Genomic DNA, 72089 nt, shown 5'->3' with positions numbered 1-72089 from the left:
AACTCCTCTATGGGCGTCTATGCGTACCCTCAGCAGTCTTTACGTACATCCAACGTAAGTCCCCTGGTTACACCTGGGGCAAGTATACTTGTAAACGACGTTGGATGTAAACAACGGACTCACTTTGTCCTTGAGCTTGAAAAAGGACCCGATGGTACAAGGATTTTTGGGGATTAGTTTTAGGTTCAGTGCAGGCAGTTCTCTCTGAAATAGATTTAAACATTTTTTCCTAAAATTATCGTCATGTAGGTAAGGGAACGTTGCAAACATTTTCATTTTTTGTACCGTGTGGATGGTCGTAGGTTGTTTCATTTTTTTATTTAAAAACCTGTTTAAAGCCCTGAAAAAGAGCTTTTGAGGAAAACCGTTGTTTTTGAAGTAGTTAGCCAAGGTTACGATCTCTTCATGGAAGGTCATCCAGTTCGATGAGTGTGTAAAGGCCCTGTGGAGGAGAGTAGAAATGGAGTTTAATTTGAAATTAAAATAACAGCAACTATAAAAATTCGTACCCAAACCTGTGAAAGTATCTTTCCTATAAATTCCTGTATAAAAACCTTGTTCATTTCTAGAGACTAGAACATCCAGGAACGGTAATTTATTATTAGATTCTTTCTCCAGAGTAAACTTTATGTTCGGGTGTTGAGTATTAATATAGTCTAAAAAAGAGTCAGCATTAAAATCACGTTTTCTACTCTCTCCACAGGGCCTTTACACACTCATCGAACTGGATGACCTTCCATGAAGAGATCGTAACCTTGGCTAACTACTTCAAAACAACTGTTTTCCTCAAAAGCTCTTTTTCAGGGCTTTAAACAGGTTTTTAAATAAAAAAATGAAACAACCTACGACCATCCACACGGTACAAAAAATGAAAATGTTTGCAACGTTCCTTTACCTACATGACGATAATTTTAGGAAAAAATGTTTAAATCTATTTCAGAGAGAACTGCCTGCACTGAACCTAAAACTAAATCCCCAAAAATCCTTGTACCATCGGGTCCTTTTCAAGCTCAAGGACAAAGTGAGTCCAGTTGTTTACATCCAACGTCGTTTACAAGTATACTTGCCCCAGGTGTAACCAGGGGACTTACGTTGGATGTACCAAAAGACTGCTGAGGGTACGCATAGACGCCCATAGAGGAGTTAGTTTCCGAACTGGGAGTAGATTGTCCAACCCAGAACAATCCAACATAAGGAATCATTCGAAATTATGCAAAACAATCATAGACAACAAAGACTTTCGAATAATAGGACAAACACAGAAAGACAGTGACTTAACAACCTTAGAATCTATAATGATAAAATTAACAGTTCCATCTTTGAACACCCAAACATCATCCACTCAGCTGTTTATTGCTTGATGGTCCTATTTGCCTTATTGTTACCTTGTTTTCTCCCTTTTATCTATTTGTGTTTTAATTTGTACTTTTCTCTCCTTCTTTCAATAGTCTTGTTTTAGCTCTCGTCTGGGTAGGTCTTTCTTTTAGTGTCATGGTGCCTCTGATATTTTTAAAAGAATTAGCATTTTAAGTGAGACAATACTGTAGTGTTTTTAATCAGTTGTTGTAATAAATGTTTTTATGATTAATTATTGAGTCAGCTCGCTGTTTTTCAGCCTTGAAAATGCAACAATGTAGTTGTGAAACGTCGGCATTAGGAATAAACTATCAGCTGTATTGAGTGCCTTTCCCTGGACGCCTACGAGTCATGATTTCGAGAGCTGCAGCTCTGATGTTGGAATATATATATATATATATATATATATATATATATATATATATATATATATATATATATATATATATATATATATATATATATATATATATATATATGTATGTATGTATGTATGTATGTATGTATGTATGTATGTATGTATGTATGTATGTATGTATGTATGTATGTATGTATGTATGTATGTATATTTTTTTTTTAATTTAGCATAATTTAATTTATTATTTGTATTTAAAAGGCTTACGCAAGTTGGGGGCATGTATTATTATGCTATATTTATCACCTCGAGAAATGAAATAACCTTATCGCCTTTTAAGTTTTTATATAAAATTTCTTTATCAAAGATTTTGACGTCAAATTGTTCTGTAGGTATGTTATTCTATGAAGGGTTTTCAGTTATTGCGTCTATATGTCTGTAACTATACATCGTATTAAAGCCATAAGAAGTATGAAAAATACCATTTTATTCATTTGACAACATTATTATTTACTATAACATACAATATTACTAGTAAAATTTTTCAAATTTAACAAGAAATTAACTAAAATAGTGCTAACAATGTTAGAACATTATTGGAACCTTTGTTTTGACAGAACTGTCGAAAACATGTGGCTACACTTAAGATTCCTACCGTCCTGAGCCCGTTGTATTTTTATTTTATAGTGATTTCTGCTTTAATTTTCTGATATATTTGGTATATTTTTGTAAGTATCATCCATATACAATTATAGATCATTTAAATTACGATTGGGTAGGTTAAAAGTAGTTTAATATATCAAATAATGTAATTATTCACAGGCTATGTATCCCTAAGACCCATTTGCAATCAGTTGTTGTAGTAGAACCCTAATTTTATTTTCCTCTTCCCATATTTAGCATGCATATCAAAAACTGTAAAGTGTAAAGTATGTTTACCTGATATAAAGTGGCCTAATGGGTGATCAAAGTCGCGAACACTAGGCTATTAGCTGTAGTACCCTACATTAAATTAGGTTTATTCCTTGTTATGTCTACCATAAGGTTAGGGCAGAGGCCTAACCCTGAATATATATACCTTTGGAGTGTTATTATATGATTTGGGGGTAATGCTATATATTAGCTCCGTGCCTGTTTACACCTTTTCAACTAATTTTTTCTACACTTTTAGGGGTTCTGATACTGGCAGTGGATCTGTTTGTTGTCGGCCAAATGGAATGTCCCTTTGCCATGTTTAGTACTGGCGGTAGAACTATATAGTAGCTCCACGGCGGCGACTGCCTTCTAACCTGGCTTTGGTAATTCTAAGCCAGCTGTCCGCAGTGAGCTAGCCTATGGCAATTGACGTTTTCCTATGTTATTTGACGTGCTGAACAAGAATTTAAAATAACATTTTGGCGGTCGGCTGTAACTAAAATGTAATTGACCCTTGAAAACTGCACATCTATAGTGTGGGTCGCATACAGCTCAAGGGTAAATTACAGTTTAGCAGCAGCCTACTGGCAAAATGTTACCCTAAATTCATGTAAAGCAAGCAAAACAACACAGAAAAACGTCAATTGCCATAGTCTAGCTCAGTTGGACACTATTCGTTGCTTGCGACCGGGGTGAAGAAACTTAACAGGTATACAAAGCCGCCATCTTGGGTTACGTAACCACTAGGGAGCCATGTGTTCAGCGTGGGGGGGGGAAGATGGGGTTACGGCACTGCACAGAAAGTACGAGTTGGTAAAGTGACGTAGGACTTACGTAGAGACGTGGCGGTAAATAACAGTTACCCAAAAAAAAAACCTTCCATATAAAAAACACAATGGTAAATCTATATATTAGCTCCGTGCCTGTTTTTACCTTTTGAACTGGTTTTTTCTACACTTTTAGGGGTTCTGATACTGGCGGTGCATCTGTTTGTTGTCAGCCAAATAGAATGTCCCTTCGCTGTGTTTAGTACTGGGCCGGGGGTTGGCTACCCATACATTAACAAGTTATTGCACTTGCTGGACGGGATATGAACCGTTCGAAACAGACGTACCCGTGCTCTGTCTCGTGAAGATCGCGTATGGAAACCCCTTGTTGGATGGACTTCACAGGTTAATTACACTCGAGCTCCAAAAATTAAAGGTAAATTCATAATTAGCAACCAAAAAGCTGTAGAAAAAGTTAATATTACAACCGTGATTGGTTTAGTACGCCCAGCCCCCAAAACACCCGCCAACCACTCTCTCAGTTAGGGGCATTGGGTGAACCGAAAGCTCCCCTGTAAATCGACGCATGCGTGAAAAGTGCCTTTGGAACAGCTCCCGCTGTCCATTTATTCTGCCTTTTTTTTACACTTGTTTTTTGTGTTCCAAATGGCATATGTAACAGGAAACACAACAGTAAGGTGCCCAAACCTTTTCCCAAGTTATTTACCCCACCCAGAACCCCGGATTCCCAACGGGTCCCCCTTACCGTTAGCTATTCTCGAAAGTGTTTTCACCCACCCAAAACCCAGATTCCCAACAGGTCCCTCTTACCGTCAGCTACATTTCTAAGGTAAATTAGAGCTCAATTACTTTTGGCCGCCAAAATATTATCTTGAATTCTTGTTCAGCTGGTAAAGTTCTATAGAAAAACGTCAACTGCTATACCTAGCTCACCGCAGACAGCCGGCTTAGATCTACCCTGTAATTAACCCCTGAAGTCCATCCAACAAGGGGTTTCCATACATGATCTTCACAAGACAGAGCACGGGTACGTCTGTTTCGAATGGTTCATATCCCGTCCAGCAAGTGCAATAACTTGTTAATGTATGGGTACCCCCCCCCCCGGGTCAGTACGGTAATTCTATATATTAGCTCCGTGCCTGTTTTTACCTTTTCAAGTGTTTTTTACACTTTTAGGGCTTCTGATACTGCCAGTGCATCTGTTTGTTGTCAGCCAAATGGAAAGTCCCTTGGCCATGTTTAGTACTGGCCCGGGGCGGGGGCAGGTTACCCATACGTTAACAAGTTATTGCACTTGCCAGATGGGACAAGAACTGTTCGAAACAGACGTACCCGTGCTCTGTCTTGTGAAGATCGCGTATGGAAACCCCTTGTTGGATGGACTTTAGGGGTTAATTACAGGTTAATTACACTCGAGCACCAAAAATTAAAGGTAAATTCATAATTAGCAACCAAAAAACTATAGAAAAAGCTAAGTTAAAAGGCAGTCGCCGCCGCAGAGCTACTAGCCTATATAGTTCTACCATGATTTGTTTTTATTTTACTTCATTATTATGCAAATTAACTTGACAACATTGCACTGTAAACTGCAAAACTTCAAAATCCTAGGCTAGGTATGGCCCATTGTCTAGGGTTCTGTGGTAGAAGCCTAGGCTAGGCTTAAATCTGTAGTATTTTTAGGTGAGTTACTACAATATTCAAACACTTTTATTTATAATGGGGTATCTTTTAGCCACAGCAAAGCTTTGGTAATTCTGCACGAAAGCTCTGCAGGGTGCCTTGTTTAGTAACCAGTACCTCAGGGATGAACGTAATAACCTATACAAGAGACAGTAAATTTCTCAAATTGCCTTACCTGTACTGCAGAAAATTTAATTAGTAAGTAATATCTCTGTGCAGATCTCTTCTGTAGAATTATCGAAGATTTGACAGGTCAATCAGGTTTGTTATTAGCCTGTGTGTGTAGCCTAGGCTACAGGGGTAGAGGGGCTATTTGGACGTGTGAGAGGGGTTGCCGGGCTCACTGATTTGACACAACTAGACCACACTACATTATTTCTTCTGCCATGTTGGAGTCAATGTGTCCTGTGTTTATGGTTATTGCCTTTTTGGTGGTTTAGTATTTCAGTGATATTAGGCTAGACTAAGGATTTAAATATATTTTTTATTTTCCAGCAGCTTTTATCTTTTTACAAGATCCTCTTGAATAAGTCTTTATGCCTGTTGTATTACTATTTCCACTGAAAATGCACGGTTAACTCAGTACAACCCTCCCTTTATCTAGTAGTATCTTAATGGCCACTGTGAGAAAAGAGCATCCATAAGAGAGGTGTACTTCATTGTAAATTTTCTTGGTAATTATTACAATTTCACAAACTGTCTAATCTGTGCTGCATTATATGCAGCATTTTCTATAGACTGTAGTTCAGTCAAAAATTCTTTTTAATAAACTATATTTCTATGTGGAGTTCTTCCTTAGAATTACCAAAACTAGGTCCTGTCTGGAGTTCACCCACGTTGTTAGAAATGAGGGGGTTCTTAAGTTAGTTAGTTAAGCATTAACAATAGAAATGAATATCAGATTCATATAGTCAAACTGTATGAAAGGCAGTTAGCTGAATATCAAAAAGTAACATTTATGTTTTCTAATTTTCAGTCTCTGTTGTCTTGTGGGTTTTATGTTAATACAGAAGAAGATGTGAACCAGCTACATATGCAGAAGTTCATCATTCAAACACTTGTGTCTACTCAAGCCTTCACTGGAACTTAAGAAGAATGAAGAAACTAGCTCTTGCAGGGCACTGGAACTCTGCACAGCTGAGGCATCACATGCAATAACTGGCACTGACACATTTTTCTCTTTTGAGATTTTCAAGCAGTTTGGTGAAGTGAAACTTTTATTTTCATTTGCTGGTCTCACTTAGCCTAGTTTAACCTTGCGTAGTGGCAGGAAATCCCTTCTCTAGACCAATAATTTTTTATCTTATTGACACAAAGAATCACTTTGTTGGTTAATTAAAATATGAGGCTTTAGTAGCATTTGAAATGTTTGATAGTAATGTTTAGCCTTGATTAAGCACACAAAATTGATTATCTATTTGTTATGTTGCAATTTAAAGAACTGATCTAACTAAATTATTGAGCTGAAAATTGAACCCCACTAGTTCTGAAAGGTCTGTAATTCATACAACATTTCAGCTGAAAAAATTTAAGTTTTATTGAAATTTATTATCATCGTCAATTTCCTAAAATAATTTTTTTCCAGGAGTATGCCCAGTGATACAGTATCGTTTGGTAGAAAGGAACACAAGCCTTATCTCATAACTCAATCTCCTAGACGCTGGAATAGGGATCTCATTGCAAACTTAAGAAGGGCCATTTCTCATATGTCATCTTATAGCCAAGTGGAATACTGCCAAGTCTTGTGGCTTTTGGCTTGACAAATGAAGATTTTAGCCATGACACAAGCTTGTTGCTGATCTGAGGAGAATAGGGGGGTCATTACACAACCTGTTGGAGAGTGGACCAGTTGCACAACTCTTCAGACAGTCATGCTTAGCTAAGGAAATCCTTGGTCATGTTGCATAATGTGTTGCAATCAAGTCAGGTGAGTTTTGAGATATTATTGCCCTTTTGTTAAAAAAAAACTAAGGAGGTTATGTTTTGTTAGGGAAAAGACACTGATTTTGAAGTTCTGAAGTTTATGAATTCTTTATGGATGTTAATTAGCAAACATCATAGGAATACATTTTTTGTGTGGCTAAAAAGTTAGCATAATGGTTTAGTTTGTAATTAAACCTTTGTGTATAGGTTACAAGCTCATTGAAGTCTTGAATGAAAAGTTGTCTTGAAATTGTATGTGCAGGTCATGTATGAGGAAGGTGCTTTGGAAATCAAATAAGTTTTATGTGGTTTGTATTGCAGTACTTAGTTTCTTAGTTGTAGCCTACAGTTCAGAGTAATCCCTGGAATTTTAGATGTAGATTAAGACAAAATCGCAAGGACGAGATATTTTATTTGGGTTATTTTCCGTAATGATTTTTCATATGACTCTTATTTCGACAAGCCATATATATACAATTAATGAATTTAACATACTGAGCAATGAAAGTTTATTTTACTGTACACCCTAATGCTAAACTGGAAAAATTCAGATATAGCAACTTGCAACATTGGGCCAGTAAGTAAAGTTATCTATGAAAAGCTGTCGGCTGTGTCACAAGTACTGTAACATTTGTTTCCTAATTTTCAGTCTGTGGTCTAGTGGGTCCTTTGCAACCACTGGAAAAGATGTGAACCAGCAGTTCTTGAAGGGCACTGGAACTCAGAACAGTTGCATGCAATAACTGGCCGTGACTTAAGTTTTGATTTTAGATTTTAATCCACTTGGTATGGTAGTGCTTTTATTTTCATTTGGTGATCTCACCTTGCCTGTTTTAACCTTGCTAAGTGATAGGAAATCCCATCTTAAGACCAGTAACATGTTTTCATTGATACTGAAATCACAATAAAAAAACTCCAAAGCCATTGGTGGTTGATGAAAGTTATGGAAAAAGCTAATACTGTAGTTGCACAGCCATAACAGATGAGGGGTAGGAGCATTTCTTGTGGTTGGATTGGTGTCAAGTCTAGACCTTTATTTGTCACTAGTTACCAAAGAAATTTGTTCAGCTTTTATTTGAAACATACTTTAACTTTCTAACTTGAACATTAACAACTACTGTACACAGTTTTTTATGTTTTTATTATTTGTTTTTGAGTGGGATTGGAGGTACAGGCATAACCCTGATGTAACTGATTGTTATCTTAGGAAATCAATATTGTTTTAATTAGGAATAATATACCACTCTATCTTGAAAAGGTGCTAAACTGTAAGCAGTTTTATTTGGGATGAATCTTACCTACTGTTAAAGTTAGCTTACATCTCCACATCGATAGGAGAGTCAGCATTCAAACAAAAGATTGAATGGCTACCCTGGATGACTGTCTAGTTCACCTGTTCTCCACCAGGTGTGTTTTGAATGTTTAAGCTCTTGTCAGAATTCTCCTTGCTGCCATTGGCTATAGGCATTTGTTGGTATTTCATGGCTTTTTGCTGCTATCACGGTACTACTGTATACAGGATGCCTCCACTGGAATCAAGGCTAAGAACGTCAGGTTCTGTAGGAATGATTACTGTGTTAGCAGAATGTTGATTTTTTAGGAGATACACACTATTTATGCCAGTTGGAATGGTTTTAAGTGTGATCTTCAGAATAGATGGTAGGAAGTAGGGATTTTCGACGGACTTTCTGCTTGAGTAGTAGTGTAGGAAGAGAAGGGGAGGAGTTAAATTGCGAAGCAGTTAGTTAGGTCATGTTATCAACCTGTCATTTCTCCCCCTTCTCCAGGTCCTTCTTCTGTAGTTATCCATACTCAGGCTAGGCTTTTCCTTTGCTAATGCTTTATAGTAGTTAGCACTGAGGCTTCCTCTTGAGCTTCTCCTTCCACTCCCCTTTCGGTTCAGGAAAAGCATATTGAGAATTTAGAACAGGACATAAACCTTATTTTGGTCAATACAAGGTTTGTCTGAATTGGTTAGATTCAGAGGAAGAAGTCCGCTGCTAGGGAACTGCATCAGTTCTCGGGGCAATATGTTTCTGTGCCCTCTGTCACCTGCCTCTGTTTTTCATGTTCATACAGTGGCGGCTCGTGACTGTTATTGATGGGGGGGCTGTCTCACATTCAGACATAAATAAAATCTTAAATGCTTTTATTGTTATTGTTTAACATACCATTGATAGATAGATGACATAGATAGATAGATAATCATTTAATTATTTAGGTCTTATCTTACCAGTAAATTCTTGACTTCCTCAGTGCAGGCTTAGCTATTTGAAAAGGAAGTCCATTTTCCTGTTCCTGTTTTTGTGCAAACAGATCAATAACTTTTTCATTTAGTCCTGGCATATTATTGATTGAAACCTTCTCTATTGAAATAATGGCAAGTGCATTTAGCCTCTCCTGCTTCATAGTGCTCCTTAAGAAAGTTTTGACCCTCTTCAGTGTTGAAAAACAACGTTCGGGCTCTGCTGTAGTCATTGGAATTGTCAAAGAATTTTTTACAAGTTTTGTCAATTCACAGAGTACATCACCTAAATTATTTTCATTCACAATCTTTAATAGTTCACTCAATTTGGAAAACTCATGCAAATCACTTCTGTCATAGAATGCTCTAAGTTCAGTCAAAAGTCTTTCTTTGGCAATCATGGGGTAAGCTTCAGTGGCTACTTCAACTTCTTCTAAAGTAACTTTTTGCTTGAAATTAGTGAAACAGTCTTTGTTGAACAATTTAGCAGCTACTAATTGTTTAGTGAAAGAAAATCTCTCAGCTATGTCAGCGCACACTGTCACACACTTCTTTTGCTTCAGCCATTTGTGTTTTTGTGGAATTTTCACAGTATTTAGAATTTCTTATTTTAGAAATGGCCCTTTTGAAGTTTGTAATAAACTCATGCGCTTTAGTCACATCAATGTCTCTACACTGCATTTGGTGAAAAATCACTTCTACATGAGGCATTAGCTGGTGGAAAAGCTCCAACCAAAACTTAAAACTTTCATCATTCAGGGTGTTCAAAATACCTGTTGCTTCTCGTATGGTTATAGTAGCATTTGATGTACTCTGTATTTCCTCCATGCATTTTTTTAAGGGTTCAAAATGTTCATAAACCTTGTTGACGGTGCGACTATGAAAGTTCCACCTTGTAGAAGATGGGCGTGGAATGCGGCTAGTCATGTGCTTTGTAAGAACATTTAAACGTAGAGGTGACCTTGAAAAAAATGCTGCTATGCCCGAAAGGTTAGAGAAAAATATTCGTGAACCCCGTGTAACACTTGCAGCATTTTGCATAATAAGATTAAGTTGGTGGGCATAACAGTGAATGAAGTGGGCGTTGTTGTACACTGATTTGATTTAGCCTGAACACCCCCCTTCTTACCTTTCATAACACTTGCACCATCAAATGTTTGAGCAATCAGTTTCTCTGCATTCCCTTCAAGGACTGTGCTTAACTGATGAAGGATGCATTTCGATAGCCCATCCACGGTTTGATTTTCTGGAGTGAAAAATCTCCAAAATCTCTCAACAACCTCTTCACTGAGCAATTATCTTAGAACAATAACCATTTGAGTGTGTTCTGAAACATCTGTAGTGTCGTCTGCCATAACAGCAACAAAAAGGAGCTTCTTTAATTTCTTTTCTGATCTGATCACGATAGATTTGCAGCAGACAATCGAGAATTTCATTCTGAATAGTCTTGGAGACACCTTTGAAGACTGCATTACTGTCTAAATGGGCCCGCAAGTCTGGATCTAATTGTGATGCATGATTTATCAGTCCTCTAAATACACCTGGATTAGCAGAGTCATCAGTTTCATCATGTCCACGCAAAGGTAGCTCAAAATGCCCACAAAATTTTATGCAGTCTATAATCTTGGACAAAATTTCACGATTCTTGGTAACCTTCTTATTATGTGCATTCACTGAACGTCTGTATGCCTCACTAAGTCTTTCTTTAATATTTACACTCCCAAGAACAGATAGAGAAATGACATTATCAATATGCTTCCTGGAATTCTCGTGTTTCTCTGTTTTTTCTTTCAAGTTCTTTATGCATAGAAAACCATCTTTGGACCATACTGAATCGCCTCCAAACAACAGACATGGAAAGCAAAATAGTGCATTCTTAACTTCACATCCACAGAGCCATGTTTTCCTTTGATACCAATCACAATTAAAACTGCGAATATACTTCTTGTTGTGGCTTACTCCTTCTTGTACAATTTTAATGTCTGGTAATGGGCGACCTGCTTGTTTAATTGCTACCTTCTCTTGAAGTGTTAATTGTGAAAAATTGAGTTCTTTCAATGAAGAAACCGTCTTTGCTTCTTGTGCCATTTTGCAAAATAATGCTAGGCCTACCTGTGAAAAGAAGAATAAATACTATTTTATACGATGTTTCTGTGATCTTACAACATCTATGATAATTAAAATTGAGCACAAGCCATCACTGATCAATAATATTTTAAAATCATCCCTGGCAAATTGCTAAACACTATCAAAAATAAGAGCGACGCAAAAACATACATACCGTCACACCAACGTCTGAGACAAGACTGCGTGGAGGCAGTCCACACTCTGCACACCACCCGGAAGCCTCCCCCTTCTCCCCGCTCTCCACACCCATTCACAACAACCGTCACACCAACGTCTGAGACAAGACTGCATGGAGGCAGTCCACTCTCCATACTGCCCAGGAAGCTTCCCTTCTCCCCGCTTTGTATCATTAAATAGTAAATAATTTACGTACTTCCTCATTGTTTTGCAGTAATTTTTTCATATAAATATATGAGAATAGGTGTTTTCATGTTAATGATAGTCAAACATCAATAAATTAACTTTATTTTCGTGAATCCTAGAAATCCACTGGGGGGGCTGCAGTCTCACAGTCCCTATTGACGAGCCGCCCCTGTGTTCATAGTCTCTTATAATGCGTTAGCCTAAAGATCATTTTAGTAAATGTTATCTTTGCTACGAATGCGACTTCTGCCATCATTGGCACCTAGTACTGATAGGGCTTCAATCAATCGTTTAACCAATCTCTTCAGCTTTTACTCATTCTAAATCCTTGTCTGCCAGCTTATTCCTCTTTCTCCATCGAAAGGCACTTATTCGCTCTTTATCATGCCTATTCTTTGGCTATTGGCAGATCTCTTATTTTTGCCTCTGTTAATGTTTTCTTTCCCAATCTACCATGGTTACAGTATCTTCTGTTATTTCCAAGCCAGATATTATTTTAGCTACATAGCTTTCTAAGGATGTACCATATGGGAATGCTTTTAAGTCTATTGACACACTTTCGGACGAGGTGGGAGGGTCGTTGGAATTCCACTCCCCCTCGCCTCCCAACTTTCCCATTTTCTTTCGGCACCTCGTTTTCTTTCACTTTGCTGAGTCTCTTTGACTGCATTTTCCTGTCTACCTTTCATTTAGTTGTGGGTGTGAGGCAGGTGCTCAGCTGCTGTTGTCTCCTGTCGCCAGGTGTCACTAGGAGACAGCTGTCTCCTTCTGTGCCAGGGGACAGTTGTCTCCTCCTATCAGGGTTGCCATATCTGATTTTGAAAAAGCACTGCAGAAGCTTCCAAAATGCACCAGAAATGCGCTGAATCCTTTCTTAGGAGTGCTATAAAAGGAGCCAAAGTAAATTATAGACTTAAATTTCCAGTTTTCAGCTAAGGTTCAGATAAAAATTCTCTTAAACAGAATAGTGAATAAAATAAATGAAAGTCTGATTTTTATTTACAGTAATCATATTTCTATATTGCCAAGGTGGTGCAGTGGTAAAGTGCTGTTAATCAGCTCAGTGGTCTGGTAAAACTAAGGTATACTTAACTTTTAACTCTCCCACCAGTCAAGAGGACCGGCGTTCATATCCCACTGCTTACTGGTGGCTTGGGGATGGTGCCATTGTGTAAACCTGGTGGCCCGCCAACCTAGCGCTCTGAAAACTTGAGAGGGTTAGTAAGAAAATAGGTACAGTACCTGCCCTCGGGTTCGGGGGGGTTAAACATTGGGCCTTGCGACACGCTGGTCACGTGTCTTAGGTAACAGGACATCTCCCCACTGGCCGTCAGCCTAAGAAACTGGAGTTCAGCGCCGGCCCTATGAGCCTCGCGAGGCCCAGGAGGACTTTAACTTTAACTATATTGAGTGGATAAGAAATTGTTCTGGTTTGTCAATTCCAACAGACTAAACTGTGGAATATCAAAGTCTTTAGTTTCTAATTTTCACCAAAAATTCAGGATAAAATGCTTATAAACAAAATACTGATGAAAAGGAAACATGCCGCAGTGAAATATTTATATCATGAATAACCTAAGCAAAAAATTGAGTATTCACAATTTAGTTATTCTCAAAAAATCTCTAGAATATCAAAGTTTTAATTTTCTATTTTTCAACCAAGGAAAAAGTGTTTATACAAAGAATACTGGGGAAAAGAAAATAATGCTATAGTAAAATGTGTTCTTTATTGAATCATCTTTCAACATTTGTGTATACAGTATTTATAAATTCAGCCAATTTACAAATTAATTATTTCTAGAAATCTGATAGATTTGTAAGAGGTGCAAAAGAAACGAGCAGGTAAAAGTTACTGCTGCTTTATTACAGATTCAGGCAGTTTATATAGCGGGGTCGATTGGCGCCGAACCATGAAGACAATGAGATTGAGTGTGACCTGAGGTCAAAACAATTAACAATAGTATACAGCGAGCAAGTACAATTTACAATACAAAAACATACAGAATTCCAATATGGATATAATCTTGATGCCTGCGAATAAAGAAACACACGATACATAATTTGTGACAGTTGAACAAATCGTGTAAAGTTTAAATGGTAGAAAATGCGTGACCTGGCACGTTAGGCGCTTAATTGTGTGGCGAAGAAAGTGGGAAGTCACCAAAGAAAACTTGCTCAGCAGAGACTTAATGAATGACGCATCCGGAGACTCCGCTGACGGCGATGTGGTGACTTTACAGATTAAGGTTACCTAATGCAACCTCTATTGCTGAGGCCTCCATCCCCATCCCTAGGGACGTTCCAGGCTCATCTTGATTTCAGTATTTTGCTGTCTCTCCAATTGCATTGACAACACTTTTAGGTAGCTTATACTCATTGCAACATTTTCCATTTCTCCTCAATCCTTAGTGCACAGAAAGGACTGAATTAAAAGTTTTCACATTCATTCTATTGCGTAATTTTGAATTTGATAATATTCATATGGCTCAATGTCCTTTCCGTGTCAGCATTGGAATGCTAAGTTAAGAAGATCTCCAAAAAGGATTCTCACTGGTTTCTGACCATTCTATATGTTGAAGCCTTCTCCATTGAAACTCAGTATTTGTTATGACTGTGGGATCACTAACTAACAGCTTTGATAAATTAGTGATGTCTCTTTTCACTGGTTTTAAACACTCATTCACACTTACAGAGGACATCGTACGTAACACAGATACTGTACATTTTCAGGTAAACTCTGTCGAAGTTGTAATCAGCTCAATTAAAAACTTAATGCAACAATCCCTGATGTGGGATTTTTCCTCATTTGTTGGATTGATTTTGCAAATTTCTGTCTCAGATTCATACCCTACTTATGAATTTGGGTCTAAATGATTTTCAACAGCAAGATCATCTGTAATTCTCCTCCTTGGAATTAGGATTTTTGAGCACAGTGAATTTGTAAGAGGTGCAAAAAAACCAGCAGGTAAAAGAGAACTGCTGCTTTATTCAAGATCCAGGCAGTTTATATAGCAGCAGACTGGCGCCGTGCCGCGAAAGACAATGAGATTGTGTGTGACCTGAGGTCGATAATAATTAACAATAATATACAGCGAGCAAGTACACTTTACAATATAAAAGCAGATGGAATTCCAATATGGATATAATCTTGATGCCTGTGAACGAAGAAATACAAGATACACAATGGACAACAGGTGAACAAATACATACATAGTTTAAATGATTGAAATCGTGTGACCTGGCACGTTAGGCGTGACCAATTGTATAGGCGAAGAAAATGGGATGCCACCAAAGAAAACTTGCTTGGCGGAGACTTAGCGAATGACACGTTCGATGGAGACTCCGCTGACGGCTCTGTAGGTGACTTTACAAATTTACTGAATTGGCGGGTCATTTAAATTGATCACTTTCTTCTGCTTCAAAAGCTTCAACTCTTTGGACTTCCCCAAGTACTGATTTTAGAAACACTAAGTACACATTATTTTTTCTTTCACTGTACATTGAATGGAGCATATTAGCTGTATGACATTTTTCATTACCCTTTGCCATCCCAAAATGAGCCTGCAACTCAACCTACTGTTACATAATTCTAACAGTTGCTTCCTCAGTAGACATCCAACATGTTTGACTCACTTGTATCAATTTTAGTGGCTTCAGTCCATCATTTAAACATGAATATAGATCCTTATACTATATCTGCCTTGCTGTTATAAGACTGAAACACTTGGTAGCAAACTACAAGCTTTATTCAACAAAATACCGGCTCTCAGATCTATAACATAAACAGACAAAATATCTAGCGTTAGTCATACAACACATACAACATAAAACAACTTATGACAAACATAACAGAACAAAATAAACACACGTAAACTTACACATCAACAGAGGAACTGCAAGAGGGGAACTACACTCGCCTGTGGTGCGACTGTAACTAACGGTACACAGTGATACCAAGCATGAAAACAGTTACGCTAGTGTCGCCAGTGTACAATAATTACCACATTCTCCCCTCCTAGAAAAATTCAACATTAACAAAATGGATACCATGTCAAAAATATCAGATTAGTCCCATCCGTAACGATCGGGGGGCTTTGACACGTGAGTCGACCTCCTTAACTCAGTGGGCTCAGTGAATGAATGAGAGTCATGATTAGTATGAGGCTGTACATCTTGCGTTGTGGGTGAACCCGGAGTCTCTATATTTCTTGGTGCCTCATCCGGGTGCGCAAGAGTCGTCGGACTCTCAGGACTTGGAGCTAAGTCACGGATAGACATAGTTGACTCACGCCCGTCTGGATATTTGACACTTGCGTACATTGGGTTCACATCAACAAGTTCTACCTGATCAGTTAATGGTTCGTGTTTGCTAGACCTAACATGCCGCAGCAATAACACTTGCCCAGGGTTCAAAAGCCATGTTGGTAATCCATTTCCGAAACTAGAACGTCGTCGGAACCTGAAGAAACGCTCATGTGGAGTCTCATTGGTTGCAGTGCATAAGAGTGATCTTATTGAATGCAAAACCTCGGGAAGCACCATCTCCCAGTGTTGGTTCTTCAAACCATGAGATTCAAGTGTTAAACAAACAGCCTTCCAAATAATTCCGTTGTACCTCTCAACCTGACCATTACCTATTGGGTGATAAGGTGTTGTTTTACTTGTTGTAACTCCTTCTGAGAAAGGTACATCTTCAGTTCTTGAGAAATGAAAGAAGAACCTTGATCTGAATGGATGAAACTTGGCATTCCACAAAGACTGAAGATAGACTCAAGACATTTGATTACTGTTTTTGAATTCATATTTGAACAAGGAAATGCAAAAGGAAAACACAGTATTCATCAACAACTGTAAGTATGTACTTATTGTTTGTGGTGGAAGGCAAAGGTCCTTGAAATCAATACTGAGGCGTTCCATCGGCTGTGTGGCTTTAATGAGGACCCCATGTGCTGAACGATGGAATTGTGGTTTTGCTGTGCACAGACTTTACAAGAAGCACACACCTTTTTCACATCATCTGTTGAGAAAGGGAGGTTTTAGATCGCACAAAATGCAAAAGCCGAGTTACCCCAGGGTGACAAAGATTTTCATGAATGTCTGTAAGCTTCAACATTGGGAAAACAGAACAGCAGTATGCACGAGACAAGGTATCCGGCACAACATTCTGTTTCCCGGGACGATATTGTATCGTATAACTGAGTGGTGCCAGCTCAAGCCTCCACTCTTGTATCTTGTTATTCTTTATCTTGGTTCTTTTTCTGTTATCTATCATGAACATCACAGAGCGCTGATCAGTAATCAGAGTAAAATGTCTTCTGGCTAAGAAATGACTCCACTTGCGAACTGCTTCAATAATAGCTGTAGCCTCCTTTTCTACAGCAGGATAATGCAACTCACTTCCTGAAGCGTTCTTGACATGAAGGCTACTGGCCTGCCACCTGGTTCAATACTGCTGAGATAGCGACCTCTGAAGCATCACACTCCACAACAAAAGGAGGCTCTCATCCACAGACCTTAGAGAAGCACCCGTAAGCTGCTTTTTCAAAGTGTTAAAGGCAGCTAGTGCTGATTCACTCAATGGAAAAGTTTTTGTGTTTATCAAGGGTTGGATTTTATCGGAGAAGCCAGGAATCCATTTAGCATAATATGCAAACAACCCTTGAACTCTTCAAAAGACCTATATTTGTGGGAGGTGGTAATTCCTGGAGAGGACATAATCTGTCAGGGTCAGGCCTTATGACATTATTACCAACACAATACCCAAGAACATTGATTGTAGGCACAGACATAACTGATTTAGATTCATTGAGGGTAAGCTTCCGTTTCTGAATAACCTCCAAAAATTTCTTAACATTGCTATCATGTTCCTCCTGAGTTGATCCAGCTACAGTAATATTATCTCGATATGGGAAAGTATCTTTAAGACCCTCATCTTCATCTAACTTATCCAAAGCTCTCTGAAATACTGCTACTCCATTAGTGACACCAAATGGAACTCTGCAAAACTGATATAATTTCCCTGCACCCTCAAAAGCAGTGTACAGTACTTCCTCTCACTCTCTTTAATGCTAATTTGGTGGTATGCACTCTTCAAGTCAAATGTGGAAAACACCTTGTACTTTGCAAGACTGTGCACCATGTCCTCTATCCTTGGAAGGGGATATGCATCTAGTTCTGTGTACTGGTTGATGGTTTGAGAATAATCAATACAAAGTCTTTTTGTGCCTGTCAAGTGGATCTTTTACAACTACGACCTGTGCTCTCCATGGGGATATGCTTGGTTCAATGATACCTTCAGATAACAAGCGTGATAACTGGTCACTTATAAACAACTGATCATCTTCACTATAGTGTCTGGATTTAACTGCAGTTGCTTTACACTGTTGGGGCAAGTTCGGAAACAGTGAAGGCTCCTCAATATCAGTTGTTGCTAAAGGCACAGTTACTAGTTACCCTTAAACTTGGTTTATTTCCCCATACTGAAAAGTTACACTCTTGTGCTGCTTTTGAAAATCATGACCAAGATCACATCACAACATAAATCCTTTAAAACCCCAGCTGAACACATGGATAATTCTGATTGACATGACCCAAGTCTACCATAACATACCCAGGGGAGCTAGTATTCAAAGATGCTGATGCCATTGAAATCTCCTTGCTTGCAGGAACTACTGTCAGCTTTAGTTTCTGTGCCACTTTCTCACTTATGAAACTATCCGAACTGCAAGAGTCAGTTAATGCTTTCAGTGAATGACCATTGACAGTGATGTCTGTAGCTGCATGTGAAAGGTTCTTTGGAAAAGTGGCAGCAAGTGTGAGCAGAGTGGGGTTATACAGTGTAGCAGTAGTGCTGTCAGAAGTCTTAGCCTTGGATCTACAGACTTTGGCAAAATGACCTGTCTTACCACAGTTGTTGCGTGTAACAGCACGTGCAGGACAACTACCCCTACCTGTAATGTGGAATGTATTGCCACAAAAATAGCATTTCTTCTTTGACGAATGTGCAGCAGCAACAGTCGAGTCCACAGGTGATCTTCTTTCGTTGACTGCAGTTGTTGGTCATCACAAGGCTGTCCTTGCTGTCCTGGAACTAAAGCAGCTGCATGAGGAACAGGCAAGTAAGACGTGTAGGAATCAGCATTACGCTGGGCAAGATCCAATGTACGGGCCTGACTGTACCCCGCCTCCAGATCCAAGGACTTGTTTTCTAGCAGGCGCTGACGAATAAATGCTGAGGCATCACGTACCATCTCCTCCCGGTATTGTTCAGCTGTGACTTGCCTTAAAGTTACAATCCTTGCTTAGTTTATGTAACTCTATCAGAAATTCATCAAGGGATTCACCTGACTGCTGTCGTCGGGTTGCCAAAACATGCCTTGCAAAAATCTCGTTCTGTAACTTGACGTAAACACTCTCTAGTTTTGCAACGGCACCTTCATACGTAACACTGTCTTCAATGAGTTCGTACACACTCGGGATACACAGTTCACTAGAGCCCTCAGCTTTGTTGGGTGCGGCCTCTCACTCTCCTCTATGAAGTTTTGAAAGGTTCGGTGCCAGTGTTTCCACTCCTTGGCCGCCGTGGAGAGCTGGGATCTGTGTCCAGTCGACATGGCTTAAGCAGCTTAGCCATGACGAGTATTATGTTGAATAAATTGTTATAAGACTGAAACACTTGGTAGCAAACTACAAGCTTTATTCAACAAAATACCGGCTCTCAGATCTATAACATAAACAGACAAAATATCTAGCGTTAGTCATACAACACATACAACATAAACAACTTATGACAAAACATAACAGAACGAAATAAACACACGTAAACTTACACATCAACAGAGGAACTGCAAGAGGGGAACTACACTCGCCTGTGGTGCGACTGTAACTAACGGTACACAGTGATACCAAGCATGAAAACAGTTACGCTAGTGTCGCAGTGTACAATAATTACCACACTTGCCAAACAGATGAATATGCAAACTAATTGTAAGTTTCTTTAACGAGAAATTCTGTGTCGCATGTCAGACATTCAGAAGTTGCATGTGACACTGCTAATAGTAATGAATGGCACACACACTTGATTAGAAACACGTTCGGTACTTCACTTTTCAGCTTAGCATAAACACCACTATTTATGCAAGTCATTACAGATGCATGGTCAGTACCAATAGTAAACAACTTTTTTGTCTAATCTTTATCACTGAGACACTTCTTTAGAGCGCAACAAATTGCATCGGCATTGTGTTCTTTTATTTCAACCATTGCAAGAAATTTTACCACAAATTTCCTATTGTTTTCTGAATAATATCTTATTACAACACTTAACAGTTTTGTAATTGACAAATCATCAATGCTTTCATCAATAGTCAAGCTATAATTTCTGTTCCCTGTATCACATTTTAGATCTTCTGTGAAATGTGGTGCAATGACATTGCATATTGTGGCACTACACTTAGATTTATGCAGCTGGATGTCATTACAACCTTTGCTGTCTGAGAAATATTTTTTACATGAATCAGTGAAATGGTTTATCACTCTGAGTAATGACTTGGAATAGAGAGAGAAAGGGCACCTTCTGTTGATCGTGACTCTTGAGTAATTTTCTTGAAAGGGATTACCCCCGATAATGTGCACTAAACAGTTCCTCTGCCTTCTTATATGTTTGTTTGTCTGATGATGTCTCTCCATGTCACTTAATTTAGGGGCAAACATACACTTGCAGTATTTGCAAAATCCTTTCATGTCATCGCTCTCTACTCTTTTGAGCCAATCTTTAAATCTGGAATCCTTAAGCCATTCATCTCAAAAGCATTGGCTGTGTGATTTCCTACTCATAATCTTTGTAAGGAAAATGGCAGTGTTTGAAGTATGATAAAGGAGCAGAATGGAGAAATGCAGAGTAGGCTGTCTCTTTTTACACTAATTAGTTTTTTGAAGGGTCACTATTAATGAATGCCAATGTGAATGGAAAAGAAGTAGAGTTAGGAAGGTCAGAAAAATCCTGCAGGTATGTAGATTCTGTGCTTGTTTATATGGACAAAGTAAGCAATAAAGAGAGCAATTGATTAAATGAAATTAAATTACCATAAGAAGAAACAGAAGCGCATAAAGTGTTGGATGCATACATGCAGATAATACATAACTTCAGTTCTTATTTGAAGAGAAAATTCTAAGTAAATAGTACAGTATAGTAAAAGTATCTCTATAACCTAATGTTTGCTTTTATTGTTTTAGCGTCACATCTTGTCTGATAAAATAGGTTTTGAGTCGGATTAAAAGCTTCGTTAATCCTACACCAAAGTAGGTAATCCCTTGCCTTTCTCCTCCCATGGAGTTAAGCTCTTGACTGTCTCCTCCTATGGCCATCTGTTCAAGATTAGTACCCTCATCAACAGAGCCAATCTTTTGACTTTATCTTACAGTAGCCTACGACTCTACAGCATAGTATGGGAAAAAGAGAGAGAATAATCCCCTATATTATAACAATGACAATGTGGAAATTGTTTCGATACAGTAGGGCAGAAGACTCTGAAAGCAACCAGTGTATCTTATTATATGTTATTAGCTGGAAAAGCTTTATATTTTGCACTAGATTTGTCTAAAAGGCGTCAAATAGCACGGCTGTGCCAGATAGGAAAAAAAACATGCTAGACTGTCCAGAAATGTGCTAGATCTAGTGCGAAAAGCACTGAAATGGCAGCTCTGCTTCCTGTTGCCAGCTGGCGGAAGAAGAGTTAAAATCGGAGGATTTCCTTCGGTTTGATTGGCATTTTCCTGAGTGTTGCGCTTCACTGTATCCTCATTTAGTTAAAGAAGATCACATAGTGAATAGGTCTCGGTTTGTCTTCAGGTATTTTGGCAGCCTTTAAGTGTTTGGAGAAAGAGAACCCAAGCTTTCTCCTTCAGTTAGAGCGGGTTTCGTAAGTTTTCTTGTACTTGGGCACACAAAGCTCCCTTTAGGTCCGGTGGGGCTTGATCTCTGGTTTTTTAGTAAGTTGCAGAGCACTGACTCTTGCAATACAGGTGCTTAAACCGTCTTCAGCAGAAGATTCAGTTTCCTTTTCTCTTTCCTGTGAAGTGAGAACTTAGGCTGACAAATGCTTTAGACATGCTGAAACAGAGTCTCAGTTTAGATTGCTGAAATTTTTATCTTAGAGAACTTGAGGCCCCAGCTAGTGTGTTTTTGGCCCCAGCTTAGTGTTTTTGGCCCCAGCTTAGTGTTTTTTGGCCCCAGTTTTGGGGGAGTTTGTGAAGTTTTAACTCATTTCATTAAGGGTTTTTGGTGCCAGTGGGAGTTTAGCGAGGAAGAGTAGAGAGAAAGAAATGGACGAGGCGGTAATTCACTGGAATTTTACTTCTTGACTTTTTCCTGCTCTTCAAGTTGGCCAACTCTCGACAGTATGCCAAAGGCCAAGGATCTGTTGCTTCACCTGGCTCAGTCTCTGTGCAATATGATTTTCAGTTGACTTCCCTAACTCCTCATTCTTATCTAGTGTTGCGGGGATGATACTTGAATTTGCAGGCTTGTCTGTCAGAAGATGAAATAGGCACTTACTACTTGTAGAATTTTAGCCTGAAGGATGTTTTATAAGTGGCAAGGGCTTTCTTTGTTAAGTCCTCAGTGGGGATTTTGTTAGAATAATCAGACCCAGTTACAATACAGGCCTCAGCTTAACAGATTATGACTTACAGCTAATGTTCATTAAACTTGTAAGTAATCCAGGACCATCATTGTCACTTGGTTCTGTAGGAGGGATGTTGAAAGTAAGAGTTGACCATCTTATTCTTAAAACCTATGTCCAGGTTTGTTTTTTCCCCTCTGTCGTGTAACACAAAACAAAAGAATTTTGACTAGTGTAGTGTCATTACTTCTACATTGAACAACACTACACTAGTTAATATAAATGATTTGTTTAACCAGGCCTCTGAACTCTTTTAGGTTCTTCTGGGGCTGGAAAAAGAAGGGGGAAAGAGTACATAAAAATTAAGTAGTTAAATAAATAAATAAATAATAAAAAAGCATTTCTCTGCAAAAAGGGAGGGGGAAAAAAGGTGATTATTTTTACTTATCAATTTAATTTTGTTTAAGAAGAATATATTATTAATTGAAAAAGTTATTACCTTCTGCTAGAATATCCTTTATTGATTCATTTTGTAAATAAGTATTTCTTGCATAATGCTTTCTGGGACAGTCAGTCAATATGTTTGATTGTTATTGGGATGTTACATCTTTCTTAGGATTGGGTTTGACTTTACATCACTATGAATATCATTCTGAGTCTTGCAAAATAACCTCATTAATTCTTTGCTTTTGGTAAAGAATGCCACTTTTTTTTTTTCGTTCTTAATTTGTTTTAAGTTTGGTTTGAGGGTATGAAATCATTTTAAATGCCAATCCCTATAAATTAAGGGTTTAACTGATGCTAGCCAGTCTGATATGGGGGCTTTCGTAGTAGTTGGGGGATTGTACAAAACCAATTTAGCAGCTTTATCTGCTTTCTCATTACCCCAATGCCTACATGGGCCCAACAAATTTGAACTTGAAGGCCATTTGTAATTAATCAGATGAATTTCCCAATTGGATATTTTGGACAAGTATTATTTGATTTAAATGATCCTATTGCTTCAAGTGCACTTCTTGAGTCTTTCAATCTGAGTGCTGAACCTGTTATTTTGTTCATGAGACTTACCTGCCAGATATATATATAGCTGTATTCTCCGAAGGTCCGACAAATTTCAAATTTCGCGGCACACGAGTGGTCGGGCAGGTGGTTAGTACCCATTCCCGCCGCTGGGAGGCGGGTATCAGGAACCATTCCCATTTTCTATTCAGATTTTCTCTGTCGCCGGACTGTCAACACCTGTTGTCAGTTCCTCCGCCATTTGGTTTCGAAATTTGTTGTCACTTAAGTATTTTGGTTGTTTTTGGTATTCAACTGGATCTGTGACTTGGCATACGCTCTTTGTGGACCGTTTTTATTTTGCTTTTGACTTTTCTTATAATTAAGATGTCTTACCTCTAGCTATTGAGTCTGTAGCTTGGGTGAATGTAAGGTGAGGCTATCGAAGACTTTGATAGTTCCTCACTCTTTATGTATGATATGTAAGGGTGTTCAATGCTCTATGATAATCGGTAATGAATGTGTGGGATTGTCTGAGGGTGAGTGGAAGAATATGAAGCCTATATGCTTAAATTGGAGCGTGATAGGCTGAGGAAATCTTCCTCCTAGAGTGCATCCTTAGTTGGACAGTCAGGTTTTCTCCTACTAGTAACCCTGTAGTAATTTATTATAACCCTGTAGTTTGTTGCTGCAGAAGGTAATTCCCTGGCTCTCGTGTGGAGTCAATGCGTGCTCTTGAAACTAAAGTGAATGCAATTCAAACGCATAGTGTTAGTGCTAGTGCCCCTAGTGTTGTGGAGGGGGCGTCAGATCGGCCCTATAATGCCTCTAGGCCTGGACCTCTGTCGAACTCCCAGGACCAGGGAGGGGGCATGTCGAAAGCCGCATGAGGGTTACGGGGGCTTCCCACCGATCTGGCGTCCCTTCGGCAGGTCCTGATGACGCTACCCAGGCTGCCAGGGATCGTGCTCAGGCACGCATCCTGAAGGATTGCTTCTCGTCCTCCGACACGTCCTCCCCGCCACGGGGTTGGAGCTCTCGGTTGGACTCTCGCCCTCTTAAGAGAAGCTTAGAGGAGAGGGCGCTTCACGTCCTCTTCCTCTGAACGTTTGTACTCTTCCCGAAAGTTGCGTGGATATTCCTCTGCAGAAGAGAATAAAGTGTTTTTCGAATGATCACTCTACTCGACCCCCCTGTCGCGCTAAGGCAAGGGCTAGAGCTTCTTCCCCTGTGGAAGGAAGTATACGTCTCTCGCCCCTTTCCTTCTCTCAGGTTCAGCCCTTCTCCCGAGAGAGTGGCTTCTCCAACGCGCGTAAGATTTTGTTGGGTTTGCAACAACAGCTGGATGCTCTCATGAACCTTTCAAGATTCGAATCTGCCTGTTAAGAGGTACAGACTTTCACCTTCGTCTCCTGTTTCTCTTCCTCGTCTGGAATGTTTTGGGGCTTCTCGTCTGTCTTCTAGAGAGTGTTTAGTGGCTTTCTTCGTCTTCCCGAGTTGAGGTGTTGGCCTTTTCTCTTGTCTCGCGCCAGGAGCGCGTCTTGCTCTTCGTGCGCTTCTCCGCTTCACGCCTCCTCACCTTGACGCTCGGCGCGCGCTTAGCCATGACGCCGCGCGGCGCCACGCTGTGACTCTCTTCTAGTACTTGCCACGGAGCCTCTCGCGCGTCACGCCATGACGCTCCGCGCTCGCTTCGCCGTATAGCTTCAAGTCTTGTGTTGACACCGCTCCAGTTGTTCATCATGTCGCACAACTACCCGCTTCAACATTTGATGTCCTTCTTAATTTAGCCAGTACTTGCTTCGGCAGTACATATACTAAAATTGGAACGATACAGAGAAGATTAGCATGGCTCTTGCGCAAGGATGACACGCTAATCGTGAAATGTTCCACATTTTTATGTTTACTATACGTACTCTAGTTGACGACTTCTTCGTTCGCGGGAGTTCCCGCTTACGTGATCGTAATCGGAACTGAATCGGAACTACTTTCTCCACTCACTCAAGACCCTCCAGCTGCGGAAGAACATCCTCTTTCGTCACAGCCTTTGTATGAAGAGAAACTTCTTTCGTCTTCTTCTTCCTCTGATTATCAGACTCTGGCTTTTTCTTAGGGATCTGTTTCCTGAGACTTTTCAACCTTCGGCTCCTCTCTCTCCACCCTTCGCAGTTGTCTTTGTCTTAAGGGGAGCGTTTGACGAAAAAAATCGGAAATAAAATTTTCTGGGATATTTTATATATGGCATCATACATATCCTGACTATCTTCTCAGAAAGTTTTATTTAAAAGTTCGCCACAGTTAGAAGTTATAAACAAAACAGTAACCTATCATAGTCAAATTACATTTTTCATATAATGTAATGATATTGTCAGTATATCGGTGGTAATTTCCTTTTAGCTATGAAATAATATCTAATGCGATCTATGGCAACCTGTGGACATAGTATGCGCATCAGCGAAAGACAGGAATGCCGCAGGGCAGTCAGTGGCAGTCAGTCAGTAGCAGCTCAGAGCTTGACTAAGTAAAACGTCTCGCTGGCCATCCTCAGCCGTGTTTTGACACTCGCTTCATTTAGCTTCATTTAGCGAAGTTATATTACTTTGCAGGTCTATTTTTTTTTTCATTATGTCATAAAAACATCAAACTGTGTAACAGCAAGCAAATAAATACACAGAGAAGCAAAAATATCGTTTTTCTCAAAACTAAAGTTATCGACATTCAAACTGCATCTCCTTCATAACGATTGCACCGATCTCAGATACAAAAAGTAAACGAAAGCTAAATGTTTGCATAACAAAGGGGCTTCCATGGGAAGCAACACGAGACCCGCACCACGAGAGAAAGTTTTTTTCCCGAAGGAATGTCACTTCCAAGAGAGGTAGCAAGTGACTCCTTTCATCTCCAGACTCCTTTGCAACCAGGCTTCATTTTGCACAAGCCTGGAAAGAGTGAGGGCAGACGTTTGGTCCCTCCTACTGTTAGAGAGAGGTTACTTGATTCCCTTCCTGTCTCCTCTTTTGTTTTTTGTTTCCCAACTGCCTTCCTGTCAAACAGAAAATTGTTTGACCTGCTCGAACAGATGTTCGAGCGGAGAGCAGTGGAACAGATATTGGACTCAGTGTTCCCGGATTTTACTACAGATTGTTTCTAGTCCCAAAACTTTCAGTAGGCTGGAGACCCGTCTTGGACGTCAACAGGTCGAACAACTTGGTCCGGAAGGAAAAGTTCAAGATGGAGACCTCGCAGTCAATACTAGGAGCCCTTCATCCCGGGGGATTGGATGGTATCTTTGGATCTCCAAGATACTTATCTTCACGCCCCAATTCATCCACGTTCGGTGAAGTATCTCAGGTTGTCTTGGGGACTAGACGTACCAGTTCAGGGCTCTCTGCTTTGGACTCTGCACAACGACCATACCACGTTGAAAACACCGCTTCTCGTCCGATCAGCGAAGTTAAGCAACGTTGGGTCTGGTCAGTACTTGGATGGTTGACCGCCTGGGAACACCAGATGCTGTTGGCGTCACATTTTGCTCCTAGGGTGTTTACGTCTCATGAAAAACGTTGCGATGCAGTTGCATCTGTCGCACGTCAGGATCTCACTCTACTTGGACGACTGGTTGATTCGAGCGTCGTCGAAGCGAAGGTATCTGGAGGACCTTCAGTTGACTCTGCAACTCGTGAAGTCCCTGGGACTTCTGGTCTGTGGAGAAGTCGCAGCTGATCCCCTCACTGTCCATTGTGTCTGGGAATTCAGATCTATTCAGCGGCTTTTATAGCGTCTCCGTCGCAAGAACGGCAACTTCTATGTACGAAAAAGTTTCGGCCTTCTTGGAAAAGGAAACATGCTAGGTGAAGGAAGGAATGAGTCTGCTGGGGACCATTTCCTCGCTGGAGAAGTTTGTTTTCTGGGGAGTCTGCATCTCAGGCCTCTTCAGTTCTTTTTGTTGGAAAACTGACAAAGCAAGGAAGACTTGAAAGAGGAATTGAGAATTCTTCCTTATATAAAGAGGATCTGTGGTGGTGGCTCGATCCAACGGAATTGCAGAAAGGGATCTCCCTCAAGCTTCTGAACCCCAACCTAGTGTTGTTTTTCCGACGGGTCGTCAACAGGTTGGGGGCAACACTAGAGGGAGAGAAAGTGTTAGGAACCTGGAGAGAGGAACAGGTGTCCTGGCACATCGACTTCAAAGATTTGGCGGCTATCTTTTAGCTCGCCAATTCTTCGAGGTCCAAGTTTGCAATCGTGTAGTTCTAGCAAACTCGGACAATACTTGTTCCCTGTTCAGCCTTGCAAGAGAGATTATTCTTTGAGCCTATGCTCGCAACATTTCGATTCTCACAAGTTTTGTGGCAGAGGTCGAAAATGTTCGAGCAGACCTGCTCTGTTGGCGCCATCAACTCCTGCCGAAGGAATGGACCCTTCATCAGGAGGTTTGCCAAGATTTTTGGAAATTTTGGGGTCTCCATCTTGTGGATATTTTCACGACCTCAAGAACAGCGAGGCTCCTCTGTAAAGCTCATCTGTACTCGACCCTGGGGCAGTTGCGATAGTTGCTCTTCCCTGGGATTGGACGGGAATAGATGTTTACGCCTTTTTTCCCGTTCTAAATTCTGGGAGAAGTCATACGCAAGTTCGCGGCCTCACAAGGACGAGGATGACTCTCATCCCCATGTTTTGGCCTTCGAACCACTGGTTCTCGGAGTTTCTCTTCTGGTTGGTAGACGTTCCGAGGACCCTTCCTATGAGAGCAGACCTGCTCATACAAACCCACTTCACGAGATATCTTTGAATCTCCCGCTCTGAACCTGACTGCTTTCAGACTATCGAAACTTGGTCAGAGCGAAGGGGTTTTTCTGGCCAGGTGGCACGGGCCATCGCTAGAGCCAGAAGTTCTTCATCTAAAGGATATATCTAGCGAAGTGAGCAACCTTCAAAGGTTGGTGTAGAAAGAAGGGCTTTTCCTCTTCCTCTATCACTGTGAGCCAGGTTGCGGATTTTCTCCTTTACTTAAGAGAAAACTCGATATAGCAGTTCCGACTATCAAGTGTTATCGGAGCATGCTTTCGATTGTATTCAGACACAGAGGATTAGCTTTGTCTGACAATAAGGACCTCCACGATCTTACGAGCTCTTTCTAGACGTCCAAGGTTCCTCAGCTGATTTCCCCTGCTTGGAACTTGGACGTAATGCTCAAGTTTTTGATGTTTAGTCCTTTTGAGCCTCTCCACTCTGCATCTCTTAAGGATGTTACTCGAAAACGGCATTCCTCGCGGCTGGAAGAGAGTGAGAGAAGTTCGAGGCCGTCATGTGGGCTTCAAGGAACACAATGCTGTCTATTCTTTAAGCCCTAAGTTCTTGGCTAAGAATGATAGGTCTTCTAACCCTTGGCCTAGACACTTTGAAATTAAAGGTTTAGCAGACCTTATTGGACAGGAACCTGAGGGAGTTCTATGTCCAGTTAGAGCTCTCAAGTACTACCTTAAAAGAACACAGGACACTCGTGGTCCATTGGATGTTTTATGGTGTTCTGTGAGGCAACCAGTTAAACCTATGTCGAAGAATGCACTGGCATTCTTCATTAGGGACGTCATTAAGGACGCACACTCTAGTTGTGACGACTCAACTTCAAGTTGTTGAGAGTTAACGCTCACGAGGTGAGGGCAGTTGCTACCTCCATGGCGTTCAAGAAAAATATGGTACTCAGTGACATTTTTAGTGCCACATTTTGGCGAAGTCAATTCGGTGTTTGCCTCACACTCTTGGCAAGATGTTTAGGTAGCATACGAAAATTGCTTTTCGCTGGGACCATACATTGCTGCTTCAGCAACCTTGGGGACAGGGGTAACTCTGATCCTATCCCCTTTTTAATTGTGTTTTTGTGGTTGTTGGGTCGACTACTGGAGGCAGTCTTCCCAATCCTTTGCAAACTAACGCTTTAGGTGTTGGTTAGGTGGTTAGTAATGCTCTTTTGTCCTCTTTGTATGGGCTATGATCTAGTCACATTGTGGTCACGCCCCGTTGACAGATCATCTAGAAGTCGCCAGCTATATAGGTCACTACCTCGCTGGGGTCTCTAGTAAAGCAGAAGCAGACTAGAGTGACAGTAACCACTCAGTCAGCTACGCTATCAGATAAGGAACCAAAATAATTTTACCAATAATTGGTTTTTTCTATTTCTTGGCTGTCTCTACCCCCTCCAAAGGTGGTATTCAGCTATATATATATCTGGCAGGTAAGTCTCATGAACAAAATGATATTTTAATGATAAAATAAAGTTTGTTCATACTTACCTGGCAGATATATATATTTATATTGCCCTCCCTCCTCCCCTCAGGAGACAGTGGCGTTAGAAAATCTGAATAGAAAATGGGAATGGTTCTGATACCCGCCTCCCAGCGGCGGGAATGGGTACTAACCACCTGACCGGCCACTGCGTGTGCCGCGAAATTTGAAATTCTGTCGGACCTTCGGAGAATACAGCTATATATATATCTGCCAGGTAAGTATGAACAAACTTTATTTTATCATTAAAATATCATATTTGTTATAACTTGATAGCCAATTGATATGTTGGATTCTTGTTTTAATTCTTATTAACATTTCATGATGTTGTATTTCGTCAGGGTGTATAAGGAGTTTATTTGCCTTTAGTTTTATCAACTTGATGAACCTGCCCTGAGCCTTCTTAAATCTTCAAGTTTCGTGGATATATCTGACTTGGAAAGATAACCAAATTAAATCTCATAATCCAGCTTAAGACCCATCCATCCATGGCATGTTGATGGTTCATTTCTAAAGTTGAAGCATATATTTCTTTTTTAAAGATATGATAAATATTGAACAGCATATTATCTTTATCTAATGTATTTCAATCTGCATTCCATTTCGTTTTACTGTTATTTTCATAACTGGGCTAAATTTCTGGGTGCCCCTGGTATGTAAATTAAGACAAAATTAGTTTTTTTATAAATGAGTTTTGATTTAATTATGATAAAGTATTTTAATTGATAAATTTATTTGATACAGTTTCTGTGCCTGTTGAAGGATAAGCCTCTTCTTAAAGTAATTAGATCTCTCTCTAATATTTTAGAGGCTCTCTCTGGCCTGCTTAATTATCACCATCATCAGTTGGGAGACTAAAGGAGACAGTTGAACAAAAATCACAAAAATTTATTCATAAGGTCATCACTGTCAAGGAACAGATCATCCTCATCATCACTGTTTATGGTGATGATTAAAGCACCTAGAGATTTGGATGTTATCATTTGACCAGTTGAATAAATTGGACAGCTCTGGACCGTATAATTGATAGTCCCACCTTCCATTGTACAACCATTAACATTGTGTAAATCTGCCCGAAATCTGCACGTCCCACCTGCCGAGTGAATCGCTGCAATGAGGAACGCACGTTTTTCATAAAGTGTGATAGCATTGAGCTCAGATTTTCTTTAATAAAGTAAGGACGACTTTAGATCCCCATGAACGGATATATTTGACATGTCAATATTATCCAATTTAAATGTTTTGATCAAAAATTTGCAAATAGCTCAGGGCACTGGCGTTTGGAGGGAATGGTATCTGGCGGCATTATCAACCATTTAACATATATCTGTTTGTTGTTTGGAGGAGTTTGGGCAACGACTATCTTTGCTCAATTGGTTGTGCCATTTGCATTATTTACAACAACTGCTGGCTCAAGCCTGGAAGAAGTTGGGGCGTGAGCCATATTATTTGTTGCTATAGGTCGGCATTCATTTCGCCATGGTAGTCAAAGTTTTGTTTTTTGTAATAAAAGACAAAATGATTCCTCAATGAAACCATTTCTGTGTCGGTACCAACAAGCAGGCAAAACGTTTCTCCAGGAGGGACCTGCCGACGACTGTTGGTGGCACTTGTCAAATGGACTGTGTGCATCAAAACACTGCTGCTAGGATGCATCCTCGTGGTGAACCATGTTTCATCGATGTTGAATATTCTCCCCTCCTTCCGATATTCATTAAGTACTCGGAATGCAGATACGCCATCACACTATAAAAGCTTCCTTTTTATAAATTTTTCGTTGTGTGACCTTATAGAATATCCCCATGTTATGGAGTAATCGCCACTCTGATAATTCTGATGTTCCATGCTGGTATGATGCCGTTTTCTAAATCCTGTGTCAGAAAATAATGGCGAATGTGTTTTTCTTAGCAAATTCACCATTTTAATATGGCACCGATTTGAAAATTATCAAAGGCACTTGTGTGTGGGTGTCTACCATGTGTCGTTGACGGGTCCCGTCTGGGTAGATGGTGCTGTTCCCATGCTTCGCTGTAAAATTGAATGCACTTTCGTCTTCATGCCTATGACGTCTAATCGATTGTAAGGCCTGTGTGGAAAACATTTGTAGAATACAAACAAATTATTGTGACACAAATAAATATAGTATTTAAAACTATGATAAAAAATCTACAACTATAATTTGTTGGATTGATTACAATTACACACACACACACATACTAACACACACACACACATATATATATATATTATATATATATATTATGTGGGGTATATATGTATATATATATATGTATATATATTTTATACATATATTGGCCTATAATTATATATATATATATATATATATATATATATATTTTATATGGTTTACATGATGGGTATGATTATTGCATGTATATATTTAGTATGGGATATACATATATATATATATATATGTTATTATTATAATTTTAATAAGAATTCTTTATATAGTAAAGTAAATTATGGATATTATTTCTTATTCAGTAATATTCTTGTGTTTCTTATGCCACATTGTGTTAGTGTGATGAACAAACCTGATTTTTACCTGTTAAGACTAATCCTTAGTTTATTGTTAGCTTGTTCCATTTTGTATATGGAATGGAGACGTAATGCAAATGCATTTTTGCATTTATGTGTATGAAAGTAACATGCCAGTCATGAATATGATGGGAAAACCTCCTCAGTCAAACATACACTGAGACAACAAACTGCTTAGGCATAAACCATATCTTCTATATAGTTAATGGTTAATATATTTGAATACACCTTGTAATTTTATCAACTTATATAACACTTGATTTCATTTACTCTGCCTTACAAGAAGGTAAAGCCAGTCAATCCTGCCTTTGGAAAACGTGTGTTTCATTATTTTCCCCCAGTTAAAAGAACCTTAACGAAACCATAATTCGACCTTCTTGACTTGAAAACCATTTTATGTTCCCTGTTACTTTTTTTACAATCTTATCATTATGGATTTTCGAATGATATCCTTGTGATGACAAATATATTGGAAAATACCAATGTTAAAGTGGATATTATGGAAAATATTAGATAAGACATTCATAAAGTATTGAAAAGGGAGTTTAAGTGAGGAAGGGAGAGCGAAGTGAGTTCAGCATACGTTCGATTGTTTAACGAACTTACCAAAAGATTTAGCTTTGTTTACTAGGACAAGAGTAAACACCTTAATTAACGGGTTTGAAAATGCAGTATAGTATCAAAAATTACGGAGGTCTATAGTGCTGTTTGGTACTGTTCTTAAATAATTAGTATAAAGATATTAAAAGAAAACCACTATTTTTGCCTGAAATCCATAGTAGGTGTCAGGCCAGTGGAAAGCCCATCGAAGATGCCTAGTATCTGGTTTATCCTGATTACAAAAAAAAAGTCATAGTGGAAAGATTGCTTTTTGTCAGTGGCAATGAACAAGATATTGGTATGATAATTCATTTCCTGCAGAAGGACAGTTTTTTGAGTGGAAAGATTGCTTTTTTGATTGAAATGAACAAGATATTGGTTTGATAATTCATTCTGCAGAAGGACAGTTTTTGGCGATTGGGAATTCAGAAGAGAACAAAACTACCTACAGTGTGGCCGTTACATCTGCAAGTTTGACAGTTGCTGTGGGATTAGAAGAGTACTCAAATGTAGACTTATTAGCATGCAGATGAGACAGGAACAACCAGTTGATTAGTGTTCCTTTGAGGGCCCACAGGCTTGAAGTAGATGTGTTTCTTCAAGTTTGGCCAAGATTCAGACTCACAGGCCTTCCCCCTCTTATCTACTCTTAAGGAAGTATTGAGCAAATTTCAAGTTCAATAATTGCCTTCAGTAGAACCCTAATGCCTCTGAGCAAATGATTTTCTACACTGTCTCTCGTAGATGTCTTTATTCTTCTGTTAAGGGGAAATTGACACAAGTTGCAAATTCCATGCACTTCCACTAACTTCTGCATCTCACACTTAACCACTCGAGATGCTTGACTGTCTCCTCCCAATGAGGGGATTTTCAAAGGTATCATGGGTTCTATCCTGAATCAAGTGAAGAACAACCGTGGCCTTGTGTTAGAAGCAAGAAGCAGTTTTTGTGTATTGCTCAGATGCCATTCTAGAGGAATTTTCAGCATCTGGAACCTTTGTAGTCTTAATGTTTCTCTGCTTTCTGATATACTAGTAAGACTTTTTCGCTGTCTACTTTCAAGGTTATTGTTCCTTAATTTCCTTGGTCTTGCGTCATGTGATCTGGCTGATGATCAGACCGGTTTTGATCAGATGGAATCAGCTCAGTATCATCAGCCTCTCTCTGGATTTTAACTCTGGGCAAATTTTATCTGCAGATTCTTTTGATGCCTCTGGAATTAGTTCCATTGAATTGTTTACTATGAAAACTTCTTTTATTCAGCACTATCAACAGTTAAAAGTTAAATTTATTGCAAGCACTCTCCTTAAGGTTGTTGTAAAGGGAATGCTATTTTATCTTTTTGCATTACAGCTGAGAATGATGTTAAGGCTGTTTTGCAGAGAACTGTAAGAATTCCATTTAACCTCTTGGTGAGGAAGAGGAAACAATTCTCTGTCATTTTGGGGCAATTAAAACTTACTTAGATAAGCTAAGCCTGGAAAGAGGCAAAGCTTATCCTTTTATTTTGTGATTTTAGAAAACCTAGAACATCTGTATCAAAGGTTAACCCTGGAGGAGGCAATATTAACTGTTTGTATTGTGGTTTTAGAAAACCTAGATGTCCTTGTCAAGGTTTAAGCCTGGAAGAGGCAAAGTTAACCAATTATTTTGTGGTTTAGAAAACCTAGCTGTCTTTGTCAATGGTTAAGCCTGGAAGAGGCAAAGTTAGCCTTTTGTTTTGTGGTTTTAGAAACCTAGAACATCTTTGTCAAAGAACACGAGGTTCCCTTTGATGTATTTGATTAGACTAGTGCATGAGAACTAGCTCCATACCTTTTACCTTTATTGAAGGTAAACATAATGTGGGAGCTGTTGCAGCTTCATATAGTGTTATGACAATTTGTTGCTTGAGGATGGGATTAATGCACTGCAGTAGAAATGCAGTTTAGTTTTGCCCACTCACTACCTTAAGTATGCAGAATCGTGTTTGAAAACAGTAAAACCCTTAGTCCGCTATTAGTATCAGGTAGTCTTTTCCTGAACCGAAAAAAGACAATCCTTTAGGCTCTTTGTTTTAAATCCCAGGTTTTAATATTTTGGGAGCATGAAGGTACATGTGTTGTAGAGGAGGGTACTTTTATATCATAAAGGTATTTATGTTTAGTGACTGTTGCCTTATAGGGCTTTTGGACCCAGGTGCAGGGGTCCCCTCACACCACTTCTCTCTCATTCTGGCTGAATTGAAGCGGTTTTCTCCGCAAGGCTGCTCTTCACTGCACATGTATGAGAGCCTTGCTCCCTGAAAGGAATCTAACTTCTGGTGGTAGTAAGATCCAGAAAGGATTCCAGATCAGGTAAGAATGTTTTAGGTTTCATGCAAGAAACCTTTAGCTCAATTGGCTGAGCAGATTTGGTCTAGCTGCACTACCCACCATCCTCCTTTCAATGTGGGAATTGGCTAACTTTAACAGTAAGATTCATCCCAAATAATATAAATTTTCATAATAAAATTTATTATTTGGGTACTTACCTACTGTTAAAGTAGACCCCACCCAGCCTCCCCACAACTTAGTGGGCTGTCAAAGAGAATTCTGACAAGAGCTTACTTAAGCGTTCGAAACACACATGGTGGACAACAGGTGAACTAGACAGTCATCTGGGCAGCCATTCGGTTTTAATATTGATAATATTGTTTTGGCTTTAAAAATAGTTCTGCAGCTCTGCAAACCTGTAAAATTTGAAACAGGTTTTATCCTTTTTCAAAATTGTCATTTGCCAGTTACTGCATGTTACACCTCAGTTTAGCATATTGATATGAACTAGCAATTTAGTCTCATTTCTTGGTATTGTTCAAGCAATTTTATTTGATTAATGAAAATTATATTTGAACCTTTGGTAGTTAATGTTGTCAAAAAAGGTAAAGATATTGTTACTTTCTGGATGTCACAGTTTTATCATGAGTAGTTACGTATAAATTTAATTGTATGTAACTTTTAAACAAGGAGGTATATGTTGAAAAATAGTTTGGTTGCTAATTTGTCATTGTCACAATGTACTGTACTTGTATGGTTGTAGGTTGAAACAAAAAGCTTTTCTCAACTGTGACAGCTATGGTATTCAAATAGGTTTTAAATGCATTGAAAGCTGACTTTAATGGTCACCTGAATCAGACATAATTGGTTATGTAAGCTAGTTTTGGCAGTTACGAGTTTTGTCACATTTCAAGTGAATGTGTAACTTGAGGGAAAGCACCACACAAGCATAACATTCAAATACATAAAAGTATGTAAAAGTACTTGATTGCATGAAAGTAAAAGTGCAACCCAGACTAACTTCTGCAGTAACAGATTGAGACTAGATTTTGAAATTAAATGCCGCATCAACCTTTGAAAGTCATAAGTAAGATCTGATTTTCTATCTGTATCTTCATAGTTTTGATTATGCATCATTCAGTTGCCTAAAACCCGATTGCTTTTGTTCATTTATTTAGTTTTCAAACTGTATTGGCACTGATGTGTTGCTGAAAGATGTTTAGTCTTACATTAAACTGCATAAAACTTAGTGCCACTTTGAATCCATCAAGACTTGAATCTTTATAGTTTTTGGTTAAATTATTCAGCATCCCTTGAGCCTATTGTTTGTGATAGATCACGTATGTTATGTTTTAGTATCAAACTGAATCACCGTCTGATTTTCATTTTACACCATTAAATGTCAAAATAAACGGAGAATTAGCTTTATATTGGAAATTTAGTCACCAGGAATATGATGCCAGGTAATAATTGATTCTTGTAGGTTTAGTGTATGCAGAATCTTAGGAAATTTATCAATGGCATGAGTGCTGGTAGGGTTGACAAAAGCATTTTGTTAAACTTGTTTAAAGAAGTACCTCTCTTGGTGTGAAATTGTATGTTTAAATTTGAGAGTAAGATTGTACTAGATATCAGGAACATGTCTTTCATCCATAGCTCTGCATAGTTTTAGGCACTGCACACACTAATTTGTGGAAGGTAAATTTTACCTAAGGAAAGGTGTTCATGCCATTTCTAATGAAAGAGTGATTTTGCTCAAGTGTTAGTGACAGTGGCAGTTACTTCATATATAATACTGTAATCAGTATTTCTTTTATTAAATGTTTTTCATTTTCAGTAAGGACTTAAGGTCTATCCTGAACTGAAGTAGGGATTCATTTGTAGTTCCAAAGTAAGGATTATGTGAGGGGTGTTTGATATTTGAAATAATCCCCATGGCAGGTAGTGCCGTCAGTGCACCTCATATGGTTAAACAAATCATTTATAACTAACTGACTAACATGGTGCATTGTGGGCATTACTTGTGGTTCTCTTTAGGGTCCCTTCGGCCCCTAGCTGCAGCACCTTTCATTTCTTTTACTGAACCTCTGTTCATAAGCTTTTTTGCTTTTGGCCATTGGCCTAAATTATTCATTCTATTCTATTCCGTAAGCTTTATCTCCACCTTACTTTCCACCCTCTCCCAACAATTCTTTCAACATTATTTTCAGGACTGAATGATCTCATAGGTCCTAGTGCTTGGCCTTTGGCCTAAATTTTATATTCCATTCTGACATTTGAAAATAGGATTAATCTAGTCCTGTATCAGGAGGGAGTTTTCACCATTTATGACTGGTATTTTTCTTGATCTGTTAGTTTTCTTTGAAATAGTGTAGGGTTGCGACTTCCATGAATCTTGAAGTTAAGTGTTTTAAGTTTAGTAATTAGTAACTCTAAAGTCTCAATATCAGGCACTGGTGATGTGGGGAATCACTAGTATATTCGGAATTAAAATTCTAAAATTTGTACAGTATAGTTTAGTCCACTACACTTGCCCCCATAAACATTGCACATAACGCATTAAATTTAGCATCTGAGAACTGACAAATGGATTTTTTAATATAAGTTGCATGTTAGAGTAAGTGAAACCTATTAAAAAATTGTATTATTAATAGATTAACAAAGACCACTTAGTTGTCAATACTTTAATCAAACCATTGAGACAACATACCTAACTCACAGACTACACTTTCAAAAAGTTGTAACTTATTTTATTCTACAGAATATTGAGGCAACTATGAATTGCAGGAAGCTTAAACTTGAACATTTCATATGTTGATATCCATTATATTTTTCCCTTTGAAATTTTGCCCTGTCATATGTACAAATTTCCATGTTTTTCGTAATTTTGAATTTTAGAAATAAGTATGTAAAGGTGATTATTGTTCAGTACATAAAAGTATATTCTTACTAAAGATATGGTGTTAACCAGTAATGTCTTCAGAGATATTCTGTGACCAGTTTATTATTTTAGCTCTGGTCTGGTTAAGTTACCAACTACATAATAACAACAATTCAGGATACTGTACTCTGTGATTAAAATGATTAATGATGTTTTTCCAAAGTAAATAAACAGTGCCTTGAGCTATTCAGGGATGGAATAGTGTAAGACAGCAATAAACTAAACAAACCTGAATATTGCACGAGAAGCAATTGAAGAGATATGTTTAAAAAAATGTGTCATAAGTCTCAGATTACTGTAATATACCATGACATCATTACTGTACTTAATTACTTAAGTAGCACCTCAACATAATAGACACTTTGAGTGTCTAGCATTCTGATGAGCAACAAAGCATGTTAAAGTAACAAAGACCCTAAACTATAGCTTGCACTTGAATATTTTCTAGATATCTTACAATTCACAGCAATTCCACTTAGTCCCTAACTAAACCAACCTGTATATTGCACTTGAGAAGCAATTGAAGAGATTTATTTATAAATGTATGTCATCTAAAATGGTAGCCCAGCAATAAGTAATGTTAACAATATAGCTGATAGGTACAGAAGTCCTCTGATTTGAGGTTTTACTCTAATAAATTCAGATTTAATTCTTGCATGTGTATTTAATATCAATTTTAAAATTCTGTAAATTTTCACTAAGTTATGGATAAGATGTGTTCTTGATATAACTTAAAAAAGTATGTTGAACCAGTTTTTTTAAATTATATATGTATGTTAATACAGTATTGTATTAAGAACATCTGTACTAAATTAGTCATGTATAACAGCTATCATTTAGCCTTAAGATGATGTTTGTCTAAGTTCTAATTTAGGTGTCAAATAGTGCCAGTGTTTTCCAGTACAAAATTTTCATGATATTTAGTAAGCATACTTGCCAAGCATGTCTTCTGTAAGCAGAGTTGGAATGAATTATTTTTGATTTTTTTTTTTTTGCATTGTATTTAAAATAAACATGATAGTTCCCATTAGTAAAGCATGTCTTCTGTAAGCAGAGTTGGAATGAATTTTTTTTTTTGCATTGTATTTAAAATATACATGATAGTTTCCATTAGTACAATCAATAATGTTATTTCAGTTTTTTTGTTCAACTGTCAGTACATTAGGGCACTGTAACTTTGTGATCTGTATTCAGTCTTCTTGATTTGTATTCAGTCTTATAATTAGACCTGACAGTGCAAGATTTTTTTCTTTTAATTTTTGCATCTTACATAAGATAGACATGATAGTCCCTATTAGTAGAATCAGTAATGTTGTGTAAGTACTCTATTTAACTGTCAGGACATCAGGGGACTGTTGACTTTGTGATATGTAAGAGTTTTGTGTTAAATATTTTTTTCTTTCCAATGGAAAAGGCTAAATGAAAAAATTTTCTTGAGTGTTACATTATTCACATTCATGTAACTGACTTGTCCTGTGATAATATTTTGAAAATTTAATTTTTTCAAAACTAGGTCCTAGACTGGCTAGAGTACAGAGGTTCTTCCAGTATGAAGTGTGTTGTGTAGTTAGTTAAAACTGGAAAGATTACAAATAAAGAACCCCTCTGTGTTAGCATTGCAGTGGCCCAGGAAGAGAGAGAGCAGTGTGTTCTGGTAGCCAAGTGGATGTAAAGTCTCCATTAGAGCAAAGGCCTCAGAACATTTGTAATTGGTGTCTATCAGGCGTATTACAGAGATGGATAAAGCACTTGGCTTCTATTGCTTAACAAATGTTGACATTTGTTCTGCCATTGCTGTAATACTGGTTTTATTTTCAGCTGATGGAATTTGAGTGAAGAATGATGTTTGAGGGTAAATGTAACTGATAAACAGTCCTTCGTGATACTGCTCATGTTAAATGTGTGTGCCTCTGTTCATTTATTATGGCTGCTCACGATAATTAGTTAATGTTTTCCTTCTAAATGGTCTGGTATGTTTTGATATGAAATTTCTTGCCTAGATTGCATACTATTTTGGAAGTTATAACTACGATGCTTTATAGCTGACAGGAATATGCTCTGTTTGTCCTAGTAATTTAGAATGTTAAATTTTAAAAGCAATGGCTTCTTTGTTTTTGGCAATTTTGCAGTTGGTTCACCCCTTAAAGATAAATTAATGCTTGTTAATATTGTTATTATTTAGTTTATCATAGAGAAGTTTCAAAATGTGTCTTGTATTCCTGCCAAATGTATTTGCAGATAAAAGGATTAGTTCTTAATTCAATTCAAATGTCATACTTAAGTCTTGCTTAGCAATACTTTAGTTACATTTTGTGCCGCATGCTGTCTTTGTCAAAAGGGGGTACTAGCTTGTGACTTAAACATCCTCCTCAGTCTCAAGTTTCTCAATCAATTTTGTGCTCGAAATAAAGAATGGATAAAATACCATAATGTACATCTTAGACATCTGCCTGTGTGATAAATTCTCCTGTCTCATAGTTGGTGATTAGTTAGTGCAAGAAATTGCTGGATAAATCCATTTTGTGATGTATCCATGAATGTTGAAAGGTGGATGAAATTACTGTTGGATGGAAAGTTTCATAGGTTCCTGATCCAGTTTTAAATGTGGTTATTCATGTTAAGCTTACTAGTCTCTAATTAGTATTCAGACTGAATAAAAAGGTTTCAGTTTCATGAAGGTTTTCTAACCTCTGTGCCTGAAAGAACTAAGAAGGCATCCTCCATAGCCTCGTTATGTACTACATAGGATCTTATGGACAAGATGCCTATTGAGATCTTAGTTGTGAGTTCAAGGTTTGGCTGATAATAGCAAACAAAGTAAGATTTGGTCAGTGTTTTGGTGTTTTGTGCATCAGTATTTCTGAAGTTTTTCTACCTCTGGTGTTATGGTAGTTAGGTTTTCTCAAATCACATTTCCTTCCAAGTAGGTCTTGGTAAGATTAGATGTCCATTCTGGGTAGTGGATGTTAATTTTCTCATTGCTTCAAAGTTCCTTGCCATTTAACAGTCACAGCCTCCTTAGCATTGTACATGTCAGGTTTCATTTCGAGAAACTGCATAGATTGAATTAAACCATCTGCTCCAAGTGGGCAATTTGTTATTGTCACAAAGTGACCTAGGTAACTGCATCATTATGTTTCTGTATGTCTCCGTTATTGAAGAATTTGATGGCAGACCGAAGCACATGTAAGTGGTGTAGGCAGCATACTGACATTAAGTTTAAGAGGTTTTTGAAAGTGAATTGCTGTGGATCTGGTATCCCCTCCCATACCAAGCAATATTGTCATTGTGGGAGGGCTTCGGGGCTAGGGACCTTGGCCTGATGTTGGGAGCTGGACCCTCCTCCAGCTTTGGGTTTTGGTCCTGTGCTCGACCAATTTTGGCTTGGTTTCTTAATCCATTTTATCACTCTTCTTTCCCACTATCCACCAGTCCGTTTCCTCTGTCCTCCCCCATCCCTTAGGTGTGAGTGTCTGTGCTGTGAGGGTAGAAGACCAACTTTGGGTTGGTCCTTAATGGTCTCCTGGACGCTATAGGGCACAGCGTCCTTGTTTTTTCTGTTATACCCTTACTCCTTTATGCAGGGCTCTCAAGGAGTGGACTGTATATTTCCCTAGCATATGACCGATAATGGAAATCAAACAAATTTTAAGGGGTTGGGGACTGACCCTGCTCACAATCAGTCCCGGATTTTTTGGGCTTTTCTGACTTAGCTAGTTTAGAGACCTCGAACCAGACTACTCCCCCAGAAATCTCCTCATCCCTTTCCTCTGTTACCATGTCACCTGTCATCTCGGCACATGATGCCCCATGCTCCCTTTCCACTAGTTCATCTTTGGTGACTACTCTACAAGCTTATGAACCACAGCATTCTACCATGAAACAAGGGACCACTACAGCACCTTTTCCTCAAAAAAATTTTCTTAACGCTTCAACTCCATCCTCTTCTACCCACCTTCAAATGTCGTCCAGTACTCGCCCAACCTTTATGTCAACCGTCTTTTGGACCCCAGAAGTTGGACAAGTACTTCATCATCCCCCCGAACACTCCCTACCCGAACAATACACCACTTTCAAAAGTGCCTGCTGAGATGGGTAGGAATGGTGAAATTCCTAACAAGACGCGACCACTTACATCTTTTTATGGTGAAAACAGAGGCTCAGGCTGAAGCAATGTCCACCCTCAAAGACCTACAAGGTAATGTCTTCCCTACCACTCCACATCCTCACCTCAACAAGTTCACTGGAATAGTGGTGATACCCTCTGAGCAGTGCCCAGTTGACAATGTCAGCTTGAGTGACTGCTCAACAGATCTCAAAGAATTCCTAAGTGACCGCCGTGAAGTTCTCTGCATTACTTGCTACATTCTTGGGGACAAGAGCAACAGGAAATATCCAAAAAATTTTGCAAAGATCACATTCAAGGGGCAAGATGTATACTGTACATTGGAGGTTAACATTACGAAGTCCAAAAGTATATTCCTCCCCCACATCATTGCCAAAAGTGCTGGCGCTGTGGCCACCCTGTCAAATTTTGCAGATCACAAGCTAAGCACACTGCCCCATTTGCAGCTCACCTGACCATGATCAAGCAAATTGCCACTCACAAGAGCATAACTGCGCCAGTTGTGCTGGCAAACATAATTTTTTTTTTACTGTGATTGCCCTGTCAACAAGTTTGAATCAGAGGTGGCTGCCATCTGCTTCAAGCATGGATTGACCCTGAAAGAAGCTAGAGAGGAGGCTCGCTGCCTTGGCTTTAGCATTGTAACCCTGGCCCAGACCGTGACAACAGCAAAGCAAACAAGCAAAACTGCCGCCAATACTGTACATATTACGCCACAACTAACCCCTCCCCCCTCCTCCTCCTCTAATTCTCCAGTCCACCAGCACCTCTAATACTTCCTTACCCTTATCGCTTTCTTTGCCCTAGCGGCTGCATACCTCTAAAGCACCATCATCCACCACTTCTTCCTCTCTTCTTCTCTCAAGTGTATCGTTGTCAAATCCTTTTGAGGTGATAAATTCAGAAACACCTACTTCTACATCCCTATTTTCCCTTCCTCACTCCCAAAGCTCTCCCCTCCTTAACACAACCCCACACAAAGAAAAAATGCAAATTTGGGACAACTCCAAAGACCAATAACAAATTCTCCCCTTCCGAGTTTTCCCAGTCACCTCCTGTTTACCCTCCACCCAAGAAAACCCTTACACCCAAGTCGCCTTTAGAAACCATGAAGGACATTGAGGATTACATAAATCAACCCTTTATCACGATTCCAAATCCAACCTCGTCCCCCACCTCCTCTCACACAAAATATGCAACTGTTCATCATACCACCACTGAGGTCAACCCTCCTGCTATCCTTCCCCCCACTCTCATGCCAGTTACCACAGAACCTCCACCTTCCTCACCTTTCCCCCTACCTGTCTCTTTTCCCTCCCACCAACTCCACACACAAATCCAATAACTTGTGAAAGGTGTAACATCCCAATAACATTCAAACACATCTTGATTGACTGTCCCAGATGGCAGCATGAAAGAAATACTTATTTACAAAATAAATCAATAAAGGATATTCTAGCAGAAAGTAATAACTTTTCAATTAATAATACCATTCTCTTCTTAAACAAAATTAAATTGATAAATAAAATATAATCTCCCCCTTTTTCCCTCCTTTTTTTCTCTTTCCCTCTTGATTTTTTTATTTTAGTTTCTTTCCCCTTTTTTATTATTTAATTATTTATTTAATTACTTAATTTTTTATGTATTCTTTCCCCCCTTCTTTTTCCAGCCCGAGAAGAACCCTAAAAGAGTTCAGAGGTCTGGTTAAACAAATCATTTATAACTAACTTTCCCACCCAACCTTCCACTCAGACCTCTGTACAGAGAAAAAGTATCCTTGACTGCTTTACCACCAGGTTGTATCCGCGAGTCTCTCTTTTCCTATCCCTCCTCACCTTTAAACTTCCCTTCTGCAGATGACTCACCCAAAATTCCTGACTCTCACCTGTCCCTGCTTAATACTGAAGACAGTCCATCCCCATTTAGCAACCCTACCTCAACCATACCAACTGTAATATCACATCATATATCTCATTCCCATTAATGTCTGTACTCAAGTGGAACATTCGAGGATTCTGATCCCACAGACATGATCTCAGATATCTCCTCTCATGATACGAAGCTGCAGATGTCTCCAAGTCCCCTAAAGGAACTGGGGCTGCTGTCCTCTTCCCCACAAAACATTTCCAACTACTGTTACCACCTGTGGCAAGCATACTTACAACAGAATTATATGCCATTTTGTTTGCACTAAAACAACTTCTAATCTACCCCTCATCAACCTTTGTTATTTTCACAGACTGCTGATTCTTTATCCCTCATTCAATCTATTGACTGTACCCATCCTGTCGTCCGTGAAATTCAAGATTGTCCCTTTCATATTTCAATCTGGAAAAAACTAATCTGCTTCTGCTGGACCCCAAGCCATGTGGGCATCATAGGAAATGAGCAAGTGGACTCTTTGGCCCACTCTGCAGCTTGTTGGGATGCCCACATTTCAAAACCATCCCATATTCAGATTGCTTTCCATTCTTCCTTAACTACCCTCTACTTCGCTGGCTGTCTTTCTTGTCCAGTATCTCAAATAACAATCTCAGCACAGTTAAACCTTCCATACTACGTCTTCATCTACCAACCAATAATTTTGACCATACTGTATCTATAATCAACATAACATAGCACATATGGTCTTGAAGGCCTGGTGCTTGATTGATATTAATCAGTTCTTGATTTGGTATGTGTTGAATATGGCAATGTGTCACGATTTTAAATGACTGTAGTTTGATTGCCAGTACTTTGACATTCCAATAAAAGTACTGATAATATGAAGCAATATCTATTCTTAAAAATATCTCAGTGTGGATGTCAATATGTCAGTTTTATTTCAGCTTTGGAATTTCACCTTCTGGGGTTATATTTGAAATGAGTTCTGTCCATTCTCTGGAACTTGTGTGCACTTTCATCTAGAATTTGCATGTGGTTTAGGTCTTCATTTTTGTTATACTGTATGCCATTTTTGTATGATTTCTTGGGGTTTCCTGCTGGCTTCTTTCTACTTGCATATTCACTGTAGTACCTGAGAGTTCCGCATATACTTATGTGCTTTGCCTACTGTACATAACAAATTTGTGTGTTCTGTCTAGCCATCATCACCACCACCACCTCCCTACTTTTCTAAACTGATGTCGTTCCCACATTTATAGTGCTCATTTTTGGTCTTGCTTTATTGCTATTGTCCCAGGCTTGTTACAACTCTTGCTTAAAGTCTATTTTTAATGATAATTTGGGACTTCCATTTATTTTTAATTTCCACACTCCCTTAATGGTAAACTAAATCTGCTCAGTTTTGTCCATGCTTAGGACTTGCTTTAGAAACAAATTGAGAGATGTCAAAAATGGTTTGTTCAAAATTGTCTCCTGTGTAGGGAAAGAACAGATTACCTGAATATCCAGAAGAGCTATGCAAATGGAAAGTGTTATATCTAGAAAAAGGATCTGGCTGAACTTAGAAGGGCTATATTTTCCCAAGTGGTAGTACTTTGGGTGGTTGGTTTCATGGCCAACATTTTTCATATTTTGGGTGTATTGCTCTCTAGTGGTAGTATCTCGGGTTATTCTTGCCTTGGGCAACTTACCACTTAGTCTGGGTAAACCACACTACAGCGTAAAGCTTTGAATCTTGTGTGTTGTGTATGCATTTGGAAGGTTTCTCTCATTAGCACAGATTTCTCACTGTTGCATTGGTGGAGTAGGCTAAACTGTTATTGAAACCATGTTAGCCTTTGTTTCAAGAAAAATCAGTTGTTAGAAGTAAATCTGAAAACAAATGTGGTCTGCTCTCTGAGTATGGAGCGTTATGCTTGAAACTAATGTTAAGAGATGGTTGACGAATCTTGCTCTGCAGAATTTGAAATAACTCCACATAGGCACAGTAATGAAACTGAATCTGGACTTAGAATATAAAAATTTTCAGCTATTTCTTGTTCTGGTTGGTGTATAGTCTTTGGCTGTAGTCTTTTGAAGCAAGATTTAATACTAGCCATAAATAGATTATCAGATCATTGCGAGTATCCTGGAGAGTAGTAACCAGTAAGACTTCTTAAGTTTTGCAAATGATTGCCAAGAGGTTTTTCGTTAAGCTTATGTCCATCGACCTAGCTCTATGAATCAAAAACATAGTATTTAGGAGTGTACTTGCAGTGAATTGAACAGTTAGCATACACTGGCAGTCAATGCAAAATAGCTGTGTTTATCTCCTTAGTTGTGATGACTTGCTTTCAAGACCGATTCTGAATTCTCATGATTTTGCCTTTGACCATCACTTAAGTTCAGAAACTCCTAATTGATACTTGGTGTACAGGACCCACTATTTATGCCCAAAAAGATTTAAAAATGATTTAATGTGAATAAGTACAGTATTTCAAGACACTGGTAAGGAACTTATTCCATGGGTTCATTACTTTACTTGTTTTTGGAGTGGCACTATGTAAGTTTGCTCAGGAATATGTATGTTGGTCAAATTATTATTGTATTAGACTCATCCTTTTAGAGTGCAGTACTGTTACAGTTAATCCCAAGTTATTTTTGGTTTTGTGACCATTGCTCACCGATTGGGTAATATCACATTTCTGGTAGGGGTTGGTGCAAGGTATGATAGTGCATTGTGGCTTCCCGGTTTGAGGATTTATGGTGGTTAATGGATCTGATGATTTGTCCAGTGAATCAGTACAGTACTTTGTTTTTAAACATTGATACTACAGAGTTTCTACGTTTTGGAATACGAGATGAAGAATTACTGTTTTTACCATTACTTTGGTAGATTGGCCCCTCAAATGCATATTGGTCTCATGACTGGGCCAATACTAGTAATGAACATACAGTACCACATTTGAAATGGTTACAGCCAGCCACATTCTTTGATAGGCTTAGTTTTAAAGAATAAGGAAATATTACACAAATGCTAAAATATAAAACTTATTTCCTTAGTTTGTGCTTTGGAACAATAACAGAATTAGATTGGAATTGTTGGAAGACTTACGACTGGCCCACATTCAGTTAATCAGATGGGCCCATTTGTTTGTCAGTCTTATTAATTTTTTGTAATGGTTTGATTGAATATATTTATTCTCATATACAGTATGCATTTGTTTCCACAGCTTCCCTAGTTTTCGAAATTTCTTGAATTGTTGGGTGCTTGGTACTTGAAGTCATGTTTTCCAATAGCCTCGCTAAATCATTTTTGAAGCCATATTTACCCTTGGAGATATATTGCTGCAGGTTGTCTTTAAAGTATTCTTCAAATTTTTTATTGTGTTCTTAAACAAAATTTTTTATTGTGTTCTTAAACTTCATGCTAAATTCTTGATTTAAATAGATAGCAAGAGAAGCTGGGACTCTTCAACATGGTTTTGATTTGGTGATGAGGTTAGTGTTAACATTGCGAGGTTTTGCTGTATTGTCCAAAATTTGGTATCTTTCTTTGACAGTCCCTTCCAGCTCAGTAGGGTATCTATTAAAAATGACTTGAGCAATGCTAAGGAAGGTGCCTAGTCATGGAAGTTTTGCCAGTTTGATTCCTGATTATCATTAAACAAAGCTGCGATAAATGAACCTTTTTCTGTGAGCTGCAGGTTGAGGTGGTCGCCTAGTCACATGAAAACTCGTTACTATTTCATTCAGCTTTTTTGTAGTTTGTGTTACTTCCTTGGGTTTATAAGTAGAGTCCTCGTTTTTAGGTGGTTTTGTTGTGTAAGGAATTGATGTGCATTTTTAAGGATTATGAAATAGGCTTTTGATTTTAAGCTTACTAAGACTGCAGAGTTAAGTAAGGTCAGTCTGGTGTTCAGCTGAAGTTTAGCCATCATGACTAGTTGAGAAATGAAATGCTTATTTAGTTAAGGTTATTCATAGTTCTATATGTAATTTCTGAAAGTTTTGAAATTATGATTATCTTGAGGGAATTATGAATACAGAATTCTTTTTGTAATGGCATGGAAGTCTTAGGTAAATCTGCACATAATTTTGATTCGATTTATAGTTTGACTTATAATTGGGAAATACTTTGTGCAGAAGTTTAGAAGAAAGAAACCACTTTGCAAGTTACTAATTATTGGGGAACAGGGGATCAAAATGTGATATTATACCACTGTAAGAATTTCCTGAGATGTAATGAAATACTTTTGTCACCATTACCAGCAAAAAGACTTGTAGCACCTACTTGCTATATTGTTACATCCTTAAATAGCTACATTGCCGAAGTTAGTGTAAATAACCTGTCAAGTCTTCTAGGAACTTAATAGATGGTCTTGAGTGTAATTTGTTGAATGATTTGACAGTTGTAGGTGCCTGTTGTATAACCTAAGCACTAGGAAATGACTCAGCATTAGCTTATTTGTTAATGACAACTGAAGGATGTTTCTTGTATAGTTTTGTTACTGTATTGCGCAATTTGCTTTCGGAAGCTTTGCAGTTTTCCTTATTATGCCAAGTTTCTTGAAAAAATTTAAAGAATGCTGTAGAGAAGGTTTTGTGATTAAAGTTGCCAAGAAACACCATATCCCCAAAACTAATTTGCTTACTATAGAAGGTATTGGAGAATCTATCACACAGCAGTGTCTAAGTCGTCTGGTGGTACATGTGCAGATAGAAGGCGACCTTGGTCCGATTTGACTATTCTGGATGGGGGAGGAAACACGGAATAGCCAGAATATTCGCTGTACATCTCCTCCCATTTACCTGACTCAATCTTGTACATTGATTGGTGGGAGAAAAAAAAAAAAGACAGATTAGGTGGTTATGTTATCATGTCTGCTTTTGTCACAGGTTGCAGGATGTAGTGTAACTAAAGTATATTGTTTATGTATATAAGGTGAAAGTATGACTTGTAGTTTGGAATTAAATACAGTAATGTTTTATAGTTTGTGACTAGTTTGCTTTGAAATCCATTAAGCTTAGAACATAGTAAATATTCCTAATGTTGTATACAAAATATGCAGATAGATTAATATCTTTTTTGCTATCCATGAAACTTAGAAGTATAATTGGTGTCAAAGTGGCAAGGAAACCATCTTTTAAGGGTGAACTGAGAAGATACGTTGTAATGATGAAAGTAGTGTACTTGATTTAATGATTAATATCCTTTTTGAACATTATCAGGATTTAAATTTCGCTTATCAAAGTAAGGACTCAAGTATATAAAATAACCATTCATAAGATGCACTTTAAGATTCACTGAATATTTTTGTCAAGAATTGCGAATGTACTTTTGGTTTAAGTAATGACTTAAATTTAGTATTTTGGTGATACTAATAAAAATTGACAAGATATATATGAGCAGTACTGTCAGTTATGAGTTATAAGAATCGCTGGGTAATGTGCTAATAATTTATGTGTTTTTGCCAAAATGTTTAAGTTATATCTTTTCCCTTTGATTAAATGCTCAATCCATTTTCCCCAAACTGGACATTGATAAAAGTGATGTGTAATTTAAGAAAAAAAAGAGCTTATTTAATCTTTTGGGTAATAACAGTTTGAAGTTTGTATTTCTGACGAGTTTTCTGCAAGATCAAATATCTGACCCTTTTTCTCATATAGTTTGAGGAAAGGTAGGGTGTGGTCTCACAGAAAATGAGGGTTAGGTTATCCAAAACAGTGGTTAGAACCCTTAGTTTTTAGTGTGTTACTTAACTGAGAATGGTTCAACTTCCAAGATAGTATCTACAGTTAGGAAGAAATTCTAAGGGCATAACATACCAGATTATGTAGAAGGAAACATGGCCAGATATTCAGCTTCAGCCATAGGAAGTGATTGGCAAGACATTTTTAGAGCAAATCATTAGACAGTCCACAAGTTACTTTTCAACTCGGAATCACTCTTGACTTGAATACCATCAGCTGTAAATCAACCAGTTCTTTCAACAATGACAACAAATAAGGATCTGTGGTTAAGTACACAGAGGTTGAGAGGGCTTGTCCATCTCTGTGGTACATGTTTGATAAAACACCAGATTGCAACTGTTCTGAGATCTTTGCTCTAGTGGAGACTACATACACTTGGTTACCCTCTGATAAGAACACACTGCTCTCCCTTCCTGGGGCACTGCAGTGCTGACTCAAGAGGTATTTAAAAAAATATTTATTAAAAAATTTAAGAGTAATCTTCCCCTGCTCCATAATCTTATTTTGTTTTGGATTAATAAAAGTGTCCGTAAACTTGTTTTTTTTTTATTTTCCATTCATGGCATAATTACAGATTAAAAAAATCATTCTCTTCTTGAAAGATCTTCAAAAATTTACTATAAATTTCATACATTAATATAATGAAGACATTAAGCAAATACTGTACTGACAAACATAGTTCTTAACAACACCATCTTGACATAACAGTTATACAGTTTATTACCAGTTCAATATATATATGGCTCTGAGATGGTTTTATATAATGACATACAAAAAGCAATCAATTCCTTAATGGTGAGAATAACATTAGGACCTTTTTCTTGTGTTGGAATCTTGGTACAGTATATTGTTAACACTACACTTCAAATCCTTGAGCTTTACAGACTCGGTCCTCATTATTAAAGGGAATGAAACAAACTTCTTTCATTCCCTCCAACACAGGACAGTAGTCTTTGTAAGCCAAACGATTACAGCGTCGTTTTAACAGTATACCAAGATTTGCACATAACCAAAGGGTCATATTTTATCTCCACCTTTAAGGAATGTAACTGTTCTTCAGTGTCTTTATACAAAATTATCTCAAAGCCATACATTCAACTGGTAGTAAACATTATGAGTGGTTTATCCTAAACTTAAAACAGTAAAGAATATACAACAATGTAACATACATACAAGAGGGTCTCCTTAAATGTATAAACAAGTACTAGTATTAGAGCACTTATTTCAGTTTTGAGAAGTATGCCTACTTTCAGTGTGGATGATACCAATTCATATACGTAAATTATTTAAAAGAAAGACTGACTCTCATACAATGTAGCCAGAGAATTGAAAACAAATTTTAAGACAAGCAAAATGTTAGTGCACTACTAAAACCTCTTGAACCAAGGATGTATGATATTATGTTAAGATTGATTGATTAATTGAGGTTAACTTATAAAACTTCTGGGTCACTCACTAATACTTGTAAACAGATCTTTTTCATTTTATAGTATGTTAAAAAATTAAAATTAAAATTCTCTAAAAAAAGAACTACATAAAATTTTATTAAAACATGAAAAACAAAAAGAAAAATGCTAAAATAAATAAATAAATTATATAAAATTTCAAAAAACTATTAATAGAATTGATCAGATAAACAGTATAACTTTAGGAAAAAAAATATAAATATATACTAAATCAGACCAGCTGTCAAATTTATTTGAGAAGACCAAATTCTTTGATAAAAAGAATAACATTATTAATACATAGACAAGACCCAACAGTTTTGCCATGTTATAAAAACCAAATGATTCATGATTTGATAAAAGATGATTCCTAAGTTCCACCAGACAAACAATAACCAGCAAATGCCTAACAGTCAGTGGAACCAAGTAATCGTCACAGAAGGGCTCATTCTCCCATTCATCACAAAGCCGTGAGTTAAACGTGAATTCTGGAATAGGTAATCTACACAGATGCAGTAATGGATGTGATTGGTGGGAGGATTTCCAAATGGTCTGACTAGTGATTTCTTTCATTTTATTTTGGGGATGCTGTCCCACAAAGATGATAAAAAATGAAATGGATGGATTTCCATATAATTGGAATGCATCATGATATGGAATAGGACATTTTCTGGGTATCAGAATTTGTGCTGATTTTAATTGGTCTGCCTTTTCATTTCCTGATATGTTCAATGGGCAGGAACCCAACAAAAGAAACAATGCTTATCTCAATGGTGCAAGAAGATCCACTAAGATCTTCAACACTAAAGGGATGATCAGTATGTGAAGACTTCCAGGGACTCTAAGGCACTTTAGAGTCACAAAATATTGTGTAAATTAGACACTGGGAGTAAGAGAATATGTTCCAGTGCTAGTAAAAGATGCCATACAGCTCAGCTGTAAAGTTTGAAGGCAACTGAAGGAACCTAAGTTCCTTAAAAGATTCACTAAAACAATAACCAACGCCAGCATTGGATTTGGAACCATCAGTAAATATAAATCTTGTATTCATATGCTCTGAAGCATGCTCTAAAAAATCTATTGCCCTCATTTCAGAACATCAGATTTATCCCTCTTTGAAACTGAAGATACCTGCAGAATTGACAGCAGGTAAAAAACAGCAAAAATGACATTTTATGGGATAAAATGGAAGTACGGGGATTTTTCCAATAACATCCTCTAAAATCTTTTTAATCTATAGCTAAATCGATACCTTGGATGATTTTCATAAAAACTTTAAAAATATTTCTGTTTGCCACAGCAAAAGCCAGAGATTTGCGGAAGTCTTTGCACCCAAACCAGTATCGGGATGACTGACGATAGAGTTCAAGGGGCATTTCTCCTGCATCGACTTGCAAACTAGATATTGGTGATGAAAAAAAGCTCCTGTGGCTATCTCCCCCTGAATGATGAACAGAATCTAAAATTTTTTAAGTTAGATGAAGATAATGAAGAATTTATCATAAAATGTCATTTTCATTTGATAAATGACTTTTAAAACACTAGTATAAGATTTCTACTAGCTCCCCAACTGGTGTGGAAGCACCTTCAAGATGTGTAGAGCTACCAGTTATTTGATATGTTTGATATGGGGACACAAGTCATTCTGCTGTCAAAAACTAGGCCTAAGAAATCTAACTACATGGGTATCTAAGGATCCATACAAACAAAGGTCTGGATCAGGATGTACCCTTAATCTGGCAGAAGTGGACAGCAGTTCTTACAGAGATTTTGCCCTGTTTCTCAGCCCAACTTGTTATTTTATTTATCGTTAATTGTAACTTTCTTTCTGCTACAGTCATCCGGGTGGCAGCAAAAGATATTGACAGGTCATCCACAAATAACGTCTTTAAGACTCTTTTGAATAACAGATGTAACACTGTTTATGGGTCCAGAGCAAAAGTGTTACACTGAAACACTAGTTAAATAACACCTTCTTCTTGGCACCTTTTCTCTGATAAAGGGTACTCCAACTTTAACTTTAAAATTCCTCACGATGTAAAAAACCATCTGACAAATAAAGGTAATTTTCCTCGTAGACCACTATTATGCATTGTCTTAAGAATTCCATGTCTCCAAGCAGTGTCATATGCCTTTTCTATATCAAAAACACTGTCACGTGGTGTTGTTTGGAGGCAAATGCTTCACAGACAGAGGTTTCAAGGTGCTCTAAGATATCCAGTGTGGAGTGACATTTTTGACGAAAGCCACACTGAGAAGGTGTTAAGATACTGTTGTGTTCTAAATACCACATCAGCCTTACATTTACCATTTTTTTGATTAATTTACAAACAGCAAGTTAACGCAATGGGACGGTAACTTGGATAGAAGGTCTTTTCCAGGCTTAAGAAATGGTAACAGGTTGCCAATTCCTCTATGCTAGGCTAGCTGCTTTCATCCCATATTCTATTGATAATGCTGATTATAAAAAGTTTTGTGTTCCTTGAAATGTGCCACTTAAACATTTTATAATGGAATCTCATCTGGGCCAGGGTTGGAAGTGTTCTTGCTCTTGGCTAAAAAGTCAAATTCCCTTTTAGAAAAAGGTACTATTGTAAGATTCACTTTTGTTTGATGAAAAATCAAGTACTGTTGTTCTTCCATCATTCTGAAATGATGTCCTGGGGAACTATCTGATTTTTAGTGAGACTCGAGAAAACCTTCAGAAAATATATTACTAACTTCTGTGGCATCAGTGACATGATTATTATTTACTATAAGGACTGGCAGGAGGATTTGGGGCCTTTACCTGAATTTTTCTTATTTTCTTCCAAATGCTGCTGACTGGTGTTCTGCTGTTAAGAGGATACATATCCTGCCCATGATTGTCTTCTGGCAGCTTTTTTGAAATCGTGACCTACACTGTTTATTCTTCTGGCAGCTGATAGCTTATCGAAATCGTGCCCTAACTGTTTATAAGAGATGACATTATCCACACAGTTCGATGACTGTCCACCTGGTCAATGATGACCTTTGCTCGATGCAGCAGCCTTCTTCTTCTGACCACCATGGAACTGGCCTTCTCCTGAAAAGTCCGCTTAGTTCGAGGAATCTGAATGCCTGCCAGCAGTATGGAAAGTTCCATTGAGGAGATCGATGGCATCATCTACACTTGGGAAATCTTTTGGGATCCCCTTCCAGCTCTATCAAATCTTCGAATTTTTTCCAATTTGCTTTCTCTAAGCACCATCGTGGTGATCTTGGGATAGGTTTATCATCATGGTGATGATTATAATTGGAGAATGGTCACTGGTATGCCAGTCATCACTTGTTCTCCAACTAAAATCAACACTGCAATTAGAGCTCAAATTGAAAGGTCAATGCAGAGACAGTACCAGTCTGAATGTGATAATGGGTAGGTTCTCCAGTATTAAGAAGGCCTATATCTTCATTTTCTACGATAGATGCCATCATATTCCCTTTTTCTGGTTTGATGTTACATCTCCCCACAATGGATGTCTGCTGTTTTCGTCACCAAGAAGAAGAAATGGCTCTGTTGCTGCCGCCCACAGATATTAAGTCCTCTCGGGAGACATGACTATTGGGTGGAATGTAAAGGGAACATATGGTATACTGCCTTCTTAAATTAATCCGTCGAGCCACAGCTTGAAGTGGAGTGTTTAGTTTTACTTTGTAGTGTGGAGTATCTCGACGGATGTAGATGAGGGATCCACCGTGATTTCCACTTCCAAATCAAATTCAGTTCTGAAGTGAACATATTCCCTAGGACAAGGGTAGGCTATATTCATCTAGCATGGTCTCTGCAAACATACCTGAACAGGAGAATGCTCTAGAGCAAAAGCTTCACTTCCTCATACTTTGCTCGAGTCCCTGACTGTTCCACTGAATTATAGAAGTGAATTTATTTCTGTCTGGGACCATCAGTATGGTTCCTTTTAAAAGATTGGGAGGGTTCTTTTTCTATTGGGAGGACAATTTAAGGGCAGTTTTGTTGGCTTCTTGGGGGAATAACCACCTGAAAGAGCCAACATCCTTTCCTTCAGTGTCTTTGACACTGAGCGGTTTTTTAGTTTCTTTTCTCTCTGTCTCAATCGCTCGAGAGCAGACGGTTCTCTAAAGAGACAGAGTGTCTTGCTATTGCTGGCAGAGCCATCCACTTTAAAGGGCAGAAGCACCAGCAACTGGCCTGGGGACCAGCATCTGCTGGTTTGTCCTCCAAAGAGGAGGAGGCACCAACAGAAGCTGGCACCGGGCCAGCTAGACTGTCCAGAGTCATCCCCAAGAGGCAGATGGTGGAGGAACTGTCTCAACTGACACTTCAATTTTTATTAGCTCTAAGTTGACGTCTTCCTTGTTGGTTCTGTGAACCTTGTCTTCATGCATTACCATCGTCAATTGATGATGATGAATCTGTTAGCCAGTCGTCTTTACAAGGAGATTCTTTTTTTGACTCTACCTAGGTGGAGCCATTTTGACTTTATTTGTCTCTTTCTGTTGGTTTCTAGGTTTTGCTACTACTGAGGCAAAACTTAGACCAGGTCTTAAATCTTAGCTTTTGCTCTCTCTCTTGCTTCCTTAAAAGTTATCCTGGAGTCCATCACTGGAATGCCTGAATTTCCATTTCAAATCAATATATAATCACACTGTTGAGATGACTGATGCATGTCCGTTTCCACAGTGAACACATTTAGGTTTTCACTTGTACATATACCATGCTCATCATCTCCACAGTTGGCCTCAAACCCTGATGACTTAGTTATAAATGATTTGTTGTAAAACCTGACCTCTGAACTCTTTTGGGTTCTTCTCGATGAAAAGAATTCCCTAAAGAGACCATAAAAAATTAAGACTTAACTAAATCTAAATAATAAAAAAGGACTGAGCCTTAGAAAAAAATGCTGTCAAGGAAAAAAAAAAAAGGAAAAAAGAGGAGGTTGGGCGAACATCAATTTAATTTTGTTTAAGCCTAGCTGGATTATTAATTGCACCACCCACTGAATCTGACCCCTTTTGTCTCTTTCCATGATCCTCCCAAAAGAGGCTGAGTGGCCCCACTGGCGCATGGAGGACAGGGATCCTACTTACTGGTATGACGCCTTGTGGCTTTGAGGAGAACTTGTATCTATGCCAGGCTGACCCCTGGGTTATCAAGGGACCTTGAGGTAAGTGATTTGGACCTGGAGTTATGAAACGGATGCCTGTTACAAGGAGATTTGAAAGTCTTGGTCAAAGGAGGGGAGCAAACCGGCCAGTCGGTCTGGTGGAAGACACAGACAGGATGTGTGACGAAGCCATCTTATCCATGGCTGACAGGATTATCTTTCACTACTGCTTCTGGGAAGAGATGCCCTCCTTGTCAAATTGCAACATCAAAATGCCGTTCTCTGAAGAAAATGTCACAGCCTAAATAGACAAGAACGATGCATTAAGTTTCCCTCTTCTTCAAATGGCCATGGCGAAGAGGATGGAGCAGAAATTTCGCCTGCCGCATCATGGATAGCGATATCGGTGCAGGACAGGAACCCCGTGATTTTTCCAAGACATCTTCTGCGAGATTAGCCTGCTCCACCTGTTTGAAAACAGCTCCCATTGCCCAATCAATAAAGCTGACAATCTCTAGGAGCTTGAGAGGTTCCTGGAAAAATGTTCTACATCTAGGGCAGAAAACTATTTCTGAAGGTCTTGGCTGCCTCGAATGAAATCTTTCTTGAGGGGTCCACCAGGGGCCTAAAGTCCCCTGTGCTGAAATTGCAGATCCCAGTGAAGGATAAGCTCCTGTGCTGTAATAATTTTGCCTCCTTTTCGACAGCTTTGAAGGAGGGGTCCCAACAAACGACGACTTTTACCCAGGACCTCTTATGGAAACCATGCCTCTACCTCTTTTAATGCTTTCTTGGAGGCGGTGGAGAGTACCAACTTTGGAGTGAAGTGGCAGGACCTTGTTTTCCCAGGGCAGAGACTATGTAGAAGTCAGAGAAGAGGGATGCTGTCGGCTGAAAATGTTGCGGGTCACAACTGCAGCAGCCAAAGCTGAGTAGAGATAGCGTAATGTGAAGAAGGCCCCAAGATTCACCTGGGCCTTCCTCTTCACAGGAAAGAATCGGTTCCGTGCCCAGACCGTCCAGGAGTTGAGGAGGACGACTTCTCTATCCTCTCTCGGGAATACCAAGGACTTTGCGGACTACCTTTTCTATCTTCCCTTCCAACAGAATAGACTGCTGGGAGGGCAAGGATGTAGCACAAAGGCCCAGACACTTCGTGTGCAGGAGGAGGAGTAAGAGGGCCGGGCCCTTGCATGCGGAACTTCCTGGAGAGGGCTGAGGCCTCTTGACTGCACTAGAGGACCTGGGAGGAAGCGTCTGAAAAATGTATCTTCTTGATCGGATCCCCACGCTGAGCAACCAGGTATAGGGCTGGTTGTCCTTTTCTTGAAGATGTTTAGTAACCCTATGGCAGGAATTATCCGAAGAATGCCTTCTTTAATTGGGCCGAGAGGTCTGATCCCACTTGCGATGACGACGAGGGGGATCCGAAGAGCTGGAATATGAAGAGACTGAAGATGAACTGCTGCTACTCTCACCTGAAGAGCTTAACCTCAGGTAGTGCCGCTTCGACTGCGACCGCCTTGATGAAGTTTCTGGGGACACCATCCTGCGATGTCAGCGATGGCGAGAAGATCAACGCGTCGATGGATCACTTTCACGGCTCCCCAGCTTTTGGACGCTGAAAATATGCCAGAGTCAAACCATTTAATAACAGCCACCAGGACTAAGGCTTTCCTGTGCCTTAGAGGACGAGCCTGCTCGTGGGCAATAATTTCTGACCTTTTTCGCCAGCGCCGGACTGTCTTCTAGCCTCAGAAGGCGAGCGACAGTGCCTTTGCTCAAAAGACAGGAAAAATGAGCAGACTCGCCTGAAACGCGATCGCGAAATAACCACATTGTTATCACCAACACCAACACTGACGTCATCACCGGCGCTATAACGCCCGGACTACGGTGGATAGAAGATGCAAGAGAAACAAAATTAAGCTGGAGACCGACTCCATGAAACCGTTCATTTGCAGCTTCCATTTGAATTCTGAAAAGAACGGAATTCTGATTTATCAGCCTCGAGGCTGGGCTTGGCTTTAGGAAAACATACTGGGAAGCTGGTGAAGAAGAGGGGAATATGAGAGGGGAAAGAGCAGCAGTAGAGGAGGGGGGTAGGAGAGGAGGAAGGAACAGCCGGTAGAGGAGGTGACGCATTAATGCCACCACCGAAGAAGATGATAAAAAATGCTTCCTTTGGACTCATTTAAAGGCTTTCCTATCCCCCTAACCAGCTTTATCTGATGGGAACTGTATGTTTAAAGAAACAAAACTCCTGACTCCATTCCATACATTCACTGAAATGTGTTCTTACACAAGATGGGAACACTAATTGATTCAGGTAGCCATATGTACACAAGAATGGTGTTCTTATTTTCAAGTTTAACTAGTTTGGCGGAGCACAAATTCCTGGGAGAGGCAAACTCTGGATCCCGAACTTGAATCCGACATAGCTAGGAAATCCCAGAGCTGAGGCTTTAGCTAGATAAAAAAACAGGCAACAATGAGTACTTCACCAAGGAGAAGACACACAATTTTTAAGATTTGCAATTGAGACAAATGGAACCCAAACAGTTTGAGGCAGAAGTCATTCACGCTGAAACAGAAATTGACAGTAAATGGTTTGAAAGGTGTAACAGGAGATCACAGCTGCACTTCCCAATTGTTACGCCGAGAATGAAACTGACCTGGGTTTATGGGTATGTCTCCTGCCACGCTACCCCCCCGGAATCCGGTGGGGTTGGGTCTCCAGCCAATTGTATCAGCGTTCCAAACAAATACTGTTTTAAAATTTATATCTGGACGAGACAGAACCAGAAAGAGATAAAGTTTTACAGTGTTTTGGGATGAAAATCATTATAATGATCCATCCTTGTCAAGTTTGGCCTCCACAAGAGAGATCAACAATGGAAATAGTCTTTATAAAGGGGCAACTACAGTATATGAAAAGCACCATACACAGTAGAAGATGTAAAAATTAAAAGCGCATAACAAAGGTGGAGGGTATCAAAAAGACTCATGAAACTAGATCTAAAGCCAAAACTGTGCACCAGAAGAATCAATATAAAAGGTGGCCATCAACCACAAGGACTGACCCTTTGTTGTTTATAACTGTGGAACTTGAATGCTAACTGTAAAACCTGAGGAGGAAGTGGAGGAAACATTTAAAAGGTGGAAGAGTGGAATGATGATAGAAGTTAAAGCTTATGGTAACTAGAAAAAAAGCACAGTCAAGAGTACAATCAGGAAAGAGAAAGGTGTGGCTTTGAACACTGTACTGTACTATATACTAACTATAACAGACTGGGCCAGAGATCCTCAGGATTACCTAATGTGCTTGGATTGAGTGATTCTTGATGTCCAAAATGCACTAAATGGGCAAATGGAAAAGAGAGATGAGTTGATATTGAAAGGCAAGTCTTAGAAGAGGTTATGCATTTCTGTTACATTGGGGACACAATGGACTGTGAAGCATGAGTTGGGACTACAGTAGGAAATAAAAGTAGCTGCAGTATGGATAAAATAGAGAAAATACCCACATTACTAATAAATAAAAATGTCCTATCAATTGATAAAGCCTGGCAATGTGTGCATATGACTACCAATAGAGTACTATATATGCAGTATAAATATGGGCAATTATAAAGACAATGGACTTTTTGAAATGTGAGTCAGCAAAATGTCAAGATTCATGGCTGGATTGAATTGAAATGAATTTAAATTTAGGATGCATGCCAAGCACTGGGACCTATGAGGCCATTCAGCACTGAAAACAATGTTGAAACAATTGTAAAGAGACGGTGGAAAATAACATGGAAGAAAGAGAATATGAATGGAAGTATACTAAAAGGAATGAAGGGTTGCAGCTAGGGGACGAAGGGATAATGCAAAGAACCCTGAATAATGGTTACATTATGCATAAGGTGCACTGATGGTACAGCCCCCCTACAGGGATTCATTAGATTACAGAGGGAAGGTCATACTGTAGTAAAAATGATGGGTTGGCAGATATATGAGGGGCAAAGAATTGGGGGGAAAAAAATTGAAGTTTCCAAGAGAGAGATGGTTTGGACATGAGATGAGAAGTTAAGGTTCAATTAACCAAAAAAACAGTAGACATGGAAGTAAAAATACCAGGAAATCATGGGAAAATTAGAGAGATGAAGGGTGAGATTAGAAAAACAGCTGCAGGCAGGAGGAGAACAGGACAGAAGAGTGCAAAAAATTCATTTTATGTCTAAACTGAAAAATCTGATTTAAAAACATACACTCAAAACGATGATGATTTTTACCATTCTGTTCTCTTCTCTGAGGCTACAATTTTACATATGCCAATCTTCATATAAGTGCTCATTTAACTAATTCAACATTATCCACACTCCAGAATAGACACGATAGTATCATGAAACTTGGGGGCATATTCTCTAATCCACAACTTTTGGACTCCCTGAATTCTTTAGTTTGACAATGAGCTGCTGACCATTTATACAACTACTAGCTAGTTGAAGTTTGGTGCTATTTGTGTAAAAGAACAAATAAATTTTTAAAAACAGACACATAACACATTTCAGAATATAGCAATGCAAAATCTCAGCTGCAAATAAGGCCCCTTGACAATACAGTACTGTTAATGACAATCACACCTAGTAAAAATTTAAATAATTGTGGATGTTCTTTACCTTACTTCATTACATAAAAGGTCTATTGTCAATACTTATTCTAATCACATTTTTCCATCCCAAAATGAATATTCCATGCCCAAAAATGAATAGCCTGATAAACTACATGTAAAAAAAATGTTACCTGAACAGGAGAAAAAAGCATATACATTTTTGTCAGGTACTTTAAATATAACAAGACATAAGTTATAAACACAGAAACCTGATGACCAACAGAAAAATTAAAATTTATAGTAAAAGTAGAATGGGATACTGAAAATTAGGCTTTAAAGTAGATCCCAGAAATTTTACTTAAACTCTCATACAATAAAAAAAATACACACATACATCAAATAATGTTATCCAATTTAACCAGACACGTCAAAATGACTAACTTTCATTTGGCTAGTTACATAAATCTAAAACAATGGTGTCAGCTATTACCAAAGTCCTGAAATGGGATTTATTCAAGCACCAAATCTTTACTCAGTCATACCACATTCAAACAAACAGCTTACTTTTGCCATTTAACAGATACTTTACAAATTTGTGGTACATAATGGAATGGAATATAAAATTTAAGCCAAGGCCAGGCTCTAGGATCTGTGAAGTTATTCAGAGCTGAAAGGGAAATTGAGAAAAAAAGGTTTTAAAGGAGTAACAGGAAGGAAAACCTCACAGTTGCACAATGAAACAACTGTTAGGAGAAGGTGGAAATTAAGATGGCAGAGATTGTGAACAGAGGAGCAATAAAAGGAATGAAAGGGGTTGTGAAGAGATGCAAATGTTTAAGGAAAAGCATGACAAGCAAAAACACATCACACAAAACTTAAACCACCCACTTGAACATCATGGAAAGGAGACATATACACCTATGATCACCCTCTGTTAGGTTAGTATATAACTTTTATGCCTATCAACTCATACTCAAATTAACCATAGCACTACATGAGGCCTGGCTAAGTAATTTTCTTCAAACTACTAACCAAGATAAGTTCTACGAGAAGAAAGGATGACTGAATCAATCAAGAAATTTAGGCTACATAGCCAAGTATTGGAGTTCTTTTAGTCATTCAGTGCTTTATGACAGTAACATAAGTGAGGTAAGGTAGTTGAACACAAGGTAAAGACATCCCAAAAATAAACTAGGTGAAATTCAAGAAGTAATAGTTCATGAGGTTGGTGAGCAAGATGAAAGAAAAGAAGCAGGAACATAAAGTAAAAGCTTAAATGTGGGTGCAGCTAGGGACTGAGGGGATGCTGCAAACACTCTTGACTAATGCCTACTGTGCACAATGTGAGATGCACTGAAGGCACTACCCCCTACAAGGAAAATACTAGATTCACTAACTTTTCTGTAAAAAAATTAGGTCTAAGTTCAAAGGCTGTGAAAAAAAAACACTGACATCAAAATTACTGTAATTTTTATCCTCATAATATTGGCTGGTACTTATTTCAACAGGCTAAACCTTGCTAATCCATGACATACTGATGGGACAGATTATCACTGGTCTGCATCATTTTTGTTGTCAAGATTTTTAACTGATTCCAAGTAAAATCAACATGCTGAATTCAAATCTGAAATCCGTTTTCTTTGATCAGCTCAGTTTTCACCCAATCTATTTTTCCATTTTTTGTATGTTTTTGTCTATTATTAGTTACTTTTACACAAATAACAAAGTCATTTTCTGAAAAAGTTACACAAATTTATTATTTAATTACATAATAAAGTACATAAAAGTAATTAGTTACTATGGAAAGGTTTAGACATACATTCATTGACCTCAGGCAACGATTTGTATGGCTGTGTTGTCATATTTTTCGTTATTCCAGCAGATGATCAGTGCTCGTTCAGACAGTGTAGGAATGGGAGTTGTGCAGCTTTGTAAGTCTATACAAATGCGTATGCACACACACACACACACGCTTATATATGTGTGTACATGTGAGTGTTTTATAAATTCATTAATTCTAATGCAGGGATTTGATGCAAAAATGATCCAAAAAGTTTTGCTACATTTGTGGCAAAGTAACAATGCCTGATCTACAGTCGAAAATTACTCAAGTTTGTAAGTCATGTTACCATGCCTATTTTGGAATCCGAATTGGAGATCAAGATAGATAAAAGTTTTGCTCCTCATACATGCTGTAGAACATGTGTTGAAAGTTTAAGATGTTGGATTAAGGGCAGGATGAAATCCCTACCTTTTAGTGTTCCCATGGTGTGGAGAGGGGGATGGATCATGTGACAGATTGCTATTTCTGCATGACTAACCTACACGGTAAGCTTATATTTGAAAATAATAACGATAACTTAAGAGTTGATACTCTCATTAATGTATTCTAAAAATATATATTTTGACATATCTTACATGAATGGCCACCTAGAGAAGCCTAATGAAGGATGAACAGTTCGATAGAGTAATGAGTGAAACAGAGAGTAATGCACGGCATGCCTTCAAATCAGTTGTGAACAATTTCCTTGGAAACAAAAGTTTAGAATACGTGTTCATTGTTCATGAACTGATGCAGAGTTTTAAGGCTCTGGGAGCAAGTATGTCAGTAAAAATGCATTTTCAAAGATTGCATCTGGATTATTTTCCTGATGACTGTGGGGACTACAGCAAAGAACAAGGTGAAAGGTTCCACCAAGACATTCACGCTATGGATGAAAGGTATCAGGGATGATGGGACAAAAACATGTTAGCAGATTACTATTGGTATCTGAAACGTGACTTGCCTGATGAAAAACACAAGAGAAAACCACTGAAAAACTTTTCTTCCACATTTTGATGTATATTCCTGCATATTATCAATGGTAATAAAAACAATATTATAACATTTAGTCATCATTAACCTTATCTTATAACTTTGATAATAAGTCATTATAAAAAAATAATCAGCATTTTGAATTAAAACACTGTTTTAACAATCTTCAGTGTAATTCAATAATCTGAGCTGATTGACCAAAACCATTATTTTTTAATTCAGCATAACCAGATTACTTAAATTTAGTTAAAAAAAACATGACAACAGAGTAAAAATTTCAAAACGCAGGCCTGTGTTATAAATATTCTAGTCCCTACAGTCACTGAACTACAGTGCTTTAGTTTTTTTAATGTTGTATGAGATTTAGAGACAAAACACACCCAACAAAAATGAAAGTGCTTTGGAAATGGAATTTAAAATTTAGTCCAAAAGCAAAGCACTGTGACCAATGAGGTCATTCAACGCTGAAAATAATGTTGAAATAATTGTTAGAAGAGGTTGGAAAGTATGATAGAAGAAAGAGAATATGAATGGGGATATAGTAAAAGGAATGAAAGGGGTTACAGCTGGGAACCAAAGGGACGCTTCAAGAACCTTAAATAATGCCTACATTGCACCATGTGAGGTGCACTGACAGCACAACTCCCCTAAGGGGAGAGAACCCTTTTTAATTTTTTTAGAAATAATCTGAAGAACTGCTCTTTGTCAGATGAGAATTTCTGACAGTTGATGTCATGCTGATAGCATTCAGGCAACAGATTCTTTAGATACCAAACAAACCAGCTAGGTATGCAATTTCAGGTGCACTTGAATAAATTTCTAATGTCCTTGGTATGCTACTAACACCTTCATTTCAGACCTATTGGCCTATATGTTTAACTTTACATACAAGACAATTATCTGGATTAAATGTACTTTCATCATGATGTGATTATGGTGAGATAAATAGAACTAAAATAAAGAACTGTAATTTAAAGATTTTTCAAATGTGTACACCCAATGAAAAGTATTATAATTATTACAATGCAGAGTATTCACAACCTTGAGTAGTTTAACGGCTTCAAAAGATTTTTGACAGACACAACCTCTAAAACAGTCTAAATAGGCTAACGAATATAATGTAGCCCCTAGTTTGGAATATTACTGTATTAAACAACTCAAAACTCATTAGTCAAGATCAGAAGAATTCCTGACTCTACAGGAATGTTAAATCCTCTTGAATGAAATTCTTGAAAATGATGACTATACATTAAAAATCTTACGAATGGAAGCACATTTCTTCCACTTTCATCTCTGTCAATATTCTTGGCAGAAGAATCAAAGGACTAATGTCTATTCTTGTTAATTTTGAAGTGCAGACTCAACATGATGAAATGCATCCATCCTAAGACTGTCTTCACTCAAATCATAATTCTGAAAAAAAGAGAAAAACTGTTACAAACATGCAAATCAACAAGGACCATATAAATGTACTGTACATACGACAATTTATCTATCAAAAACCATACACACCTGACCTCCCAAGACTAACTGACTGACATCATAATATACAAGTAAAACAAGTTCATCTAACATTAGAGGCATTTAAATGTGCAAGCCATTAATAACAAGCCCTATACAATAAACTTCTGGTGGTAAATAAAGCAAAAACTAGCCTGTTACATATTTCAAGAAGTGTACAGATCCAACTATACATTATTTTTATATCAATATTTAATTGAAAACCAATTTGAATTCTGTTTAAAAATCAATTTCAGAGGCCTAGCTTTTACAAATTTCTCAAGTTCAACTGCAAAATTAAACAAAATCCAAGAATGGTATTTTCTACTTTTTGTGAATAGTCACTACAAGGCAAGAAAACACTACAGGTACACATGGCATCAGATAGTAAAAATTACATTATACTTTCATGCTAATCTTTAAAAATGTAACAGTATTTCATACTTTCTTGCTGTGGGGGCAATATGGATTAAATAATTCAACACTGGTAAAAAATGCCATAATGCCACCTGGTCAAAGCTTATTGAACATACTCAAATCACAACACTTCATAAAAAAAGTTTGTTGATGAGAATGTATATCTTTACACGAATAATAAAAATGCTTAAAGGCAAGATAAATTAACTGATCTTTTGACTTTTTACAATCTTATTCCTCTGAGAAGCCAAGTGGGTATTCAATGTTTTGTTAGTAGTAAGGACCACAAGGCAGATTACAACTTTATAACAGCATCCTGGTAAGCCAATACGATAAATAATGTAAGGTCCTTGACTGGATAAGCTAAAACTTATATAATTTTCTGCTTTCCAGCAGAGAGCAATGGTATACTGTCTTAGCAGTTTTTGACTGGTCAAGGTCAGTTCAAAAGAAAAAAATAACAAACAAAATATGAATTCTGATTATGAAAATATCTTTTACGATAAAGGTAGGTCACTATTTCAACTAGTACCAAGTATATCACGCAAAACGTACTCACCTATACCTGTACTTGCCAAAGATAAGGGCTGTATGTACTGAAGTGCTTATGATATTGCATACCCTATTTGTAGGCTCATAATAGCAATGATATGCAAGGTCAAGTTTTGAAATAGTCCTCCTAGTATTCTGGATGTTTCAAGGGCCCCAATTTTTAACCTGCTAGCATACTGACAAACATGAATCACTGCACAACAATAAAACTACATTTAAAAGATTCTATCACCTTAAAAATAAACCTTTAAGAACAATATTAGATTTCAGATGACAGGAAGGTGAGAAATGATACCATAAGGGAAATGATGGGCATTCCATATACTGTACTGTGTAGATGGGATATTGACAAAAAGATGGTGATGGATTGGATATCCTTTGCATGACCCCTGGGAGGACAGCATGTTACAGAGTCAGCTGGGCTCCTGTGGAGTGGAGTGGAATGGAATGGAATGGAATATAAAATTTAGGCCAAAGGCCAACTGCTGGGACTTATACAATTATTCAGCCCTGAAAGATTAATTGAAAATAAAAAGGTTTGAAAGGTGTAGCAGGAGCAAAACCTCACAGTGGCATTATGAAAAAATTGTTAGGAGAGAGTGGAAAGTAAGACGTTAGAGAATATAAACAGAGGTACAGCCAAAGAAATGAAAGGGGTTGCAGCTAGGGGCCGAAGGGATGCTGCAAAGAACCTTAGGTAATGCCTACAGTGCACTGCATGAGATGCACTGATGGCACTACCCCTTATGAAGGCTGGGCTCCTGTGGTAACAGAAGAGTTGGAAGACCCAGACCTATTTGGATGAGAACTATGAGAAGGGAGGCTGGAGGTCAGTGGAGATTTAGGAAAGACAAACTACAGGAAAGACATGAGCCTATTAACACTTGATTGTGACCAATACAAAACCACAGTATAAAAAGAGTGAATTCAGTGTAACTGTAAAATGCAAGGTCATTTTACAAAAGAGTTCTGCATGGCAATATTTATTAATAAAATGTTTTGCACTACCAATATAGACAAGGAGGTATATAATGCAGTGAAGGTGAGATAATATCAGAAATTTACCGTCTTTAGATTATGTTTTTACGTTCATCACTGAGGTACTGAACGTGGTAGCCCACAGATCATTTTCTGTATAATCTCCTAGTGCAGTAATTCTAAATAACCATATTCACACCATAGGATAAACTATAAAAAATCAACAGTTTACACAGGTGTATAAGGCTATAGGCTGCCTAAGCATAGGCTGTGGCATGTCTTTTATCAACTCAATATGGTACAGCCCTTGTTGTTAGGGTAAAGTTCAGTACTTGTACATCAATGTATCACTGATTACTTTTACTTTATCATTTAATAATCATATTATTTTCTAGGTTACTGTACCTTAGCACTGATTACTTCAAACCAACTTGAATTATACAGTATAGAAAAACCATTTACCACAATAACACTTCTGTAATTATAACAGTCAAGCAATATCTGGAATGATGAAATGAGTGGTATCACAACAGCCTATGGTAAGGTCCCATTATTCATTGGTCACTAACTGGTAAATCTTGGGGTAAAATATCGCCAATGACACACATCAATTGCTCAATTTGCAACTTTTCACTTGGTATTTAATTGGTGAAACAAAAAATTTTAAATACCTTTCAAAAGATTTCATTAACAAAATGAGCTATAGGATAGTGTCATATGAACTAAAATAAGTATGTGAAGTCCTTGTAAAATAAGTGTTCCAAGGAAATTTTGAATCCAACCTGGCATCCCACCAAACGAGTGCGGAACCTGAACTGCCCCATCACACTTCCTTCCCAGTGCTCAATTAACAGTGTACTGAAAATAAATTGCACAATGTTTAACGCTATTACTCAAGATTTTAGTTGTAATCACCACAATAATACAACATTTTGTTGTCTATACAGGCTATATATATAGTTAGTTGAATCCGTAAGTTCTTCATTGGTCGAGTGGGTTCCGTTCTCAACTAGCATTCTGCTGGCCCTGAGTTCAAATCTCCGACCAGCCAATGAAGAATAAGAGGAATTTATTTCTGGTGATAGAAATTCATTTCTCGCTGTATGTCCCATTGCTAGGTAACCAATTGGTTCTTAGCCACGTAAAATAAATCTAATCCTTCGGGCCAGCCCTAGGAGAGCTGTTAATCAGCTCAGTGGTCTGGTTAAACTAAGATATACTTGACTTTAGTTGAATCCATAGCTAGCATAAATGGATTATAACTTGATGAACTGGCACCATAATTTTATGGTGTAAATTTACTGTGCTCAAGCATTCAAAGCAAGGTATTGTCATCACACGACCTGGTGCCAGTTACAGTGCAGAAGCGTTACAAATGCTTAAAAGGTTAGAGACATAGGCTAATGCAGCATGGATGCATCCTAACCTATCCCATTCTAAAGTACTATACCCTGACTTGAAGAGAAGGGGGGAGGGGCTATAAACTCACCCTCCTGACCCCACCAACATGACCATGCATAGAAGAACAACAGGCCTATGTGTGTGATACATTTCTGCAGTATGACCTTGGTACCTCAAGTTACAACATATCAAGGAAGGTACGGTTAACGAGCACCCATAGATTCTTGGGTAATTCTTTAAAAAGGTCCGTTTTACAAAATAATACAAAACCCCTTAATATGTACAGCCACAACCACGGGGTCACCTAGGCCTAAGAACATCAAACAAACACCAAATACTGATGCGGACCTTTTGAATTATGCTCGATTGGGTTAGATTTGGATGTAACCTCAAATTTATCTACCGTGGGCCTAGTTTTCATGCCCCAAACTAAAATCCCTAGCTTCCAGATGTGGTCCCCCAATAATTGAGTTGGGCCTATGCTTGGATAAGGTCCTAGCTCAGCCTTAATAGGTCTGGAGGAATTGAGGGCCATAGCTCCTAATTCTGATAAACATAAAAAATTAATTTACGTCTGTACACCTATCCGCAATAAGCCTAGCAATGATTATTCACGTCTAGGCCTACCAGCAGGTCTTCGCATGCTTCACACCCAATTTGCCTAGGCCTAAGGTAGCCTAAATCATTACCTTAGAGCCTAGGCTATTGAGTCACTTAATAAAATAGGGCTACATCTTGACCTAAATAAGCTGTAGCCACAATGTAATGCCTACTGAAGGTTGCCCATAACAGGTAATGAAGTAGGCCTATACCTTTACCTTACCTAATAAAGCCACAACGTGAAGCCTTTCAGGACTATGCAAGTATGCATGCGGCAACAGAACATAGCCTAGGCATATGCCTAGTAACAGCCGGTTTACACTCTTCTGTATAAAACTTATTTAATCTACCAAATTTTAAATAAATACGATTTTATTGTGTGTTCTGAGAGATACTTACATTAAATCTAAATGAAGGTAACTGATTATTTTCACAGTTTTCGCGAGTAAAATGGTAAATCCTTAGTAATACCTTCTGGCAAGAACAAGGAACCGGCCATAACCCAGGTGACTGAGACTAACAGTGTTGCCACGCACTAAGAAGAGCGTACTTTTCCCCTAGTCCTACACCAAAGGTGACTTTCCCGTACTTTCCCCTACGTCCCAAATTTACTAACAGTAGAAATGAAAATGAAATATCACATATTAAGGTCAATTCATATTGAAAATAAACTTTCCAAATTTTAGATACAGAAAAATTAACTCAAAAAGAAAATATGCATGACAATAATATTTGTATAGCAAGGTAAATGATTTTTATTACAAAAACATTGATTCAACACTAAGAATTAGTCAAAGAATTTTGTTTACTTTAAAACTTTAAGTGGAAAAATTAGATTTTACAAGAAAAAATATAAATGTTTATTAATTTTATAATTAATTTAAATAAATTTTAGAATGTTTTATTGCAAAAATCATGGATGTAACAACAGTATTTACCTTTGATCAACGAGAAAGGAAAAAGGAACTCTACTCAAGTAACCTATGAAAATATATGTCTAAGATAAATGTTATGCATTTATAGTAAACTTAAATAATGCCAGGTTATTCTACTACAAAAAACCACTGCTGTAACATAAAATAAAGTCCTTTAATCACTGAGAATATCTTTACTTTTATTGTCTGTGTATTTTTCAAAGTACCTTGACCTTGCACTGCTATAGCGCTTAATGATAAAAGGGTTGGTCTCAAAATGTAAGGGAAATGCCTCGTTCACTTTAATTATAGCCTTCAATGTTTTTGTTATAGTTTTTTTTTATTGTTAATAATTTTCGAAAATGTTCTTTCAACCTCTGCCATGCTTTGAGGTAAAGCAGTAAGCTTTAACATAAACGTTGCTATTTCATCATATGCAGGCACCTCCTTCATCCCTTTCCAAAATTCAAGAATAGTCTTAGTCTTCCATCCACCCTTTTTCACATCGTCAGTTAAGATTGGTCTTTCACTGTCTGTCCATAGTTTGCAAGGGTGCCTCGGGGAGAAGCCGCGGTAATTTCCGAAACAAAATAGCTGCTAAATTTAGATCAGCACTGTTTTTTTTTATTTAAATGACTTCATGATTTGCGTCTCATAGCTCTGTTAAAACAGGATCCGATAGATCAATTCTTTTCAAAATCTCGGAACAAGCAATCTTGTACAAATTTCTACATCGTGTAAGAAAACTTTATTTTTCATGAGGCTTCATTTATACCAAGGCTTTCGCTGGCAAGTATACCAAGATAGACTTTATCCAGTTGTATCCAGTTTGATTTGTATCCAAACGTCAGTATACTGAAGTTAATAAATTTCCTTTTCATGAAATTTGAACTAAACATCCTCAGGACTCTCAAACTCTGGCAGTAGCATATGTAATTTGAAGTTGTTAGACTGAAACATTGCATTCAAGTTAACCAAATAACCCAAAACAAAACTCATAAATTCAATTGTTGCTTTGATATACGAAGACTGAATAGCATGTAATATTCTCTCTGCTTGTAAGAGTTTGGTTTCATGAGTTTCACCTGTAAAATATAATTCCAATGCTGGCCATTGTCCAAGAATACGTTTTATTGTACGATTGATAACCACCGATTTTCCCGCCACCAATTCCTTAGGGACCCTTTTACGAACCCCCTCCCCTCTTGTCACGCCTCATAACACAGGTCCAGGCCCCCTAGAAAATTATGTAAAATCAGCTAGTACCCTCCCCCAATTAGTATGTTTCCTTTTTTTAATGCAATAATATATTAAAGTCTAGCCTAATGCCTGGAAATTATAACCTTTAGGTTTTCTTAATACTTTTATGTTATGATATTAAAGAATCACAGATAAATTTTAAATGAAAATGTTCTCTAATGTCATGTTTAAAAGAGGATTAATTTAATTTGTGATATTTTCGAAGTCATATTTATGCATAAAAATGGAGAATGTCGGAGCTCAGAAACGGGATGAATTTGTGATGTCATTCTACGTCATGTCATACATATAGTAGAAAATGTTTAAGTAAAAACAAGGGTTGAGTTTGTGATATTTTTTAAACATACTATTATGCAAAAAAATTAAATATATTCTTAATATTACTAAAATATAATAAAAGTCCATTGCAGAATCTTTACTATCTCTCTTTTGTCCTTCTACATTTACATCTCTTCAAAAGAAGCAAAGGAAAAAAATTCTGAAAATGTTATGTAACTTGTGGCTGCCCCCCTCCCCCACTGTCACACATAACACTTAACGATAACCCGCTCCCCGCTAGGGCGTTACATAATTTTGAACGGCCCCTTGATCACATACTTTGCAAGGAGCCTATCAGTTGTGCTTTCCATGGTTCCACCGGATAACCATCCTAAAACCCAGCTCTCTTTTTTCCATTCCTTCCTAAATCTTTGGGCACGGTAACCTTTTTC

The 72089-nt window shown here is 38.1% G+C and overlaps 1 protein-coding gene, 1 long non-coding RNA gene and 2 other non-coding genes across 7 annotated transcripts; 3 read left to right on the top strand and 1 right to left on the bottom strand.

Annotated features, from left to right (window-relative positions):
• Window positions 1–2307: 2307 nt before the first annotated feature.
• On the top strand, window positions 2308–8320 carry LOC136845358 (uncharacterized). Of its 4 annotated transcripts, none has more exons than XR_010855152.1 (4): window positions 2309–2439; window positions 6071–6292; window positions 6680–7021; window positions 7667–8320. It is a non-coding gene; the product is annotated as an uncharacterized lncRNA (long non-coding RNA). The 4 variants fall into 4 exon arrangements; XR_010855153.1 differs by having other exon boundaries at window positions 6071–6297; XR_010855150.1 differs by having other exon boundaries at window positions 2308–2439; window positions 6071–7021.
• Window positions 8321–15817: 7497 nt separating this feature from the next.
• Window positions 15818–19365, bottom strand: LOC136844825 (uncharacterized). The gene is made up of 7 exons (XM_067114060.1): window positions 19234–19365; window positions 18703–18969; window positions 18353–18544; window positions 17963–18132; window positions 17430–17749; window positions 16657–16769; window positions 15818–16510 (listed from the first exon to the last, which is right to left on the bottom strand). The coding sequence occupies exons 1-7, from the start codon at window positions 19363–19365 to the stop codon at window positions 15818–15820; spliced, it is 1887 nt and encodes a 628-aa protein (XP_066970161.1).
• Window positions 19366–25166: 5801 nt separating this feature from the next.
• On the top strand, window positions 25167–25272 carry LOC136845379 (U6 spliceosomal RNA). The gene has a single exon (XR_010855162.1). It is a non-coding gene; the product is annotated as a U6 spliceosomal RNA (small nuclear RNA).
• A 1504-nt stretch (window positions 25273–26776) lies between these two features.
• On the top strand, window positions 26777–26895 carry LOC136845392 (5S ribosomal RNA). Its single transcript, XR_010855174.1, has one exon. It is a non-coding gene; the product is annotated as a 5S ribosomal RNA (ribosomal RNA).
• Window positions 26896–72089: the final 45194 nt, after the last annotated feature.

This window comes from Macrobrachium rosenbergii, chromosome 13 (genome assembly GCF_040412425.1).
Source record: "Macrobrachium rosenbergii isolate ZJJX-2024 chromosome 13, ASM4041242v1, whole genome shotgun sequence".
Classification (NCBI taxonomy): Eukaryota; Metazoa; Arthropoda; class Malacostraca; order Decapoda; family Palaemonidae; genus Macrobrachium; species Macrobrachium rosenbergii.
This window is presented reverse-complemented; position numbering and strand designations above follow the sequence as displayed.

Excerpts from the sequence above, each read along its gene's own strand:
- LOC136844825 (XM_067114060.1), bottom strand. The coding sequence starts at position 19,365 with ATGTCGACTGGACACAGATCCCAGCTCTCCACGGCGGCCAAGGAGTGG. Across the intron at positions 17,750-17,962 it reads GACAGGCACAAAAAGACTTT|AGTTCCATTTGGTGTCACTA; the intron begins GTATTGATTATT and ends TCAGTTTTGCAG. Across the intron at positions 16,770-17,429 it reads ACCACCTCCCACAAATATAG|ATGATGTGAAAAAGGTGTGT; the intron begins GTCTTTTGAAGA and ends CTTTCTCAACAG.